The 72,089-nt window shown below is 45.9% G+C and overlaps 1 long non-coding RNA gene across 1 annotated transcript; it reads right to left on the bottom strand.

Moving 5' to 3' along the window:
* Window positions 1–59,273: 59,273 nt before the first annotated feature.
* LOC309559147 lies at window positions 59,274–62,003 on the bottom strand. The gene is made up of 3 exons (XR_014225449.1): window positions 61,419–62,003; window positions 60,573–61,094; window positions 59,274–59,944 (listed from the first exon to the last, which is right to left on the bottom strand). It is a non-coding gene; the product is annotated as an uncharacterized lncRNA (long non-coding RNA).
* Window positions 62,004–72,089: the final 10,086 nt, after the last annotated feature.

Below are 72,089 nucleotides of genomic sequence, written 5' to 3'. Positions count from 1 at the left end.
TGACGATTGTACAGTATAGAGATTATGTGACGATTGTACAGTATAGGGTTTATGTGATGATTGTACAGTATAGAGATTATGTGACGATTGTACAGTATAGAGATTATGTGATGATTGTACAGTATAGGGTTTATGTGATGATTGTACAGTATAGAGATTATGTGACGATTGTACAGTATAGAGATTATGTGACGATTGTACAGTATAGAGATTATGTGATGATTGTACAGTATAGGGTTTATGTGACGATTGTACAGTATAGAGATTATGTGACGATTGTACAGTATAGAGATTATGTGACGATTGTACAGTATAGAGATTATGTGACGATTGTACAGTATAGGGTTTATGTGATGATTGTACAGTATAGGGTTTATGTGACGATTGTACAGTATAGAGATTATGTGATGATTGTACAGTATAGGGTTTATGTGACGATTGTACAGTATAGAGATTATGTGACGATTGTACAGTATAGAGATTATGTGACGATTGTACAGTATAGGGTTTATGTGATGATTGTACAGTATAGAGATTATGTGACGATTGTACAGTATAGGGTTTATGTGACGATTGTACAGTATAGGGTTTATGTGACGATTGTACAGTATAGAGTTTATGTGACGATTGTACAGTATAGAGATTATGTGACGATTGTACAGTATAGAGATTATGTGATGATTGTACAGTATAGAGATTATGTGACGATTGTACAGTATAGGGTTTATGTGATGATTGTACAGTATAGAGATTATGTGACGATTGTACAGTATAGAGATTATGTGACGATTGTACAGTATAGAGTTTATGTGACGATTGTACAGTATAGGGTTTATGTGATGATTGTACAGTATAGAGATTATGTGACGATTGTACAGTATAGGGTTTATGTGACGATTGTACAGTATAGAGTTTATGTGACGATTGTACAGTATAGAGATTATGTGACGATTGTACAGTATAGAGTTTATGTGACGATTGTACAGTATAGGGTTTATGTGATGATTGTACAGTATAGAGATTATGTGACGATTGTACAGTATAGAGATTATGTGACGATTGTACAGTATAGGGTTTATGTGACGATTGTACAGTATAGAGATTATGTGACGATTGTACAGTATAGAGATTATGTGATGATTGTACAGTATAGAGATTATGTGATGATTGTACAGTATAGAGATTATGTGACGATTGTACAGTATAGAGTTTATGTGACGATTGTACAGTATAGAGATTATGTGACGATTGTACAGTATAGGGTTTATGTGACGATTGTACAGTATAGAGATTATGTGACGATTGTACAGTATAGGGTTTATGTGACGATTGTACAGTATAGAGTTTATGTGATGATTGTACAGTATAGAGATTATGTGATGATTGTACAGTATAGGGTTTATGTGACGATTGTACAGTATAGAGATTATGTGACGATTGTACAGTATAGAGTTTATGTGATGATTGTACAGTATAGAGTTTATGTGACGATTGTACAGTATAGAGATTATGTGACGATTGTACAGTATAGAGTTTATGTGACGATTGTACAGTATAGGGTTTATGTGATGATTGTACAGTATAGGGTTTATGTGACGATTGTACAGTATAGAGATTATGTGACGATTGTACAGTATAGAGATTATGTGACGATTGTACAGTATAGGGTTTATGTGATGATTGTACAGTATAGAGTTTATGTGACGATTGTACAGTATAGAGATTATGTGACGATTGTACAGTATAGAGATTATGTGACGATTGTACAGTATAGAGATTATGTGACGATTGTACAGTATAGGGTTTATGTGATGATTGTACAGTATAGAGTTTATGTGACGATTGTACAGTATAGGGTTTATGTGACGATTGTACAGTATAAGGTTTATGTGACGATTGTACAGTATAGAGTTTATGTGATGATTGTACAGTATAGAGATTATGTGACGATTGTACAGTATAGGGTTTATGTGATGATTGTACAGTATAGGGTTTATGTGATGATTGTACAGTATAGAGATTATGTGACGATTGTACAGTATAGAGATTATGTGACGATTGTACAGTATAGGGTTTATGTGATGATTGTACAGTATAGAGATTATGTGACGATTGTACAGTATAGAGATTATGTGACGATTGTACAGTATAGGGTTTATGTGACGATTGTACAGTATAGAGATTATGTGACGATTGTACAGTATAGAGATTATGTGACGATTGTACAGTATAGGGTTTATGTGATGATTGTACAGTATAGGGTTTATGTGATGATTGTACAGTATAGAGATTATGTGACGATTGTACAGTATAGAGATTATGTGACGATTGTACAGTATAGAGTTTATGTGATGATTGTACAGTATAGAGTTTATGTGACGATTGTACAGTATAGAGATTATGTGACGATTGTACAGTATAGGGTTTATGTGACGATTGTACAGTATAGAGATTATGTGACGATTGTACAGTATAGAGATTATGTGACGATTGTACAGTATAGGGTTTATGTGATGATTGTACAGTATAGGGTTTATGTGATGATTGTACAGTATAGAGATTATGTGACGATTGTACAGTATAGAGTTTATGTGACGATTGTACAGTATAGAGTTTATGTGACGATTGTACAGTATAGGGTTTATGTGATGATTGTACAGTATAGAGTTTATGTGATGATTGTACAGTATAGGGTTTATGTGATGATTGTACAGTATAGAGATTATGTGACGATTGTACAGTATAGAGTTTATGTGACGATTGTACAGTATAGAGTTTATGTGATGATTGTACAGTATAGAGATTATGTGACGATTGTACAGTATAGAGATTATGTGACGATTGTACAGTATAGAGATTATGTGATGATTGTACAGTATAGAGATTATGTGACGATTGTACAGTATAGAGATTATGTGACGATTGTACAGTATAGGGTTTATGTGACGATTGTACAGTATAGGGTTTATGTGACGATTGTACAGTATAGAGATTATGTGACGATTGTACAGTATAGGGTTTATGTGACGATTGTACAGTATAGAGATTATGTGATGATTGTACAGTATAGAGATTATGTGACGATTGTACAGTATAGAGATTATGTGACGATTGTACAGTATAGAGATTATGTGACGATTGTACAGTATAGAGATTATGTGATGATTGTACAGTATAGGGTTTATGTGATGATTGTACAGTATAGAGATTATGTGACGATTGTACAGTATAGGGTTTATGTGACGATTGTACAGTATAGAGATTATGTGACGATTGTACAGTATAGGGTTTATGTGACGATTGTACAGTATAGAGATTATGTGACGATTGTACAGTATAGAGATTATGTGACGATTGTACAGTATAGAGTTTATGTGATGATTGTACAGTATAGAGTTTATGTGACGATTGTACAGTATAGAGTTTATGTGACGATTGTACAGTATAGAGATTATGTGACGATTGTACAGTATAGAGTTTATGTGACGATTGTACAGTATAGAGTTTATGTGATGATTGTACAGTATAGAGATTATGTGACGATTGTACAGTATAGGGTTTATGTGATGATTGTACAGTATAGAGTTTATGTGATGATTGTACAGTATAGGGTTTATGTGATGATTGTACAGTATAGAGATTATGTGACGATTGTACAGTATAGAGTTTATGTGACGATTGTACAGTATAGAGTTTATGTGATGATTGTACAGTATAGAGATTATGTGACGATTGTACAGTATAGAGATTATGTGACGATTGTACAGTATAGGGTTTATGTGACGATTGTACAGTATAGAGTTTATGTGACGATTGTACAGTATAGGGTTTATGTGACGATTGTACAGTATAGAGTTTATGTGATGATTGTACAGTATAGAGATTATGTGACGATTGTACAGTATAGAGATTATGTGACGATTGTACAGTATAGAGTTTATGTGATGATTGTACAGTATAGAGATTATGTGACGATTGTACAGTATAGGATTTATGTGATGATTGTACAGTATAGAGATTATGTGACGATTGTACAGTATAGAGATTATGTGACGATTGTACAGTATAGGGTTTATGTGATGATTGTACAGTATAGAGATTATGTGATGATTGTACAGTATAGAGATTATGTGACGATTGTACAGTATAGGGTTTATGTGACGATTGTACAGTATAGGGTTTATGTGATGATTGTACAGTATAGAGATTATGTGACGATTGTACAGTATAGGGTTTATGTGACGATTGTACAGTATAGAGATTATGTGACGATTGTACAGTATAGAGTTTATGTGACGATTGTACAGTATAGAGTTTATGTGACGATTGTACAGTATAGGGTTTATGTGACGATTGTACAGTATAGAGATTATGTGATGATTGTACAGTATAGAGATTATGTGACGATTGTACAGTATAGAGATTATGTGATGATTGTACAGTATAGAGTTTATGTGACGATTGTACAGTATAGAGTTTATGTGATGATTGTACAGTATAGAGATTATGTGACGATTGTACAGTATAGAGATTATGTGATGATTGTACAGTATAGAGATTATGTGACGATTGTACAGTATAGAGATTATGTGACGATTGTACAGTATAGAGTTTATGTGATGATTGTACAGTATAGGGTTTATGTGATGATTGTACAGTATAGAGATTATGTGACGATTGTACAGTATAGAGTTTATGTGACGATTGTACAGTATAGAGTTTATGTGACGATTGTACAGTTTAGGGTTTATGTGACGATTGTACAGTATAGAGATTATGTGATGATTGTACAGTATAGAGATTATGTGACGATTGTACAGTATAGAGATTATGTGACGATTGTACAGTATAGGGTTTATGTGACGATTGTACAGTATAGGGTTTATGTGATGATTGTACAGTATAGAGATTATGTGATGATTGTACAGTATAGAGTTTATGTGATGATTGTACAGTATAGGGTTTATGTGATGATTGTACAGTATAGAGATTATGTGACGATTGTACAGTATAGGGTTTATGTGACGATTGTACAGTATAGGGTTTATGTGATGATTGTACAGTATAGAGATTATGTGACGATTGTACAGTATAGAGTTTATGTGACGATTGTACAGTATAGAGTTTATGTGACGATTGTACAGTATAGGGTTTATGTGATGATTGTACAGTATAGAGATTATGTGACGATTGTACAGTATAGAGATTATGTGATGATTGTACAGTATAGAGATTATGTGATGATTGTACAGTATAGAGATTATGTGACGATTGTACAGTATAGAGATTATGTGATGATTGTACAGTATAGAGATTATGTGACGATTGTACAGTATAGAGATTATGTGATGATTGTACAGTATAGAGATTATGTGACGATTGTACAGTATAGGGTTTATGTGACGATTGTACAGTATAGAGATTATGTGACGATTGTACAGTATAGAGATTATGTGACGATTGTACAGTATAGAGTTTATGTGACGATTGTACAGTATAGAGATTATGTGATGATTGTACAGTATAGAGATTATGTGACGATTGTACAGTATAGGGTTTATGTGACGATTGTACAGTATAGAGTTTATGTGACGATTGTACAGTATAGGGTTTATGTGACGATTGTACAGTATAGAGATTATGTGACGATTGTACAGTATAGAGTTTATGTGACGATTGTACAGTATAGGGTTTATGTGATGATTGTACAGTATAGAGATTATGTGACGATTGTACAGTATAGGGTTTATGTGATGATTGTACAGTATAGAGATTATGTGATGATTGTACAGTATAGGGTTTATGTGATGATTGTACAGTATAGAGATTATGTGATGATTGTACAGTATAGAGATTATGTGACGATTGTACAGTATAGAGATTATGTGACGATTGTACAGTATAGGGTTTATGTGATGATTGTACAGTATAGAGATTATGTGATGATTGTACAGTATAGAGATTATGTGATGATTGTACAGTTTAGGGTTTATGTGATGATTGTACAGTATAGAGATTATGTGATGATTGTACAGTATAGAGATTATGTGACGATTGTACAGTATAGAGATTATGTGACGATTGTACAGTATAGGGTTTATGTGATGATTGTACAGTATAGAGATTATGTGACGATTGTACAGTATAGAGATTATGTGATGATTGTACAGTATAGAGTTTATGTGATGATTGTACAGTATAGAGATTATGTGACGATTGTACAGTATAGAGATTATGTGACGATTGTACAGTATAGAGATTATGTGATGATTGTACAGTATAGAGTTTATGTGATGATTGTACAGTATAGAGATTATGTGATGATTGTACAGTATAGAGATTATGTGACGATTGTACAGTATAGAGATTATGTGACGATTGTACAGTATAGAGATTATGTGACGATTGTACAGTATAGGGTTTATGTGATGATTGTACAGTATAGAGATTATGTGACGATTGTACAGTATAGAGATTATGTGATGATTGTACAGTATAGGGTTTATGTGATGATTGTACAGTATAGAGATTATGTGACGATTGTACAGTATAGAGATTATGTGACGATTGTACAGTATAGAGATTATGTGATGATTGTACAGTATAGGGTTTATGTGACGATTGTACAGTATAGAGATTATGTGACGATTGTACAGTATAGAGATTATGTGACGATTGTACAGTATAGAGATTATGTGACGATTGTACAGTATAGGGTTTATGTGATGATTGTACAGTATAGGGTTTATGTGACGATTGTACAGTATAGAGATTATGTGATGATTGTACAGTATAGGGTTTATGTGACGATTGTACAGTATAGAGATTATGTGACGATTGTACAGTATAGAGATTATGTGACGATTGTACAGTATAGGGTTTATGTGATGATTGTACAGTATAGAGATTATGTGACGATTGTACAGTATAGGGTTTATGTGACGATTGTACAGTATAGGGTTTATGTGACGATTGTACAGTATAGAGTTTATGTGACGATTGTACAGTATAGAGATTATGTGACGATTGTACAGTATAGAGATTATGTGATGATTGTACAGTATAGAGATTATGTGACGATTGTACAGTATAGGGTTTATGTGATGATTGTACAGTATAGAGATTATGTGACGATTGTACAGTATAGAGATTATGTGACGATTGTACAGTATAGAGTTTATGTGACGATTGTACAGTATAGGGTTTATGTGATGATTGTACAGTATAGAGATTATGTGACGATTGTACAGTATAGGGTTTATGTGACGATTGTACAGTATAGAGTTTATGTGACGATTGTACAGTATAGAGATTATGTGACGATTGTACAGTATAGAGTTTATGTGACGATTGTACAGTATAGGGTTTATGTGATGATTGTACAGTATAGAGATTATGTGACGATTGTACAGTATAGAGATTATGTGACGATTGTACAGTATAGGGTTTATGTGATGATTGTACAGTATAGAGATTATGTGACGATTGTACAGTATAGGGTTTATGTGATGATTGTACAGTATAGGGTTTATGTGACGATTGTACAGTATAGAGATTATGTGATGATTGTACAGTATAGAGATTATGTGACGATTGTACAGTATAGGGTTTATGTGATGATTGTACAGTATAGAGATTATGTGACGATTGTACAGTATAGAGATTATGTGACGATTGTACAGTATAGAGTTTATGTGACGATTGTACAGTATAGGGTTTATGTGATGATTGTACAGTATAGAGATTATGTGACGATTGTACAGTATAGGGTTTATGTGACGATTGTACAGTATAGAGTTTATGTGACGATTGTACAGTATAGAGATTATGTGACGATTGTACAGTATAGAGTTTATGTGACGATTGTACAGTATAGGGTTTATGTGATGATTGTACAGTATAGAGATTATGTGACGATTGTACAGTATAGAGATTATGTGACGATTGTACAGTATAGGGTTTATGTGATGATTGTACAGTATAGAGATTATGTGACGATTGTACAGTATAGAGATTATGTGACGATTGTACAGTATAGGGTTTATGTGACGATTGTACAGTATAGAGTTTATGTGACGATTGTACAGTATAGAGTTTATGTGACGATTGTACAGTATAGGGTTTATGTGATGATTGTACAGTATAGAGATTATGTGACGATTGTACAGTATAGAGTTTATGTGACGATTGTACAGTATAGAGATTATGTGACGATTGTACAGTATAGGGTTTATGTGATGATTGTACAGTATAGAGATTATGTGACGATTGTACAGTATAGGGTTTATGTGATGTCCCCTGAGCATAGTGAGATATGTCACTCACACCAGGTTTCCTATTTCTCTCTCTCTGTCTCACCTAAATATATGTTCTGCAGCCTATATACCATAACTGACCCATTTTTTAAATCTGCAGAACATTGCTCAGACCAATCTATATCTCTGTTCTGCAGATTACTCCTCTAGAGATCTGCAGAATATAATCCTTCCATTTATATTTTTGGCAGAATATCCCCTCTACAGATCTGCAGAACATTGCTCTGTCCCATCTAGATTTATGGTCTGCAGATTATCTAATCACACAGACCCTTCTACAGATAAGCCCCGTACACACGTAACGATTGTCGGCCGTAAATATTTGGCCAACGGCCGATTGTCGGCTTGTTAGTATGATGCATCCGACAGCCGACAGCGCATTTTCGGCCGAACAGAATCTGGTGGGCAGGCTTTAAAATTTTTGTTGGCCAACACCAGAACAGCCGATTGTTTGCCAGTCAGTACAGAATTCGGCCGACAAACAGCAGATTAGCAAGACTGGGCATGCTCAGAGAAGAAAAACACACGGAAAGTCAACCATCACATGACATCACTTCTGCAGTCGGCTGTTGTTGGCCGACAAAATTCGTGTGCAGTCTTTTGCACTTTTCAGCCGACAGGACAGCCCTGGACAAAAGACGGCCGATCGTTCGGCCGACATTCGGTACGTGTGTACGGGGCTATAGGCACAATACAGTTATCTTCTATTTGTAGAAGGGTGTGTGTGATTAGATAATCTGCAGACCATAAATCTAGATGGGACAGAGGAATGTTCTGCAGATCTGTAGAGGGGTAAGTGATTAGAGGGGTAAGTGATTAGAGGGGGTCAGTGATTAGAGGGGTCAGTGATTAGAGGGGGTCAGTGATTAGAGGGGTCAGTGATTAGAGGGGGTCAGTGATTAGAGGGGTAAGTGATGGGGATAATCTGCCGAACATATAAATAGATAGGCACAATATAGTTCTCTTCTATCTATTTATATGTTCGGCAAATTATCCCCATCACTTACCCCTCTAATCACTGACCCCCTCTAATCACTGACCCCTCTAATCACTGACCCCCTCTAATCACTTACCCCCTCTAATCACTGACCCCTCTAATCACTTACCCCTCTAATCACTGACCCCCTCTAATCACTGACCCCCTCTAATCACTGACCCCCTCTAATCACTGACCCCCTCTAATCACTGACCCCCTCTAATCACTGACCCCCTCTAATCACTTACCCCTCTAATCACTGACCCCCTCTAATCACTGACCCCTCTAATCACTTACCCCTCTAATCACTGACCCCCTCTAATCACTGACCCCTCTAATCACTGACCCCTCTAATCACTGACCCCCTCTAATCACTTACCCCTCTAATCACTTACCCCTCTAATCACTTACCCCTCTAATCACTTACCCCTCTAATCACTGACCCCTCTAATCACTGACCCCTCTAATCACTTACCCCTCTAATCACTTACCCCTCTAATCACTGACCCCTCTAATCACTGACCCCTCTAATCACTTACCCCTCTAATCACTGACCCCTCTAATCACTGACCCCTCTAATCACTGACCCCCTCTAATCACTGACCCCCTCTAATCACTGACCCCTCTAATCACTGACCCCTCTAATCACTGACCCCCTCTAATCACTGACCCCTCTAATCACTTACCCCTCTAATCACTGACCCCCTCTAATCACTGACCCCTCTAATCACTGACCCCTCTAATCACTGACCCCCTCTAATCACTTACCCCTCTAATCACTGACCCCCTCTAATCACTGACCCCTCTAATCACTGACCCCTCTAATCACTGACCCCCTCTAATCACTGACCCCTCTAATCACTTACCCCTCTAATCACTGACCCCTCTAATCACTGACCCCCTCTAATCACTTACCCCTCTAATCACTGACCCCTCTAATCACTGATCCCCTCTAATCACTTACCCCTCTAATCACTGATCCCCTCTAATCACTGATCCCCTCTAATCACTTACCCCTCTAATCACTGACCCCTCTAATCACTGACCCCCTCTAATCACTGACCCCTCTAATCACTGACCCCCTCTAATCACTGACCCCCTCTAATCACTGACCCCTCTAATCACTGACCCCCTCTAATCACTGACCCCCTCTAATCACTGACCCCCTCTAATCACTGACCCCTCTAATCACTGACCCCCTCTAATCACTGACCCCTCTAATCACTGACCCCCTCTAATCACTGACCCCCTCTAATCACTGACCCCCTCTAATCACTGACCCCCTCTAATCACTGACCCCTCTAATCACTGACCCCCTCTAATCACTGACCCCTCTAATCACTGACCCCCTCTAATCACTGACCCCTCTAATCACTGACCCCCTCTAATCACTGACCCCCTCTAATCACTGACCCCTCTAATCACTGACCCCTCTAATCACTGACCCCCTCTAATCACTGACCCCCTCTAATCACTGACCCCTCTAATCACTGACCCCCTCTAATCACTGACCCCCTCTAATCACTGACCCCTCTAATCACTGACCCCCTCTAATCACTTACCCCTCTAATCACTGACCCCCTCTAATCACTGACCCCTCTAATCACTGACCCCCTCTAATCACTGACCCCCTCTAATCACTGACCCCTCTAATCACTGACCCCTCTTATCACTGACCCCCTCTAATCACTGACCCCTCTAATCACTGACCCCTCTAATCACTGACCCCTCTAATCACTGACCCCCTCTAATCACTGACCCCCTCTAATCACTGACCCCTCTTATCACTGACCCCTCTAATCACTGACCCCTCTAATCACTGACCCCTCTAATCACTGACCCCCTCTAATCACTGACCCCTCTTATCACTGACCCCTCTAATCACTGACCCCCTCTAATCACTGACCCCCTCTAATCACTGACCCCCTCTAATCACTGACCCCTCTAATCACTGACCCCCTCTAATCCCTGACCCCTCTAATCACTGACCCCCTCTAATCACTGACCCCTCTAATCACTGACCCCTCTAATCACTGACCCCTCTAATCACTGACCCCCTCTAATCACTGACCCCTCTTATCACTGACCCCTCTAATCACTGACCCCTCTAATCACTGACCCCTCTAATCACTGACCCCCTCTAATCACTGACCCCTCTTATCACTGACCCCTCTAATCACTGACCCCCTCTAATCACTGACCCCCTCTAATCACTGACCCCCTCTAATCACTGACCCCTCTAATCACTGACCCCCTCTAATCCCTGACCCCTCTAATCACTGACCCCCTCTAATCACTGACCCCTCTAATCACTGACCCCCTCTAATCACTGACCCCCTCTAATCACTGACCCCCTCTAATCACTGACCCCCTCTAATCACTGACCCCTCTAATCACTGACCCCCTCTAATCACTTACCCCTCTAATCACTGACCCCCTCTAATCACTGACCCCTCTAATCACTGACCCCCTCTAATCACTGACCCCCTCTAATCACTGACCCCTCTAATCACTGACCCCTCTTATCACTGACCCCCTCTAATCACTGACCCCTCTTATCACTGACCCCTCTAATCACTGACCCCTCTAATCACTGACCCCTCTAATCACTGACCCCCTCTAATCACTGACCCCTCTTATCACTGACCCCTCTAATCACTGACCCCTCTAATCACTGACCCCTCTAATCACTGACCCCCTCTAATCACTGACCCCTCTTATCACTGACCCCTCTAATCACTGACCCCCTCTAATCACTGACCCCCTATAATCACTGACCCCTCTAATCACTGACCCCTCTAATCACTGACCCCTCTAATCACTGACCCCCTCTAATCACTGACCCCTCTAATCACTGACCCCGCTTATCACTGACCCCCTCTAATCACTGACCCCCTCTAATCACTGACCCCTCTAATCACTGACCCCTCTTATCACTGACCCCTCTAATCACTGACCCCTCTAATCACTGACCCCTCTAATCACTGACCCCTCTAATCACTGACCCCCTCTAATCACTGACCCCCTCTAATCACTGACCCCTCTAATCACTGACCCCTCTTATCACTGACCCCTCTAATCACTGACCCCTCTAATCACTGACCCCTCTAATCACTGACCCCTCTAATCACTGACCCCCTCTAATCACTGACCCCCTCTAATCACTGACCCCCTCTAATCACTGACGCCTCTAATCACTGACCCCTCTAATCACTGACCCCCTCTAATCACTGACCCCCTCTAATCACTGACCCCCTCTAATCACTGACCCCTCTAATCACTGACCCCCTCTAATCACTGACCCCTCTAATCACTGACCCCTCTAATCACTGACGCCTCTAATCACTGACCCCCTCTAATCACTGACCCCCTCTAATCACTGACCCCCTCTAATCACTGACCCCTCTAATCACTGACCCCCTCTAATCACTGACCCCTCTAATCACTGACCCCTCTAATCACTGACCCCGCTTATCACTGACCCCCTCTAATCACTGACCCCCTCTAATCACTGACCCCCTCTAATCACTGACCCCCTCTAATCACTGACCCCTCTAATCACTGACCCCCTCTAATCACTGACCCCCTCTAATCACTGACCCCCTCTAATCACTGACGCCTCTAATCACTGACGCCTCTAATCACTGACCCCTCTAATCACTGACCCCCTCTAATCACTGACCCCCTCTAATCACTGACCCCCTCTAATCACTGACCCCTCTAATCACTGACCCCCTCTAATCACTGACCCCCTCTAATCACTGACCCCTCTAATCACTGACCCCCTCTAATCACTGACCCCTCTAATCACTGACCCCCTCTAATCACTGACCCCCTCTAATCACTGACCCCCTCTAATCACTGACCCCCTCTAATCACTGACCCCTCTAATCACTGACCCCCTCTAATCACTGACCCCCTCTAATCACTGACCCCCTCTAATCACTGACCCCCTCTAATCACTGACGCCTCTAATCACTGACGCCTCTAATCACTGACCCCTCTAATCACTGACCCCCTCTAATCACTGACCCCCTCTAATCACTGACCCCGCTTATCACTGACCCCTCTAATCACTGACCCCTCTAATCACTGACCCCGCTTATCACTGACCCCCTCTAATCACTGACCCCCTCTAATCACTGACCCCCTCTAATCACTGACCCCTCTAATCACTGACCCCCTCTAATCACTGACCCCCTCTAATCACTGACCCCCTCTAATCACTGACCCCCTCTAATCACTGACGCCTCTAATCACTGACGCCTCTAATCACTGACCCCTCTAATCACTGACCCCCTCTAATCACTGACCCCCTCTAATCACTGACCCCCTCTAATCACTGACCCCTCTAATCACTGACCCCTCTAATCACTGACCCCTCTTATCACTGACCCCTCTTATCACTGACCCCTCTAATCACTGACCCCTCTTATCACTGACCCCTCTAATCACTGACCCCTCTAATCACTGACCCCTCTAATCACTGACCCCCTCTAATCACTGACCCCTCTTATCACTGACCCCTCTAATCACTGACCCCTCTAATCACTGACCCCTCTAATCACTGACCCCCTCTAATCACTGACCCCTCTTATCACTGACCCCTCTAATCACTGACCCCCTCTAATCACTGACCCCCTATAATCACTGACCCCTCTAATCACTGACCCCTCTAATCACTGACCCCTCTAATCACTGACCCCCTCTAATCACTGACCCCTCTAATCACTGACCCCGCTTATCACTGACCCCCTCTAATCACTGACCCCCTCTAATCACTGACCCCTCTAATCACTGACCCCTCTTATCACTGACCCCTCTAATCACTGACCCCTCTAATCACTGACCCCTCTAATCACTGACCCCTCTAATCACTGACCCCCTCTAATCACTGACCCCCTCTAATCACTGACCCCTCTAATCACTGACCCCTCTTATCACTGACCCCTCTAATCACTGACCCCTCTAATCACTGACCCCTCTAATCACTGACCCCCTCTAATCACTGACCCCCTCTAATCACTGACCCCCTCTAATCACTGACGCCTCTAATCACTGACCCCTCTAATCACTGACCCCCTCTAATCACTGACCCCCTCTAATCACTGACCCCCTCTAATCACTGACCCCTCTAATCACTGACCCCCTCTAATCACTGACCCCTCTAATCACTGACCCCTCTAATCACTGACGCCTCTAATCACTGACCCCCTCTAATCACTGACCCCCTCTAATCACTGACCCCCTCTAATCACTGACCCCTCTAATCACTGACCCCCTCTAATCACTGACCCCTCTAATCACTGACCCCTCTAATCACTGACCCCGCTTATCACTGACCCCCTCTAATCACTGACCCCCTCTAATCACTGACCCCCTCTAATCACTGACCCCCTCTAATCACTGACCCCTCTAATCACTGACCCCCTCTAATCACTGACCCCCTCTAATCACTGACGCCTCTAATCACTGACGCCTCTAATCACTGACCCCTCTAATCACTGACCCCCTCTAATCACTGACCCCCTCTAATCACTGACCCCCTCTAATCACTGACCCCTCTAATCACTGACCCCCTCTAATCACTGACCCCCTCTAATCACTGACCCCTCTAATCACTGACCCCCTCTAATCACTGACCCCTCTAATCACTGACCCCCTCTAATCACTGACCCCCTCTAATCACTGACCCCCTCTAATCACTGACCCCCTCTAATCACTGACCCCCTCTAATCACTGACCCCCTCTAATCACTGACCCCCTCTAATCACTGACCCCCTCTAATCACTGACCCCCTCTAATCACTGACGCCTCTAATCACTGACGCCTCTAATCACTGACCCCTCTAATCACTGACCCCCTCTAATCACTGACCCCCTCTAATCACTGACCCCGCTTATCACTGACCCCTCTAATCACTGACCCCTCTAATCACTGACCCCGCTTATCACTGACCCCCTCTAATCACTGACCCCCTCTAATCACTGACCCCCTCTAATCACTGACCCCCTCTAATCACTGACCCCTCTAATCACTGACCCCCTCTAATCACTGACCCCCTCTAATCACTGACCCCCTCTAATCACTGACCCCCTCTAATCACTGACCCCCTCTAATCACTGACGCCTCTAATCACTGACGCCTCTAATCACTGACCCCTCTAATCACTGACCCCCTCTAATCACTGACCCCCTCTAATCACTGACCCCCTCTAATCACTGACCCCTCTAATCACTGACCCCTCTAATCACTGACCCCTCTTATCACTGACCCCTCTTATCACTGACCCCTCTAATCACTGACCCCTCTTATCACTGACCCCTCTAATCACTGACCCCCTCTAGAGATCGGCATTGTCATTTTCCTTCCACTTCACAATTTTGTGCCGCTCTATTGTGAAGGAATGTGATGAACACTTGTGAATTAAGCAAAATGTCTATTTTTCTATGTGTATTCTTCTCTACATGTATATATATATTTTTCCTCTGTCGTCCTTACTCAAAATGGCCGTTACTAGATACCCCCCACCACCGACAATGGAATGTTAGAAGAAAGATGGAGCCTTGGCACAGTGCCTTCAAGAGAAGATAACATTCATGAACTCGAAGGGAACCACCTTATAATGGACATGACTAATCAGAAAGCTGCAAATAATCAGTATTATGCTAATATTATGCTTATGACGTACTAACATATGACACCGCCTACTAACTATATAATATACTGTCCATTAGAAATAAAAGTAGTATCATTTACCTGAACAATGTGCGTCAGTCTATGATATCCACGTGCATGCACTCTAATTACCTATCTAATCAGATCCAGCAGCAAGAAATCTATTTTGAACCTGATTGAGGTTCCGTAACCTTTACAAATGGCGCCCAATGTGGGGCAGGAAGTGAAGACTTGACTGCACCAAGATGGCTGTTTGCAGGAACTGTACTGGGCGGGGCAGGAAGTGAAGACTTGGCTGCACCAAGATGGCTGTTTGCAGGAACTGTCCCTGTGGGTTGCGTTTGAGTAGGAGTGGTGTGAAGATAATGGGCGGCAGGCGGAGAGTAAGGACCCTCCCCTTTATGTCTCCAGACGCCATTATAGGGCGGGGCTTATTGTCTTTACGATCAACTTTATGATATACATACATCATAGAGTTTCCAACCTTGATCGTCTCTTCAAGCCATCCTTCAGAATGCAAAGCTTTTGCGGTTTTATACCAGGCTGTTGCCACGGTCAACAAGCCCTTATCACACAAAATTCCTTTGTAATCCCTGATTAGTACACGCCAGAATTCTGGTTGAAGCCTTTCCACGGGATCTTCTAATTTGCAGACTTTTGCAATCTTGGATAAATGTTTAACAGCCTCACTCCCTTCCCTACGCTTCACAATATCATATGCAAATATTCCCTTCTCCGGCTTGCTAATATGCTGACCCATATTCCTCTCCCCCTCTGGGCCACCCAGCTCAAATGCAAGGTCCCTCACTCTTTTCTGTTCTTCTGCCGCTGTCTCAGCTGATGGCCAGAGGGGGCAGTACTGGCAACTAATCGCTTAACTTGACTTAAAACTTTTGGCTGTGTGCCAATTTTCAAAACTCAGACCAGGGGTTACCAGAGCTGACCAGAGGTTCCCCTCCTGCAATAGAGGATGCCCCCTAAATATCTCTTTAAATACTATAAATAAAGAGTTAATCTGATGTGAAACTTTTGGCTCAGTGCCAATAGGGTTCAATGGTCACACTAACTGCGGTAACCCTTTCTGTCCAAAAATAAATTCTATAACTATTTCAGGAACAAAAAATATTCCCAGTTGAACCCCCCCTTGGCAAGTAGCCAATTTTCAAAATTTTGTCCCAGAGCTTCCCTTTACATAGGGACCCATTTGCAAAATGTAAGTTCTCACTATCTCTAATTCTATAAAAAATAGCCTCAAAACATCCAGCCAACTACGGCAAACTGTGTCTCCTGATAAAAACTGTCTTGCCAGAGGTGCCCACACTTTATACACAAATGTTTAAATGGCAAAACTCCAAAAATTCCATAAAAAAAAAAAAACAATAATTGCATATATCTGGTTATGCTGAGGCTTATTGTCCTCCAAACTCCGCACAAGGAGTGACCCCTCCCGCTTTCTCACGAGAGCAAAGAAAAAGTATGCCAGCTGCGTGGGGGGGACAACACAGTGCAAGTCTCAGAGAGAAGAAAAAAACAAAAAAAAACTTTCAGGGACGCACAGAAGAGAAGGAGGGGGGTTGAACTGAAAAAAAAAAAAAACAAACTCAAAACGTAACCCCTTCCTCTCTCTGTTGCCCGTAGCAACCTCAAACCTGACTGGATTTATCTGTGTAACAATGTACGTTTCATTTCACAACACACACAGAACAAAACATAACTCCTGTCGTCTCTCTCTTGTCATGTGACCTCAACAACTGACACAAATGCAACCTTTCAGTCTGTAGAGACACACTTCAAACAAAACGACAGACACTGAGACTGCCTCCCCTGTTGTCGGGTATCCACCTGCAGCTGAGCTTACCCCTCAAGAGGTCGCCTTAACCAGCAACCCCCTGAGTAACCCGTCCCGAGGACGTACATCACATAAAATACATTTACGTTTTTGGTTGTAAATAAGATGACAAAATGTGGATTATTTCACGGGGTGACTATGAATACTTTTTCAAGGCACTGTTCCTGGATTACTGAAGGCCCCTTTCACACTTTTGTGACCTCAAAGTCACGCATTTTTTACCGCGTTTTTTGCCGCGAAGCAATGCCTATTACATTTTTCTTTTTGCGCCCCCCAAAAAATGTTGAGCACCAGCCGCCACTGCTTGGAGAGTTTCTTGAAGATAACTGTAGTTCATCAAGTCATCTGGAAAGAGACTTAACCCTAAATCCACCTAAGTGGCAAGGTGGATCAACAGCCTGGCTATATCAAGAGATAGATTTCCTCCAACGTCTTGTGTATAGTTGATTTGGAGTATCCCACTATTCCCTTCTCCCATCCCTAACTTATAAATAAAACACAAAACAACTACACCCCCCCCCCCTGGAATAATTATTGACTGAGCCAAGAATTAAAGTGATAGACTGTGAATGTCAAAGTTGCTAACGGTAACCCAGGGGGACCCGAAGGTGTGAAAATCCAGCAGCCCTTAAGGGGACAGTGCTAGAGCAATGTTATGTCTTATGTCAGTGTTCTAAATATAGACAACCTGGCTGGTTCAGGAGGCCGGGATCCCAGTGAAGAAAAGTTGGGACAGATGCTAAATGGGACTGGTACTGTCACATTATTGTTGATAAATATTACTGTACCAAGTGAAGGAGTCTCTCCAACTTTTACCACAAACCACACATATAAGACCCAGGATAAAAGGGATAAAATGAAATGCTGAGTGCGGTGTGGTTGTACAGCGAGTCTGATAAGAGCAGACCAGACTGGGCATCTCGGTCACCCTGTGCCCCTAATAGACACAGGATGACTTAAACATAAGAGGGGCCAGGGGGTGCTGAGAGAGGAGTTTCCTGACCTCCCTAATGGCACTTTTCCACTGCTAGTACCGGCTCGGCTCTACTCGGCCCTGCTTGGCCTGGTTTGCTTTTCCACTGCGGTACCGCATGGTATAGTGTCGGAACGGTTCGGTACGGTACGGTATAGGTTTGCTTTCCCACTAAAGTAGTACTAAAGTTAAGTGGGTGGGATAACAACGGGGTGGGTGTGATTCTCTGACCAATCAGTGGCTAGTAGTGACTGCATGCAAAGGATTGTGGGATATGGTACCAGTTTGGTACCTGTTGGAACCACAATCGAGTAGGTACTGTTTTTTCAGAGCCGTACCGTACCGTACCGTTCGGTTCCATGCAGTGGAAAAGCAAACCTATACCGTACCGTACCGAACCGTTCCGACCCTATACCATGCGGTACCGCAGTGGAAAAGCACAAAAGCGTGCCGAGCCGGTACGGTTCTATGCAGTGGAAAAGCGCCATAAGGTAAGCTGGGTTCAACAGGCCCCCCAACCAAAGTGACTCCCGTCACAATGTATAATAGTGAATGGATGTGTGTAATCACTATAATGGGTTTGTTTTCCAGAGAGGCAGATCTGAAGAGTCTCATTGTGGTGAAGTATTAGATTGTGTATGTAGCGCTCTCCTAGTCTGGTCCTAGGTAAAAGCATTGGGTTGCTTTCCTGCTTATCAGAGAGCAGGATTTCTAGTTAGGCCTGTTACATGTGTCCATGAGTGATTCCCTTGGTCTGAGGGAGTGTCCCCACTGTATGCAATAGGTAAGCCTGTTGGACAGTGGAGGAAACCCACCAGTGACACACAGGCTTTTGTGGCAATCTCAGTCGGAGGGCACAACCACAGTGCATCCTGGGATTGACCATAAAAGCAAAGGCACATGTGACAGGATGTCTTTGGGCGGGAAGCCAGGTCCCAGGAGGAGGGTAATGGCTGTCTCTCCTCCTGTCAGGTTGGAAAGTTGTCACAGGTAGTCGGCCTAGTGGACCAGAGTGTGGAGCTGAGCTGTGAGGTCCAGGAGAAACTGACGGTGGAGCAGTGGCAGAGGTCCCTGTAAAAAACAGTGTCCATGAGTACCAGGGAGCTTGCCAGGGGTCTGCCCAAGAAGGGGACCACTCCAGGGAGAGTCAGTGGACAAGGATCAGCACACACAGTGGGTCAGAAAGGGGGTGCCAAGTTAGACCTTGAAGAGAAACTAAAGTACAGTTCATCAGTAAAATCTTCACCTCAGTGGCAAAGTGAAGCAGCGGCCTTGACGCATCCTCTGCAGATAGTTGTCCTCAAGCTGAGCATAGTTACTAGAAGGAGTATCCCACTCATCCCTTCCCCCATCCCATTATAAAATAAAAACACAAAAAAACAAATCCCCTGGACTGTTCATTGACTGAGCCAAGTGTAAAGTGAGGAATATTTTACAGACTGTTGCTATGGGTAACCCAGGGGAATCCACTCTCAGCAGCTCCCACGGGGGCAGTGCTACATGTAAATAAGGCTCCATGTACACGTACAGGGTTGTGGGGATGAGGCCCTTGTCCTCATCAACATGGGGGCAAGGTGCTTTGGGGTGGGGGGTGCAGAGCTCCCCCTGGCCCAAAGCACCAACACCCCCCCATGTTGAGGGCATGTGGCCTGGTATGGTCCAGGGGGGGGTGGAGCCGCTCGCTCGTCCCCTCCCCATTCTTGCCCTACCGGGCTGCATGCTCGGATAAGGGTCTGGTATGGATTTTGGGGGGACCCCACGCTGTTTTTTTCGGCGTGGGGCCACCCTCAAATTCCATACCGGACTCGAACGGCCTGGTTTGGAACCTGGGGGGGACCCCCACGCAGTTTTTTTTCCCATTTTTTCCCCCTCAAGATTCTCACAGCACAAGTCACACCGCAAGTCGGATCATCCGACTTGCGGTGCGACTTCCATTCAAATCAATAGGCTCCCATAGGGAACCATTGATTTTGAATGGAAGAAAAAAAATGTATAACGTGGCTGAACGTATGTTGGTCACGTTTGGTCATGTTCGGCAGCGTTTCTGCGTTTCAAACGCCCGGAAACACACCTTCGAACGCAAATAATTGCGTTCCAAAAAAAGTCCCTGAACTGAACTGCCTGCAAAAGACTGTAAACGACCCTGTGTACACGGACAGATAAGATAACATAGAGGAGGGTTCAGAGGCTTCTAAAAAAAACACCCAACTGCTCCTAAACGGCCATTTACAACGTCCCGTGTACATGCATGGGATAGGCATAAGGCTATCCTTCATATAAGATAGGGCCAGGGACTATTCATAAGGATTCAGATATATTGGGCAGACTAGATGGGCCAAATGGTTCTTATCTGCCGACACATTCTATGTTTCTATGGAGCCTAAATAGGAACGCTTAAATGAGCCGCTCATTCTTATCCATGGAGAAGAATCATTTTTTTTCTTTCGGAACAAAAGGAGATCACGGCCTCCATAGACAACTTTATACAAATGAGTTTTCCTTTCTCCTGATTGGTCCGATTCCAAATGTTTGAGGTTTTCATCCCCTTTATCTAGATGGGGCTTCTGTCTGAGTTTGTCTATGGCTGTGTTCGGGTTATTGTCTATTTATTTTATTTTATTTTTTACACTTTCCCTTTGATTTTCGATTTTTTTTGTTTTTTGAATGTAAACATCTCTTGTGATATGAATAGGGAGTGACAGGTCCTCTTTATAAAGAGATTAGGGGTCTATAGGACCCCACATCTCTCCTCTAAGCTGGAAAGTCTGAAATCCCCCCAAAAAATAAATCGATCTCAGGCTTTCCAGCAAAAAAAAAGCCAGTGCTTACATCTGCCGGCGCCAGAAGTGACGTCATGACATCACTTTTGGCCTCCCTGTGTCATAGAGCTCTATGGTAAACCACCGCCATCGGTGGATTCATTCTTCAGCCCCTAGATCACACGGGAGAGACCCTCCAGTGCCTTCCTGTTATTCCCTCCAGTGCCTTCCTCTTATTCCCTCCAGTGCCTTCTTCTTATTCCCTCCAGTAACTTCCTCTTATTCCCTCCAGTGCCTTCTTCTTATTCCCTCCAGTGCCTTCCTCTTATTCCCTCCAGTACCTTCCTCTTATTCCCTCCAGTACCTTCCTTCCATTCCCTCCAGTGCCTTCTTTCCATTCCCTCCAGTGCCTTCTTCTTATTCCCTCCAGTACCTTCCTCTTATTCCCTCCAGTACCTTCCTCTTATTCCCTCCAGTACCTTCCTTCCATTCCCTCCAGTGCCTTCCTTCCATTCCCTCCAGTGCCTTCTTTCCATTCCCTCCAGTGCCTTCTTCTTATTCCCTCCAGTACCTTCCTCTTATTCCCTCCAGTGCCTTCTTCTTATTCCCTCCAGTGCCTTCTTCTTATTCCCTCCAGTGCCTTCTTCTTATTCCCTCCAGTGCCTTCTTCTTATTCCCTCCAGTGCCTTCCTCTTATTCCCTCCAGTACCTTTCTCTTATTTCCTCCAGTACCTTCCTCTTATTTTCTCCAGTGCCTTCCTCTTATTCCCTCCAGTGCCTTCCTCTTATTCCCTCCAGTACCTTTCTCTTATTTCCTCCAGTACCTTCCTCTTATTCCCTCCAGTGCCTTCTTCTTATTCCCTCCAGTGCCTTCCTCTTATTCCCTCCAGTACCTTTCTCTTATTCCCTCCAGTACCTTCCTCTTATTCCCTCCATTGCCTTCCTCTTATTCCCTCCAGTACCTTCCTCTTATTCCCTCCAGTGCCTTCCTATTATTCCCTCCAATGCCTTCTTTCCATTCCCTCCAGTGCCTTCCTCTTATTCCCTCCAGTGCCTTCTTCTTATTCCCTCCAGTGCCTTCCTCTTATTCCCTCCAGTGCCTTCCTCTTATTCCCTCCAGTGCCTTCCTCTTATTCCCTCCAGTACCTTCCTCTTATTCCCTCCAGTGCCTTCTTTCCATTCCCTCCAGTGCCTTCTTTCCATTCCCTCCAATGCCTTCTTTCCATTCCCTCCAATGCCTTCCTCTTATTCCCTCCAGTGCCTTCTTTCCATTCCCTCCAGTGCCTTCTTTCCATTCCCTCCAGTGCCTTCTTTCCATTCCCTCCAGTGCCTTCCTATTATTCCCTCCAATGTCTTCTTTCCATTCCCTCCAGTACCTTCCTCTTATTCCCTCCAGTGCCTTCCTCTTATTCCCTCCAGTACCTTCCTCTTATTCCCTCCAGTGCCTTCCTCTTATTCCCTCCAGTACCTTCCTCTTATTCCCTCCAGTGCCTTCCTCTTATTCCCTCCAGTGCCTTCTTCTCATCCCTCCAGTGCCACCTTCTTATTCTTCCCAGTGTCTTCTGCTCACTTTCTCCCACGTCTTCTTTAAATTCCCTCAGTGTCTTCTAATTTCCTCCAGTGCCTTCTCATTCCCTCCATTGACTGCTTCTTATCCCCTCCAGTGTCTTTTGCTAATGTCCTACAATAATTCTTCTCATTCCCTCCAGTGTCCTCTTCTCATTCCCTCCGGTGTCCTCTTCTCATTCCCTCCGGTGTCCTCTTCTCATTCCCTCCGGTGTCCTCTTCTCATTCCCTCCAGTGTCCTCCTCTCATTCCCTCCAGTGTCCTCCTTTCATTTCCCTCCAGTGTCCTTTACTCATTCCCTCCACTCTTCTTGATAACAAGGGGCTTTTTTTTGCCTCACGTTAAAAATGGCCTACTCTCAGGACAGAGCCCTCTAAATTTGGCACCTGGGGTGGTAGCCCCACCTCCACCCCATGCTACGCCACTGCCATCACCCACAGAACTCATCCCATGACCCCATCACCCACAGAACTCATCCCATGACTCCATCGCCCACAGAACTCATCACATGACCCAATCGCCCGCAGAACTCATCACATGACCCCATCACCCCCAGAACTTATCACATGACCCCATCACCCACAGAACTCATCACATGACCCCATCACCCACAGAACTCATCACATGACCCCATCACCCACAGAACTCATCACATGACCCAATCGCCCACAGAACTCATCACATGACCCCATCACCCACAGAACTCATCACATGACCCCCATCGCCCACAGAACTCATCACATGACCCCCATCGCCCACAGAACTCATCACATGACCCCCATCGCCCACAGAACTCATCACATGACCCCCATCACCCACAGAACTCATCACATGACCCCATCACCCACAGAACTCATCACATTACCCCATCACCCACAGAACTCTTCACATGACCCCCATCACCCACAGAACTCATCCCATGACCCCATCACCCACAGAACTCATCACATGACCCCATCACCCACAGAACTCATCACATGACCCCATCATCCACAGAACTTATCACATGACCCCATCACCCACAGAACTCATCCCATGACCCCATCACCCACAGAACTCATCCCATGACCCCATCACCCCCAGAACTTATCACGTGACCCCATCACCCACAGAACGCATCACATGACCCCCTCACCCACAGAACTTATCACATGACCCCTCACCCACAGAACTCATCACATGTTCCCATCACCCACAGAACTCAACACATGACCCCATCACCCACAGAACTCATCACATGACCCCATCACCCACAGAACTCATCACATGACCTCATCACCCCCAGAACTTATCACATGAGCCCCTCACCCACAGAACTTATTACATGACCCCCTCACCCACAGAACTTATCACATGACCCCATCACCCACAGAACTCATCACATGACCCCATCACCCACAGAACTCATCACATGACCCCATCACCCACAGAACTCATCACATGACCCCATCACCCACAGAACTCATCACATGACCTCATCACCTACAGAACTCATCACATGACCCCATCACCCACAGAACTTATCACATGACCCCATCACCCACAGAACTCATCACATGACCCCATCACCCACAGAACTCATCACATGACCCCATCCCCATCACCCACAGAACTCATCACATGACCCCATCGCCCACAGAACTTATCACATGACCCCATCACCCACAGAACTCATCACATGACCCCCATCACCCACAGAACTTATCACATGACCCCCTCACCTACAGAACTCATCACATGTTCCCATCACCCACAGAACTCATCACATGACCCCATCACCCACAGAACTCATCACATGACCCCATCACCCACAGAACTCATCACATGACCCCATCACCCACAGAACTCATCACATGACCCCATCACCCACAGAACTCATCACATGACCCCATCCCCATCACCCACAGAACTTATCACATGACCCCATCACCCACAGAACTGATCACATGACCCCATCACCCACAGAACTCATCACATGACCCCATCCCCATCACCCACAGAACTCATCACATGACCCCATCGCCCACAGAACTTATCACATGACCCCATCACCCACAGAACTCATCACATGACCCCCATCACCCACAGAACTTATCACATGACCCCCTCACCTACAGAACTCATCACATGTTCCCATCACCCACAGAACTCATCACATGACCCCATCACCCACAGAACTCATCACATGACCCCCTCACCCACAGTACTTATCACATGACCCCCTCACCCACAGAACTTATCACATGACCCCATCACCCACAGAACTCATCACATGACCCCATCGCCCACAGAACTTATCACATGACCCCATCTTCCACAGAACTCATCACATGACCCCATCACCCACAGAACTCATCACATGACCCCATCACCCACAGAACTCATCACATTACCCCATCACCCACAGAACTTATCACATGACCCCATCACCCACAGAACTCATCACATGACCCCATCCCCATCACCCACAGAACTCATCACATGACCCCATCACCCACAGAACTCATCACATGACCCCCATCACCCACAGAACTCATCCCATGACTCCATCGCCCACAGAACTCATCACATGACCCAATCGCCCGCAGAACTCATCACATGACCCCATCACCCCCAGAACTTATCACATGACCCCATCACCCACAGAACTCATCACATGACCCCATCACCCACAGAACTCATCACATGACCCCATCACCCACAGAACTCATCACATGACCCAATCGCCCACAGAACTCATCACATGACCCCATCACCCACAGAACTCATCACATGACCCCCATCGCCCACAGAACTCATCACATGACCCCCATCGCCCACAGAACTCATCACATGACCCCCATCGCCCACAGAACTCATCACATGACCCCCATCACCCACAGAACTCATCACATGACCCCATCACCCACAGAACTCATCACATTACCCCATCACCCACAGAACTCTTCACATGACCCCCATCACCCACAGAACTCATCCCATGACCCCATCACCCACAGAACTCATCACATGACCCCATCACCCACAGAACTCATCACATGACCCCATCATCCACAGAACTTATCACATGACCCCATCACCCACAGAACTCATCCCATGACCCCATCACCCACAGAACTCATCCCATGACCCCATCACCCCCAGAACTTATCACGTGACCCCATCACCCACAGAACGCATCACATGACCCCCTCACCCACAGAACTTATCACATGACCCCTCACCCACAGAACTCATCACATGTTCCCATCACCCACAGAACTCAACACATGACCCCATCACCCACAGAACTCATCACATGACCCCATCACCCACAGAACTCATCACATGACCTCATCACCCCCAGAACTTATCACATGAGCCCCTCACCCACAGAACTTATTACATGACCCCCTCACCCACAGAACTTATCACATGACCCCATCACCCACAGAACTCATCACATGACCCCATCACCCACAGAACTCATCACATGACCCCATCACCCACAGAACTCATCACATGACCCCATCACCCACAGAACTCATCACATGACCTCATCACCTACAGAACTCATCACATGACCCCATCACCCACAGAACTTATCACATGACCCCATCACCCACAGAACTCATCACATGACCCCATCACCCACAGAACTCATCACATGACCCCATCCCCATCACCCACAGAACTCATCACATGACCCCATCGCCCACAGAACTTATCACATGACCCCATCACCCACAGAACTCATCACATGACCCCCATCACCCACAGAACTTATCACATGACCCCCTCACCTACAGAACTCATCACATGTTCCCATCACCCACAGAACTCATCACATGACCCCATCACCCACAGAACTCATCACATGACCCCATCACCCACAGAACTCATCACATGACCCCATCACCCACAGAACTCATCACATGACCCCATCACCCACAGAACTCATCACATGACCCCATCACCCACAGAACTCATCACATGACCCCATCCCCATCACCCACAGAACTTATCACATGACCCCATCACCCACAGAACTGATCACATGACCCCATCACCCACAGAACTCATCACATGACCCCATCCCCATCACCCACAGAACTCATCACATGACCCCATCGCCCACAGAACTTATCACATGACCCCATCACCCACAGAACTCATCACATGACCCCCATCACCCACAGAACTTATCACATGACCCCCTCACCTACAGAACTCATCACATGTTCCCATCACCCACAGAACTCATCACATGACCCCATCACCCACAGAACTCATCACATGACCCCCTCACCCACAGAACTTATCACATGACCCCCTCACCCACAGAACTTATCACATGACCCCATCACCCACAGAACTCATCACATGACCCCATCGCCCACAGAACTTATCACATGACCCCATCTTCCACAGAACTCATCACATGACCCCATCACCCACAGAACTCATCACATGACCCCATCACCCACAGAACTCATCACATTACCCCATCACCCACAGAACTTATCACATGACCCCATCACCCACAGAACTCATCACATGACCCCATCCCCATCACCCACAGAACTCATCACATGACCCCATCACCCACAGAACTCATCACATGACCCCCATCACCCACAGAACTTATCAAATGACCCCCTCACCCACAGAACTTATCCCATGACCCCATCATCCACAGAACTCATCACATGACCCCATCACCCACAGAACTTATCACATGCCCCCTCACCCACAGAACTTATCACATGACCCCATCACCCACAGAACTCATCACATGACCACCTCACCCACAGAACTCATCACATGACCCCTTCACCCACAGAACTCATCACATGACCACCTCACCCACAGAACTCATCACATGACCCCATCACCCACAGAACTCATCACATGACTCCATCACCCACAGAACTCATCACATGACCCCATCATGCACCCGACAAATATTCCCTTTATCAATGATCTTCACTGTATCAATGATAAAAAGCCTTTAAAGCATTGGTTAGTAGGAGGTGGAGGGTACCTTGTATAGGGGGTGCCAGCTGGAGGCACAGCAGGGTGAGGAGGCAGGCAGAGGTCAGCATGGTGCTACCAGACAGTCAGAGGTGACAATGAGAGGAGATAAGGAGGGATGGGATATCTGTACATACACAGACATTACATCATTATCACACCAGTGCCCCTCCTCCTGCGCAACCATGACAATAAGATGTATGTATAGTTTCAAGAAGGGTGACAATAAAATAAAGTTTGCATGCATTTTGTATTTTACAGACTATGTACAGCTTTCATTTCCATATTTTATAGCCATCCATAAATGAGTGTTCCTTCTCCAGTCTCTCCAGGTGTCTATAATCATGTAATGTTATAGGAAGTATGGTTACAATAATCCTCTCCCTGGGTACGTTTACATTGAATTTGTCTGGAGCAGACAGTGTGAGGACCAGGAATACCTGTTTATACATTGGAGGGGTAATGGGGGACATCCAGGAGATCGGCCTCCATATGTATTCTGCTACATACAACCCCAGATCACCCGAACACTAAGAAGAGACTCCTCATTGTATGGGGAAAAGACAACTTTCTAGGAAAACTATAATGGTTGGGGGTCCATTTCATATAAATAAATGAAAGACAATCAGACATAAATATCCAATGAAAACAGAGCTGCAATCTACTAAATAACATTATAATATTATGAAGTGTAACAAAGCAAAATACCAAGTGCAACATAAATCACATCACAGGAAAATGGCGCCCATCTCCGCACACAGTCTTAAAACACTGTAAACCTTGTGTAGCGCTACCCCCGTGAGGGACGCTTATAGATACCTGACCACAATGGTTGCCCTGACCTTGCAAGTCCCCTGACACCTCTGACACCCAGGGGTCGGACATTTCAGCAATAGCAAATGTAATACACAGACACTAAATTAGGACACAGTCATCAAATATGTCTTTTCTTACAGTTTGGCAGTTGGCAAACTTTAAAAGGATGTGACTTAGGCAAGTATAATACTACTGGCAGACTCTTGGTACAAATAAACAGGAAGATTATGGATATAAAGCTTTAGTAGAATAAAGAGCAGTAACCAGTAACCTAATTATTATTTACCAGTGCCCCAGAGCTGCTCATTTGTCTCCAGACTCCCTCGAAGGCTGGCAAGGCACATTACTATATTTCTGGACTAGAAAATGACACGAGCCAAGGAGAAGAACCCCTGTATTCAGTAGAAGTCAGCTTGGAGGAAACATGTCAGAGAGGAGGCGTACCGTCACTCACGACATCCGCGAGACATATTCCTGTCTCTATCACGGGGTGAATTAGAGTGTGGGATCGCTTCCACCATACAGAGGATCAACTCTGGGGAAGTTCATTGCACCTTACTTTATACGTCTGGTAAGGGAAGAACCTTACAGGTGGTTGGACTCACTTGTACTTTATACTGAACATCACCTGGTTCACGTTTGGATCCACATTCCAATCTTCACTTAAGCATTTGTGTTGTTTATGCACTATGGACTTTTGTGGACTTTATTTGGATATTTATTATTGAGCTTCATTATTTATATGCATTTGGATCACGTTATATATATATATATATATCACGTTTTTTATGCACGTAGATATTGTGTTTTCACACATCCATATTTTGGTCATACGTATAGCGCACTAGACTATTTGTTTAATTTTATTTCTTATCCACACTGGGTATTTGGATCTATAGTTGCAGCTTCAAGTTTCATATCAGCGCACCCTTCACATCATTTTTCACAGTAACCTAATTAAGGCCTCTGGCCACAGGTCAGAAAAGTAAAGGAGAATGACTAGTTCTATGTCAGACTACTCTCTTTTGTCTTCTGCCACCATAACCCCAAAGAACACAGATATTCAAATATATTCACAGGTTGAAGAACAGATGTCCTGGGTCTTCAGCTAGCTCAAGCAAAGGGGGCCCAATGTAATTTCTGGATGATAGCACCCAAATATTACAATAGTGGATGTGTCTCCTTATATGGCTTCAAAGAGAAAAGGCAAAGTAAAGGTGTCTGCATGAAGTGTCTCTTGGGGTGTAAAGAGGGAGGGCTTCAGGCCCCTCACCAATCCTGGCAACACTAGGCTCAAAAGAATGGCGGAAAGATCCCGATGCAGGCTCCTATGAATGCTGTGCTCAGGGAACGGTGCTTGGCTGCACACCCTGCAGCGCTGTAGCTCAGCTGCGTGTCTGCGTTGCAGACGATGAGAATAACCTCTCAAGTGGCATCAGACCAACTGGAAATGCCAATGGCAGATGCGTCCACACTAGCCCACTGGAGGCTTTCCCTCTGCACCGGTTCACTCTCTAGGTGTCCGGGTCACTGCTTCCAGATGAAGGCCATTGTCCCAAGAGACTGACTCCTTACCCCCACAAGCTATTTATCCTCTCCCAGCATTCTCTTCTCTCTCGTCAGCTAGTGTGAACTTGTAGTCCACAATAATCAGTCCCCTGTTTGGGTCTGGGCTCCTTGGACTACATGTCCCAAGATCATCCGCTATTCTTTGAGCTCCCACTCACTCTACATTCAGAATGTGACAAAACAGTCTAGGCTGAGCACTAGGGAAAACAGCTTCACTGTGGCAGATGCTGTAAGTGTCCCTCGACAATGCAGGCAATTTAGACAGCTCCTGGCTACATCCTCTCCCCACTTGAAACCCTTGGACCTCCAAAGAAAAAGGAACTTCACAAAGTACTATTAACCAGTAGTTAGTAAAAAGCCAACACAAAATATAGCATCAACCATAACTCAGACTTAACAGACATTTACATACTTCTAGATTTTGTTGGAACCATTTATATACATTTTCAGTTAGCTCACCGGCCAGGGCTATGGCTGTTGCCCACCCAGTAGTGTCAGAGGGTAGGTCAGGAAAACCCCCTACCCAATAGTTGGTAGTGGGGTCTGGCATGGAGTTCTGTCTCTGAATAGTGGGAATTAGTTCATCGGAGGTTTCTCTTAGAATGTCCTAAGGTTTCTCTTCTGATAGTGGGACCCCAATTTCAGATTGGCAGTCTGGTTCAGGTAGTAGTAGGTTTTCATCGTTGAAGCTGATTAAATCTCCAAAACACGGGGGCGTGGCCACCGCATGACGGTAAGCGGACGTGTTTGAGCTGAGCTCTGTCTGACCCGCTCCTTCTCCTTGCTTTTACAGCAGCAACATCAGTGTGAGATCTGCCTGCACAGATGCCCCCGAAGAAGAAACTGTCCCCACAGCCTCAGTGCACACCACGGCTTCGCTCCAGCTCCCTGGATGTGTATTTTGCCGGTGATGGCTGACAACCATGGGCAGGATCCAAGATTGCGCCAGGTGAGATCTCCGCAGCCACACATGCTGCCTCCCCGATCTTCTCACCACAGCTGCCGCCCTCCTCCCCACCTCCACCTGTCTCTCCCAGCTCCCCTGGCAGTTCATCCTGCGGCCTGGATTTTGGGGATGCCCAAGGGCAGGAATCTTCAAACTACGGCCCTCCAGCTGTTGAGGAACTACACATCCCATGAGGCATTGTGAAACTCTGACATTCACAGACAGGACTAGGCATGATGGGAATTGTTGTTCTTGAAAAACTGAAGGGCCAGAGTTTGAAGACCCCTGCCCTAGGGGATAGAGACTTGCGGTCACATATCCTGTCTCTCCCTACTAAAGCTGACCTTGAAAACTTTGTCACCAGGATGGAGAAAGCATTAAGGCAGGACGTAGAGACTTTACAGGCTGACACCATGCATCTGGGGGGCAGAGTTGAGGCCTTGGAGACCTCCGTAGAAGATTTAACCCCTACACTGCTGGCATTGCAACAACATAGTAAAACTCAGGATCAACGTATTGACTGTTTGCTGGACCAGCTTGATGATATGGAAAACCGCAGCCGCAGGGTTATAATCCGCATTAGAGGTTTGCCTGAGGCCAGGGCACATAGGGACCTCGTCCCAACCTTACTGGGTGTTTTTAAGCAAATCCTAGGAAGAGAAGCCCCTGATTATATTGAGATTGATCGAGCACACAGAGCCTTGCGTCCCCCCTCTACTGACCCCGACAAACCGGGGATGTCATATGTAAGCTGCATAAATATTCCTTGAAGGAACGCATTACGTATGTATCACGTAAGGGGGGTCTGCCATGTGGACTTTGATGGGGCAAAGCTGTCACTATTTCCAGATCTTCCCCCCCCCCGCACACTCATGCAACACAGGGCACTTAAACCTCTCCTGAAAAAACTACAGGACGCCCGCCTGATCTACAGATGGGGCTTTCCCTTCAGCCTATCAGTTACCAAGGATAGTACCCAGGTTACCCTACAGAACAAATCGGACCTGCCACAGTTCCTATCTTGCCTTTATCTCCCACCGGTGGATATTCCTGACTGGCGCTCCCCACCAGAGATCCCAGCACTGGCTCATTCTCAACCTTGGCAGCAGGTTCGCCGCAGGGGTCGGAACAGGCCTCACAATGAGCTGATTTCCCAGGGAGCTCAGCTAAAGAGGGCACGTACGGGTGAAATGTTATCTCTTTTAGCTAAAATTCGGGTGACGAAGCTTAAACATAAACGCAACACGGATGTGGCACTTGCGGCTTAGCTCCGGTCCCTTAGGGAGGAACTTTCAGCTCTTTTGGAGACTCGTATCCGGGCAAGGTTGCGACACGTATCACATAAGTTCTACCAGTTTGGGAACAAGTGCGAGAGGCTTCTAGCTAGAGCCTTTCGGGTGTCGGGCTACGTGCATAAACTCCATATTGCGCCTGGCTCCTCAACGGAACTGCCCTCTAAAATAACCGAACTGTTCCAAGATTATTATACTCAACTCTACCAGCTCCCTGCTCCTCTTCCTGGATCTTCAGTTGCACAGAAGGCATAGCTCCTCACTAAATATTTGGAGGAGGCGCAGGCCCCACAGCTTACGGCCCAAGTCAGTAAAAAGCTGGGTGAGCCCATTTCCCAGACAGAGATTGAGGTGGTCATTAAGAAACTCGCAAACATTAAAAGCCCGGGCCCCGACGGTTTCACCAATATATACTTCTGATAGGTTCTTGCCCCTCCTCTCTAGCCATATGTGTACCTACTTTAGTGCCCTGGCCTTGGGTACCCCCCTCCCCCCAGAGGCCCTTACTGCTCACATTACTGTCCTCCTGAAGCCAAGGAAAGACCCCACTGTGCCCGGTAGCTATAGACCTATCTCTTTGTTGAACACTGATATTAAGATCTTAGCAAAAGTCCTTCCGAATCGTTTGACACCCATTCTACTGACTGTGATACACACTGACCAGACCGGTTTTAAAGCTGGGAGGGAGGCTAGAGACCATTCCAACCAGGCTATCCAGCTGATCCATTGGACGAGATCCCAACCCGACTGTCCCCCTTGTCTTCTATTGTCGACCGATGCTGTAATGGAAATTACCGTTAGACCTCAAGCTGATTCAAAGAAAAATTCATTTATTTCTCGTATACGAGGAGTCAGGTTGTATCGACATACTTTCTGTGAGCTTCTACAACCCGTCTAGTTTGCATAGTGTCTGCAGTCTTTATATATGCTTCAGACAAAGTTAAAATTGAACCCCCTCCTTTCTTTGGACAATGATTGACAGCCTTTAATATATCCTAAGGAAGGGGGTTGTACAGCAGTCTATTATTTCTAAACATCTGGACAGGATATACAGAGTAACTTCATATAGTAAGTCTTTGTAAGTGTGAAAATTCATATAGTAAGTCTTAACGAGAACCATATGGCAGGAAAAGCTGTAGCCACGGTTTAAATTATTAGCAGAAACTGCTGAATATGCAGTTCTAAAATAGCAAACATGATTATAACACATATAATACATATAATAATTATGAAACGTTCATAATTTCTTTATCATCTCCCCCCTAATTATAATCATTTATGACTGGCTCATCAGCATCCTGGCTTCCCAGATTTTACCAAGATCCATCCTATAGTTCATACATGAGAGCTGGGGGCAGTGTCCTTGAATTCGTCATCATCTGACTCTGAACCAAATCCAGAGTATAGTTCCTTTGAGTTCCCTTGTAAGTACATAGTCTTTGTCAAAGAGGTGTCAATGAAACGTTGGAGGAGTCCTCGAACACAGGGAATGCAACAGCAACCACACACAGTTAGCACTGTGGTGGCCATTATTATTGAAATCAATGCATTTTTCTCCAGTTCACCCCACCTACTGAACCAAGTCTCAAAGAGTCCAGTTAAGGGGTTTTCCACCCCAGAATTTTCTGCTAGTTCCTCAGATAGCATCTGCAATCCTTGCAGAGCCCTCATTATGCTACCATCAGGAGCTGTATTGTTAGGAATGAAGGTGCAACAAAAAGTTCCAAACATCTTACACACACCTCCTTTTTCCGCCAGCAGCATATCGAGAGCAATGCGATTCTGCCAGGCTACCAACGAAGTTGCATCCAGTTGGCTGGCTAGTCCTTTAAGAGTGTCTCGGGTATAGTTCACAATCCTTTGCTGGTTATAGTAGATGTAATTTATCCAGTCAACATTCTTGTTGGGCTGTACCCATAGGAAGATGGAGGTGAGTCCGGCTAATACTTGGTTCTGTGCTTTGAACTCATCAGGGACTCCTCGTGGCACTCCGATGGAATCAGCATAGACTCGGTTGTCAAACAATCCTCGAGGTGTTTCTCTTTTCATGCGAAGGTGGTGCTTCTCCAACCGAGGTATTTTTACTTCAGCACCTACATGTCACGTACCTGATCCGAAGCCGGAGTGTAGAGAGGGCTCCCCCTTGCGGCTAGGTGCAGAGCACCCCTGGAAGTGGGACAGGGAGTGCTGTGCCCGAAGTTGCACGGGTTGCCGGTTGGGATGACCAGATGGAAGCAGGAACAAAGCTTGTTGTGAAGTTCCAAGCAGGTCCGGAACACTTTGGCAAGCCAGGCAGTAGCAGGATGCAAACAGGAACAGACTGGGAGTATGCTGTAGAGAAGTCAAGAGCCAAGCCGAGGTCAAGTATAGGAGCAGACAGCAGGAAACCAGGAGTAAGCCAAGGGGTCAGGAGCCAGGAGAAACAACGTCAGACAGTCCGGGTCGGCAACAGGGAATCACGATCAGCAGGTTACAAGGCACAGGGAACACGGGAGGCTGTTGATCATCCAGCAACTTGTTGTTGAGATTGCTGGCTTTAAATAGGCCGTTTAGCGCCAAGCGCCATTACGCACTTGCGTATGCGCGTGCGCATTGGCGCACGCACATTTCGGACTGCGTTCGCCCGTGATTGGGCGCGCATGCGCGTTCGCGCCAATGCGCGAATTCGCTGATTAGCAATGACGTTGGTAGTGCCCTGACAGTGCCCCCCCCCCGAGGGGCAGCCTCCGGATGCCCAAGTAAGATCGCTTTTCAGGGAATCTGTTGAAGAACACTCGCAGGAGTCTGGGAGCGTGTATGTTCTTCGCCGGTTCCCACGAACTCTCCTCAGGTGCATAGCCTTTCCATTTTATCAGGTACTGAACCTGCCTTCCTCTTTTCCGGCAATCCAAGATGGATTCAATCTCGTACTCAGTTTCTCCATCTACCGTAACAGGAGGTGGAGGCAAGTCATCTCTTCCAGGAAAGGGGCCAGGATTTGCAGGCTTTAGCAGGGAGACGTGGAAGACTGGGTGAATCCTGTATGTGCTTGGAAGACAAAGTTCAAAAGCCACGGGATTGATCATCCTTTTGATCGAAAAGGGGCCAATGAACTTCGGACCCAGCTTTCTGGATGGGCAGGACAACTTAAGGTTCACTGTGGAGAGCCACACTTTGTCTCCTACCTTCAGAGCTGGACTGTCCTTCTTCCTCTTGTCATAGAATTCCTTGTAATCCATTTGTGCTTTTTGCAAAGTTTCCTGTAAGAGTAGGAAGTTTTCTTGTATAAGGGCTACCCTGTCTTGGACGGCAGGTACAGTAGCTTCGGGCATAGGTGTAGGCAGAGATGATGGGTGGAATCCGTAGTTCGCCCAGAATGGAGACTGACGAGTGGAGGCATGGATGGAGTTGTTATAAGCGAATTCCGCACATGGCAGTAAGACTGCCCAGTTGTCCTGGGAAAAGGTAGAAAAGCAGCGGAGGTATTGCTCCAATGTCTGGTTAGTTCTTTCAGTTTGGCCATTAGTTTGAGGGTGGTAAGCTGAAGACAAGCAGACCTGGATGTTTAAGACCTTACAGAGCGCCCTCCAGAATTTGGAGGTGAATTGTACCCCACGATCGGACACAATACTGCCGGGTAGACCATGTAGCCTTAGGATCTCTTTCACAAAAGTGTGTGCCGTGTCCATGGCCGAAGGAGTACCTATCATGGGCAAGAAGTGGGCCATTTTTGATAGGCGATCCACCACCACCATGATTGTGGAGAATCCGTCTGAAGAGGGTAGATCTACTATGAAGTCCATAGACAACATTTCCCATGGCCGACCTGGGACAGGAAGTGGTCTTAGTAGACCCCAGGCTTGGACGTGGCTGCCCTTGTTACGAAGGCAGATTGTACAGGAGCTCACGTAATTTTGACAGTCCTGCCTTAAGTTTGGCCACCAATAGGCTCGTTGGATTAGTTCCAGAGTTTTGCGGATCCCCGAAGTGGCCAGCTAGTTGGTGATCGTGGCATGCTTTAAAGACTGCGAGTCTGGTTTCCTGAGGTACAAAGATCTTGTCCTTGTGCCAAAAAAGTTTTCCTCGTTTCTCGAGTGAAGGGATCTCAGGAACAAAACATTGGGCAGAGGCTGATTCCAGGGTAGACCTAAGGTCTGGTTGCATTAGGAGAAAATTTTGGGAGGACAGGATAGTGCTGGGGGTGGTATCCACAGGGGTTTCAGGGAACATCCGTGAGAGAGCGTCCGCCTTCGCGTTCTTGGAGCCCGGACGGTACGTGAGATGAAAATTGAATCTTGAGAAAAATAATGCCCATCTGGCTTGTCGAGGTCTCAAACGTTTGGCCGATCTGAGATATTCAAGATTTTTGTGGTCAGTGAATATCATTATCGGATGTGCTGCACCTTCTAACAGATACCGCCATTCTTCAAAAGCAGCCTTAATGGCCAACAGTTCCCGATCACCCACGTCGTAATTCCTTTCAGGTTGGCTGAGCTTCCGGGAGAAAAAGGCAACTGGGTGAAGCATCGCCTTGGGTCCTTGGCGCTGGGAGAGAACTGCTCCTGTGGCCACTTCTGAAGCATCGACCTCTAGGACGTAAGGCAAGGCTGGATCTGGATGTTGTAACACAGGGGCACAGGTAAACAGGGCTTTGAGCTTGTCAAATGCCATCTGAGCTGCTGAGGACCATTGAAAACGGGTGTGTTGCCGGGTCATTTGGGTAATAGGAGCAATAATGCGAGAAAAGTCTTTGATGAACCTCCGGTAGAAGTTTGCAAAACCCACAAACCTTTGGATGCCTTTCTTGTCTGTGGGAGCAGGCCACTCCAGGATGGCAGATACTTTTTGAGGATCCATTGCCACTCCATCTGTTGAGATGATCAAGCCCAGAAATTGTATAGACGATTTTTCGAATTCGCACTTTTCTGATTTTGCATAAAGTCCGTGTTTCCTTAGAGTAGCCAGTACCTTCCTTACATGCATTCTGTGCAGTTCCAGGGTGGCAGAAAAAATAAGGATATCATCCAAGTAAACAATGAGAAAGTTGTCCAAAAATTCTCTGAAGATATCATTCACTAGGTGTTGAAAAGTGGCCGGGGCGTTGCACAGCCCGAAGGGCATGACAAGGTATTCGTAGTGCCCGAAGCGGGTTCGAAAGGCAGTTTTCCACTCGTCGCCCTCGCGGATCCGTACCAGGTTGTAGGCCCCTCGCAAGTCTAGTTTAGTGAAAACTCGGGCGGTACGGAACCTTTGAAAGAGTTCGGGAACGAGGGGAAGAGGGTACCGATTTTTAATGGTAAGTTTATTTAGGTCCCTGTAATCCACACATGGCCTGAGAGTGTGATCCTTCTTCTCCACGAAGAAGATCCCAGCTCCTGCCGGGGAAGAAGAAGGACGAATAAATCCCTTCTTGAGGTTCTCATCAATATATTGACGTAAGGCTTCAAGCTCTGTTTCAGAAAGTGGAAAGATACGCCCAAAGGGAATTTCTGCACCGGGCAACAGTTCAATTGGGCAATCATAGGGACGGTGAGGTGGTAGTGCGTCCGCTTTTTTCTTGTCAAAGACATCCAGAAAGTCGTGATAAACTGAAGGGACCTCTTGGCTGGCATTAGAGACAGGTTGGATGGAGAGACAGCTTGTAGACTGCGGGATTCCAGGTGGCATACAGTGTTGGAGGCAGTACATTGATTTGAAGGAAACCTCCCCTTTGAGCCAGTCTATCTGTGGGTTATGTGCCCGTAACCAAGGAATTCCCAAAATTATGGGAAACATGGGTGAAGGAAGGACATCAAAGTGAAGGAATTCCTGATGGTTGGGGCCAGTTGTGGAAAGGATTGGTAGGGTTTCCTGAGTAATGGGCCCTGATCTGGGCGTGGTGCCATCTGCAAGGTGGATCTCTAGTTTATGGCCTTTAGTCTGAAGCGGGATATGAAGGGCCTTTGCTAGAGAGATATCCAGGAAGCAACTGCAAGCTCCGGAGTCAATGATGGCGGGCAGCTTGACTTCCCCTTCCGAAACCTGTAACGACACAGAGAGGACTAGGTGAGTTGGGGAAGGTCCTGGAATCTGGAGATGCATGTAGCTGGGAGAAGGAGCCTTACTTGGTCTCACCGGGCAGTTGCGAAGGAAGTGTCCATCTCCTCCACACTAAAGGCACAGGTTTGCTTGCCGGCGACGAAGTCGTTCAGCAGGAGTTAAAGCTGCGCGGACCGCCCCAATCTGCATCGGTTCGTCAGGGGGAATCGGACTGGCAGCCGTGGGCAGCGGTGCCGGAGTTGGCGGAACTTTGGGCAGCATCCAAGATGGCTGAAATAATTGTGCACGTTCCGACCGACGCTCCCGTAAACGTCTGTCCAGTTGAATAGACAGCTGAATGAGACCTTCCAATGTGGTGGGGGTCTCTATTCTTGCGAGTTCATCCTTAAGGGTCTCGGAAAGGCCTAGCCGATACTGATATTTGAGGGCGGCCTCATTCCAACCCGTGTCTGCAGCCCACCTACGAAAGTCCACGGTATAGTCCTCCACAGGGCGTCGGCCTTGCTGTAACTTGTGGAGGGTAGCTTCGGCAGTGGCCGTGCGTTGCGGGTCATCATACAATTGACCCATAGAAGCAAAGAAAACGTCTATAGAGTTCAATACAGGGTCTTTCTGTTCCAACAGATGGTGGGCCCATGATTGGGGTTCATCGGATAATAAGGAAATAACAAACCCCACTTTAACTGTCTCTGAGGCAAAAGTTCTAGGCTGTAGAGCCAGATATAGCAGGCAAGCGTTTTTAAATTACTTGAATTTCTTGCGGTCACCAGAGAAACGTTCCGGAGTGGGTACCCTCGGCTCAGGGGGAGGAGCCATCACAGCGGGTGCTGAGGGTCCTGAAGCTGAAGGAGCGGAGGCGGAGACTGCAGCGGATGGACCAGGGGTTGCCGGCAAAGATGGTGCTGACAGGTTCTGGAGGCGACCTTCTATCTGGAAGTAGCCATCTTGGAGGTTCTTAACCGCTTGGGTCAATGCTATTACTTGTTGACATAAAGCTTCCAACGGGGGAGACCTCTCTCGGCTTCTGTCATGGCTGGATGATACTGTCACGTACCTGATCCGAAGCCGGAGTGTAGAGAGGGCTCCCCCTTGCGGCTAGGTGCAGAGCACCCCTGGAAGTGGGACAGGGAGTGCTGTGCCCGAAGTTGCACGGGTTGCCGGTTGGGATGACCAGATGGAAGCAGGAACAAAGCTTGTTGTGAAGTTCCAAGCAGGTCCGGAACACTTTGGCAAGCCAGGCAGTAGCAGGATGCAAACAGGAACAGACTGGGAGTATGCTGTAGAGAAGTCAAGAGCCAAGCCGAGGTCAAGTATAGGAGCAGACAGCAGGAAACCAGGAGTAAGCCAAGGGGTCAGGAGCCAGGAGAAACAACGTCAGACAGTCCGGGTCGGCAACAGGGAATCACGATCAGCAGGTTACAAGGCACAGGGAACACGGGAGGCTGTTGATCATCCAGCAACTTGTTGTTGAGATTGCTGGCTTTAAATAGGCCGTTTAGCGCCAAGCGCCATTACGCACTTGCGTATGCGCGTGCGCATTGACGCACGCACATTTCGGACTGCGTTCGCCCGTGATTGGGCGCGCATGCGCGTTCGCGCCAATGCGCGAATTCGCTGATTAGCAATGACGTTGGTAGTGCCCTGACACTACAGGTATCATATAGAAAGGAAGAAGCAAGTGTGTTAAAGCACAGCTCCCTTTCCCCCTGGGAGGGAGTTTAGGCCTAAGCTTCATATCCCCGCATAACCACCATACATCAGCTAATTGCTTCTCCTGATCCTCAAACCATGTCTGTTGGTAAGGTGAATTTGTGATTGGTACGTTTTGGGGGCAGTAAGATGAGGGTAGCTCCCCTACTTGTTGTCCCGTCTTATCAGTACTGATGAAACAAGTAACATTTCTGTTAACTACTCTTAATTAATGGGGGCACACTCCACATTTTAGTTACCGGGTTTAACTCCCGCTCATTTTTGCACTGGTCATCTGTTACATTCTCTGTAAACATCATTATTATGCACGTCAAATCTGTTTCGTCAGTCAGGAAGGGGACTGTTGCTAAGTAGGGTCGTGAGTTGGCACATGAAATACAATTTCCCTGCTCCTTACTTTTAGTAGTCCATCTAGCCCATTCTATCCATTCATTCTTATCTCCATATCCTGTTTCAATACTTAGTTGTTCTTTGTAGGTAAAATCTGTTTTAAATAGGTATTCAGATTTAGTATCAGGAAGATTTAAGGCGGGGTTTACTGGGAGTGGTGTCGGAGGAGTATTAGGTGTGACTTGGATTCTTATTCTCATCAAAAGGTCTGATCCGTAGTTCCATGGGACAGCTATTCCTAAACCATAATCTCCAGAGTCAGTGATTTTAGGATTTTTTAAGGTTACAGTCAAAAAGTTATGGTTATAACCCGGGTAAATAAAGTGACTTATTGATAGTCTGGATACCAAATCCTTTTTACTCTCAGGGATAGGGTTGAGCGAACACCTAGATGTCCGTGTTCGACGGGTTCGGCCGAACTTTAAAAAAAAGTCCGGGTCCGTGTCCCGGACTTTTACCGAACTTTTCCCGGACACCGAACCCCATTGAAGTCAATGGGGACCCGAACTTTAAGGCACTAAAATGGCTCTAAAACACCAAAGGAAAGGGCTAGAGTGCTGCAAATGGCAGCAAAACGTAATTAAGAGCATGGCAAGTGCTCTGCAAACAAATGTGGATAGGGAAATAACTTAAAACAACAAAAAAAAAACAGAAAAATAAAACAATGTTCTTCTTCATCTCTGAAGGACGAGGCCCATATGGAGTAGGAGGGAGGTTGAGGTGGTGGTGGATGTGGCGGTGACATAGGCGTGCGCACAGGGTGTGCTGGGTGTGCCTGGGCACACCCTAATCACCTAGGGCACATAGCATTGCCAGTGAGGAGATGGGAAAGATCTCCCTGGGACCTGCTCTGCTCTATTTCTCCTTGCCTACAGGTACATGGCCCCGATACATTACTCTCCCTGCTGGCAAACACATGCATGTGTATTTCAACTTTGGGGTGCACACCTTAATGCAATAGGCTGCGCACACCTATGGGCGGTGTAGGTGGAAGCGGCGGTGGAGGAGGACCAGGGCCGGATTAACAGCATCATGGGCTTGGTGCTGAGGATTTTGAAGGGCCTTAAGGGCCGTGCCTTGCCATGCACCCAGAGGAGGAAGGGTGCAGCCATGCATGCCTAATTCAACATGGGATGCTGTCTCTGAAGCCCATAAACACATCCATGCATCGCCAACTGTCCCTCCTTGTCCGGCCTTCACGCTGTGTGGGGAGGTTCTGAGGGTGCTGCCTGGGGAAGCGAGCATAGAAGCCAGACTTCTGTGTTTACAAGTGACAGAAGAGCGGTAACAGTGAATATGGCCAACCCGGGGCCTATATAAAAGGTAGGGGCCTGGAGCTGCAGCTCCAATAGCCCCTACATTAATCTGGCCCTGAGGAGGAGGACGAGGTAGCCAACACTGCTTCTTTTCAAAAATTTTAAATGAGGGTACACCCCAAAAGAGTGAGAAAGAGCAAAAATGGAACAATGGGTGGGTAAGGTCGGTATCCATTGCTATTCTGCATAAGGTACGGAAAAGTCCCGTGGGATCCATGCCTGGTTCATTTTAATGAACGTGAGCTTGTCCACATTGTCTCTGGACAGGCGGCTGCGCTTGTCTGTTATAACGCCCCCAGCCGTGCTAAATACCCGTTCAGATAATACCCTGGCTGCAGGGCACGCCAGCACCTCCAAGGCGTAAAGGGCAAGCTCAAGCCATGTGCCCAATTTGGAGACCCAGAAGTTGAAGGGGGCAGACCCGTCATTCACTACATGTAGGCGTGTGCACACATACTGCTCCACCATGTTGGTAAAATGCTGCCTCCTGCTAAGACGTTCCATCTGAGCTGCTGGTGCTGCTGTTTGTTGTGGCGTGCTGACAAAGCTTTTCCACATTTCGGCCATGCTAACCCTGCCTTCTGAGGTGCTGGCGGTGCCCTGGTTGCGTTGGCGACCTCCTCCTCCTCCTCCTCTGCCTTGTGCTTCCACTGTGGCCCCGCTGTCAGATGGGAATGCCAGCAGCATGGCGTCTACCAGCGTGCGCTTGTACTCGCGCATCTTGCGATCGCGCTCCAGTGAGTGAATTAAGGACGGTACGTTGTCCTTGTAACGGGGATCCAGCAGCGTGGCCACCCAGTAATCAGCACAAGTTAGAATGTGGGCAACTCGGCGGTCGTTGTGGAGACACTGCAGCATGTAATCGCTCATGTGTGCCAGGCTGCCCAGAGGCAACGAAAGGCTGTCCTCTGTGGGAGGTGTATCGTCCGTGTCCTCTGTATCCCCCCAGCCACGCACCAGTGATGGCCATGAGCTGGCCTGGGTGCCACCCTGCTGTGAACATGGTTCCATCTCCTCCTCCAGCTCCTCCTCCTCCTCATCCTCCTCATCCTCCAGAACTGTGCCCCTGCTGGACAATTGCGTCCCTGGCGTTTGCGTGTGCAGGAACCCACCCTCGGAGCCCCTTGCGAATGACTGCCCTGAAAGCCTTGGAAATGTTACCTCTTCATCCTCCTCCTCCTCCTCATCCTGTGCCACATCCTCTTCCATCATCGCCCGAATTGTTTTTTCAAGGAGGCATAGAAGTGGGATAGTTAAGCTGAGAACGGCGTCATTGCCACTGGCCATGTTGGTGGAGTACTCAAAACAGCGCAACAAGGCACACAGGTCTCGCATGGAGGCCCAGTTAAATTAAATAGCGGAATAGAAAATATGATCCAAAAAAAGTGTATGTATATCACACGTACACAACCACACTAGGCCCCAATTACTATTGTTTGTACCCCTAAAAGGCTAGATGAGGAGTAGGGGGAGTATGGAACAGGCAGCACCCTCAAACCTTCAGAAGTATGAGATGAACCCCAACAACTTGGAAAGGTGGATCTCTCTCACACGTACCGACACAGACTATCCCGCAATTCAATTGATCCTCAAAGGTTTTTATTGAATAGCGGAATAGGAAATATGATCAAAAAAAGTGTATGTATCTCGCACGTACACAACCACACTAGGCCCCAATTACTATTGTTTGTACCCCTAAAAGGCTAGGAGTAGGGGGGGTATGGAACAGGCAGCACCCTCAAACCTTCAGAAGTATGAGATGAACCCCAACAACTTGGAAAGGTGGATCTCTCTCACACGTACCGACACAGACTATCCCGCAATTCAATTGATCCTCAAAGGTTTTTATTGAATAGCGGAATAGGAAATATGATCAAAAAAAGTGTATGTATATCACACGTACACAACCACACTAGGCCCCAATTACTATTGTTTGTACCCCTAAAAGGCTAGATGAGGAGTAGGGGGAGTATGGAACAGGCAGCACCCTCAAACCTTCAGAAGTATGAGATGAACCCCAACAACTTGGAAAGGTGGATCTCTCTCACACGTACCAACACAGACTATCCCCCAATTTAACTGATCCCCAAAGGTTTTTGATTAAATAGCGGAATAGAAAATATGATCCCAAAAAAGTGTATGTATATCACACGTACACAACCACACTAGGCCCCAATTACTATTGTTTGTACCCCTAAAAGGCTAGGAGTAGGGGGGAGTATGGAACAGGCAGCACCCTCAAACCTTCAGAAGTATGAGATGAACCCCAACAACTTGGAAAGGTGGATCTCTCTCACACGTACCAACACAGACTATCCCCCAATTTAACTGATCCCCAAAGGTTTTTGATTAAATAGCGGAATAGAAAATATGATCCCAAAAAAGTGTATGTATATCACACGTACACAACCACACTAGGCCCCAATTACTATTGTTTGTACCCCTAAAAGGCTAGGAGTAGGGGGAGTATGGAACAGGCAGCACCCTCAAACCTTCAGAAGTATGAGATGAACCCCAACAACTTGGAAAGGTGGATCTCTCTCACACGTACCAACACAGACTATCCCCCAATTTAACTGATCCCCAAAGGTTTTTGATTAAATAGCGGAATAGAAAATATGATCCCAAAAAAGTGTATGTATATCACACGTACACAACCACACTAGGCCCCAATTACTATTGTTTGTACCCCTAAAAGGCTAGATGAGGAGTAGGGGGAGTATGGAACAGGCAGCACCCTCAAACCTTCAGAAGTATGAGATTGTGTTCACTGTACCCCACAAAGATTGAGTTCACTGCACCCCACAATGATTGTGTTCACTGCACCCCACAAAGATTGTGTTCACTGCACCTCACAAAGATTGTGTTCACTGTACCCCCCAAAGATTGTGTTCACTGCACCCCACAAAGATTCTGTTCACTGTACCCCACAAAGATTGTGTTCACTGCACCCCAAAAAGATTGTGTTCACTGCACCCCAAAAAGGATGTTGTTCACTGCACCCCAAAAAGGATGTTGTTCACTCCACCCCAAAAAGATTGTGTTCACTGCACCCCAAAAAGATTGTGTTCACTGCACCCCACAAAGGATTTTGTTCACTGCACCCCAAAAAGATTGTGTTCACTGCACCCCAAAAAGGATGTTGTTCACTGCACCCCAAAAAGGATTTTGTTCACTGCACCCCAAAAAGATTGTGTTCACTGCACCCCACAAAGGATTTTGTTCACTGCACCCCACAAAGATTGTGTTCACTGCACACCAAAAAGGATTGTGTTCACTGCACCCCAAAAAGATTTTGTTCACTGCACCCCAAAAAGATTGTGTTCACTGCAGCCCAAAAAGATTGTGTTCACTGCAGCCCAAAAAGATTGTGTTCACTGCAGCCCAAAAAGATTGTGTTCACTGCACCCCAAAAAGATTGTGTTCACTGCAGCTCACACACAGAAAAATGGATGTGGATCACTGACACCTGCCTATCTCCAATCCCACACCACACAGCAATATCGATTGTAGTTTGTAGAACACAGTTTCCCTAAAATTCAGCAGACTCTGTCCCTAACAGGATTGAGAAGAGATCGTAGATCAGGATTGAGTGCAGATTCACCCCACCCCCCACACAGCAATATCGATTGTAGTTTGTAGAAGACACTGACCCTATAATTCAGCAGACTCTATCCCTAAAATGCCTACAACTCGCCCTGCCTAAACACTCCGACCTGTCCCTCAATTCTATCCGGACACAAATGGTTTTTTCCTGCCTATCTTTCCCTAATCAGCAGCCAGCACGTTGATGTGTGCTCTGTCCCTGAATCTAAGCAGCATAATGACGCCGCTGCGGCTGCCTCGAACTTATAAAGACTTGGTCACATGCTTCAGACGGCCAATCACAGCTACTGAGACATTTGCAGGCATGGCTGGGATGGCTTAAGGCACACCAGTTAAACGATTGTTGATTGGCTGTTGAAAGCCCGCCATGAAAAGAGCGCCAAAGCATGCAAAACCCGGAAATAAAACGACCGAACACGGATTTTTACCCGAACATACAGTAAAGTGTCCGTGTCCGTGTTCGGGTACAAAAAATCCAATTATTCGGTACGAACACGAATAATACAGTCCGTGTTCGCTCAACACTACTCAGGGACTACAATACCTTTGTTATAATATCCTAACTTATCTGTTGTTCACCATACATTACTCCAGGATGAACAGGTGGGGTCTCCACACAGATATCTCTCATATTTTTTACCATTATACCTTAAATTCCAATTACTGGGGCAGTAGTTAATGCTACAGATATCAATTCGCATCATTGTGGTAACCCCCCTCATTGACCGTCATAGTATATACTCCATCTTTGTCCCCTCTTCTTATCTCTCTTTTTGTCATTCCTGAATTTACCCTGTTGACCCACTGAGGGGAGTTGATGTCCAAGAGTATCAATATCAGTGTTATAATCCCTCCGACTACCATTCCACCTAACAAGATCCTACCTGTCCATGTCTTAGTAAAATACCCAGGTTCTAATAGCTGTCTTTCCCTAAGCTGTTTTATCGCCCCTATGAGCCTATCTTGTTCCATTTTCTTCACCGGGTTTGAGATGAGTGGTCTCTATTGGAGTCACCCCCCTTTGTAGCCGGACTTACAATCAAGGCTCTGTGGGCGTTCTCTCTTCTGGCCCTAGATACTTTGCTTTCTTGCAATGTGATAGGTGTATCCAAGGTACTCTTTCTGCTACTTTTACAGCTGTGGGTGTAGACAATAGTACCTGATAAGGCCCTTCCCACCTTGGATCTGACCACTGTTTTCTCTTGATTATTTTGATCCACACCCAATCCCCTGGTTGCACAAGGATGCCCTGCTCTGCCGGAGTTTTTGACCTGTAAAAGAATTCAGAGACAACACTTCCTTAGATGTTAACAGTTTTCCCATATAGTTTGCTAGACCACTGTCCGATTCCTCATCTTCTCTAACAAATGGCCTAAGTTATGGGATGTCGTGCGGTCTCCCATACAATATCTCATAAGGTGTCAACCCCATTTCTGTGGGAGTTACTCTCATGCTTAGCAAGGCTATTGGCAGACACTGTATCCAGGTTTTATTTCAGTCTTTTCCATTCATATTCTCAATTTACCCTTTAAAATACCATTATGTCTCTCTATGGTACCTGCAGACTGTGGGTGATAGACACAACGGTTTTGTAAGTCACTACTGTACCATTTGCCGATCTGCTATATTGTCGGATTCACAAAATAAGAACCATTATTATTATAAATGATGGAAGGGATCCTAAACCTGGGAACTATTTCCTTTATGCTTATCTTGGCCCCCTGACTGCTCATCAGGGTGTCCATACATATTGTGTGAAAGGGGTAAGGAGACTTAGGGAACTGGCCTCGTAGAGGTCTAAGTACCCCTTGCATACGATATCTATTGCAGGTTGGACATGTCAACCAAAAAAAATGTTTTAGTAATTAGTGAAACCATACGTTGCAAACACTTTGTTAACTATCTGTACCATCCCCTCTTTAGAGACATGGCTTTGCCCATGTCTCAATAAGGCTGCATATCTACACAAGGAGGAAGGCAAGATAGGTTTGCCTTCTGTATTTGTGTAGATACGTTTCGCCTGTGTCGCTCCTTTTGATAACCATTTTTTGTTTTTTCGCTTTCAGGTGCTGTTCTCTGCATTTCTGTCAGCCAGGTCTCATCTATTGTTTTCTGTATTTCTACTGGTTTAGCGAGATAGGATTGTGATTCCTCTTTACCTCCAGCTGCCTCTTTCGCTGTCTTGTCTGCTAAGGCATTCCCTTGTGTGATAGGATCTGTCCCTTTCTTATGGGCTGTGCAGTTGCATATTGCTACTTGGATTGGCATTTGTACATGGTCTAACAGGGCAAGAATAAGATCTCTGTGTAAAATGGATTTACCTATTTATGTGACCATACCTCTATTCTTCCATTGTTGTGCAAACACATGTATGGTGGAAAAGAATACATATACATACATATATATATACATACATACATATGTTGAAAGCACATATAGTGGGAAAGGCATATTGGCTCTCTGTGCATATAGTCACCTTTTCCCTTTACCCAAGTTACATGCCCTTGTTAGAGCTATGATCTCTGAATGTTGGTCATATATTAAAAACAGCATACCCTGTTTGATTTGTACCTGCATCATTTTTCTTTACACGACCCATCAACAAAATAAATAATAACAACATTATAATAACCCATCCATGCGGTCTTTCATAAAACATATTCTTTCATCAATTTAAGTTATTTGGTCATGTGAACCCCCTTCAAGGGGTGTAAGCATAAGCGATGTGAGGTTGCCCTAAGAGAGTGGTCATACATGACAAATGTTTTGCTGGGGGTAAATAAAAATGTTATCCTGGAGTAAGATTACTGAAATTGCATATAAAACCCTCAGAACAAGAGGGTGAAATAAAGCTATTGTTTTATAAATTTTTTTTTTTCATAATTAGAAAACTCCAGGACCTATGCACATTATACACAAAGATTATATATCACCATTCATACTGAGTAACGATCACAACCTCTTACTCAAAACCAATTATACAGACCTTGGAATACTTCAATATAATCACTATTAAGAACATAAAACAGACATTTCCAGTAATCATCTTCCGTTGTCCTATCTCACACTGTCACTCTTAGTACATGCTACACAGTCTCGTATCTCACATAGGATATGTTCATGAAGGAGGGGGGGGGGGCAATCTGCAGATACAAGCAGGCTTTTCTCATCAACTTTCTCATACAGCGGAGAAGCAAAAACTCATGTCACAAGTCAGTCACACCTCAACCCCCCCCCCGCTCCCCACCCATGCAACATTGTCATTCCACACAGACAACACAACATGCATTAAACATCTTTCTCAAGGGGCATCTTTTTAAATAGGGTCACATAGTACTTTTTTAGGGGTGCTTTGTACTTCACTTACCGTTTTGAGTACCATCCTGAAAGGTGCACTCCTGGAGTACATTGTGTGACCCAATTAAGGTTGAAAGACTGGATTCCCTCTATTGTCTGTTGTTCAGATGTCATATGTACCCAGTCGATCAAAAGTTCCCCTAACTCATACCAATCTAACGACATTCCGAGTAATTGATACATGGGGTATAATTCTTCCCCTATGTGACTTGAATATCTCATCAGGAAGGAGACAGGTGGCCACGCTGTTTCCCTCCTGATTCCAGTATAAAGTTTTCAACGTAATTCTGACCCCTGAGAATTTACCCAATTTTCTTTCATAATCAACATCAGTTCCTATGGAATGTTTAAAAGACATAATACAGTGTAAATTATATTGAACCTCATAGCTTTTCCCTTTAACCTTTTCTTCTGCTTTTTTGAGAAGGGTTCATAGCTATCACCTAGCTATGAACAATTTGGACATACACACATATCTTACGTTACTGCAGTTTTATAATCTGAGCAGTCAGCTCATCGTTTTTAATATCCAACCAAGTCTCTTTGCTCTGAAACTTCTACCGTCCAGATACCAATAGTTGCAAGCTGGTGTCCAGTCAACTCTGAGTCTAAGTCAGATCTTATATTTTGTCAATTATTATATCATTTTGTTCAGGTGTATCTATGGGCTTAATTACTACACCATTTCCCATTATAATATATGAAAAATGCATCCCTGATCTTACTTTCCGCTCAAAATGTACTGTGGAATCATACAATGAAGTGCTTGTTACAGCCTTATCTTCCCTTAGAATTTCCCCCTGTTCCCCTTTCCCCACCATTCTGGCTATCTGGGAGTTGTTGTTCTTTGTGTGAGCAAAGACACAGTAGGATTCGGTCTTAAATCATCTCTCTTCTTTAGTGGGAGGGAGGAGTATACGGCAAGCAATTTAATTATCCCACCCTTAAATACTTTGTCAAATCTGTATTCCCTGAAAACCCATGGGAGTGCTACATTATTAGTTGACAGATCTACATTTAATCATACGAGAGAGAGAGAGATTCTCATAGCACCAGCGGACACCTTTTCTTCTTCTTTCTTTTTTTTTTTTTAGAAGTTTAACACTTAAAGACGCTGACACCACAATAAATCTATTCTGTCCAACTCAACTCAAATAACATATATGCTTACTTATTTCTTCTTGTTTCACACATCTCTGGTTCATTCTCACACAATTAACCTTGGCCTTTGGCGTGCGCACGGAGTTAGTTTAGGTCTTCTCACACAGACACTGATGCACAATAATTTTGTTAACTCGCAGACATACACAGACTCTCTGAGCGGTTTCTTCAACCCTCCTAGTTCTATGTTCTACTAAAAAGTATTGACATTCTTAGGCTGGCCATACATGATCAACTTTTGTTGTCCAATTTTCTGTTAGATTCACCACAAACCGCACAATACAGGCATGCAGTTTTTTTTTTTTTACACACAATACTTTTGTTATCTCGCAGACAGTCACAGATTCTCTGGAAAACTTACTATACTCCTTCAATCTTCCAGTTCTATGTTCTACTAAAAAGCATTGGTATTAAGGTAAATCCCAAGAAAACCAGACAGAAAATTGTAAGAGAATTGTATCATGTATGGTCCGACCTATATAGTCAGATACAGACTCCATAAGAGTTCTGTGTTCTACTAAAAAATATTGGCATTCTAGACACCTATACACAGTGATACAGTTTTTATATTTGATTCAGAGATATTAGTTGTCTGCACAGGACTTTTTACAGATTTACAAGGCTGCATTGGACTCAAAGGGTCCCGCAAATTTCCTCTGCTGTCTGGCGCTTATTAGAGGCCATACCTCTGTATCAAGCTAAGACAGAGACACATAAGACAGACCGATATGCAGTTGTTTGATCTCACAGATATTTATGTTGTCTGCGCGGGACTTCTTTACAGAGTTACAAGGCTGCTTTGGACTTAAAAGTCCTACAAATTTCCTTTATCTGCGGGCCCGGCTATATTATAGACCATATTCGTGCATCAAACCAGACACAAAAACAAAGTAAGACTGACAAGAACACACTCTAAAACATAGACAACAAGAGGAGATAGAGAAATGTATCTGCAGTGCTCGACTGTCTACTCAGGACGCCCTGAGTACGTCTTACCAAAATGCAGATCGGTCACCTATCTGCCCATCCAAGATGGCCACAGATGTTCGGAACGAGGAGTGCGTGACAACTCACTTCCTCTCAACAAGAATAGGACAAGTCAAACAAATAATATACATAGACAAACAAATAAACCTTTTAACCATTTACACAACTAAGATTCTTAGTGTTGTCGATATATATATATATATATATATATATATTGTGACAGGAAGTCAGGTAAATCTGGGGATGTAGTCACAGAGAGGAGACACATTCCCACCTGGTTTGGAAAGTTCACCAATTACTATAGGGTGTCGGCTGCCAAAGGCAGCAGGAAGGTGTAAAGAAGTTGAAAGGCCTTCAGCTGTTCGTAATGAGGAAATGAAGGCCTCTATAATTTGTCCAGAGGAAGTCTATGGATTGCTGCCTCCTGTCACCGTGTGGGCTGGGAGAGGAGGACAGACAGATGTGTGCCTCCCGACGCTGAGGAAGCCTGGGAGAAGGACTGCTGCCTCCTGTCGCCGTGTGGGCTGGGAGAGGAGGACAGACAGACGTGTGCCCCCTGAAAGCTGTGTGAGCATGGGGAAGACCTCCTCAAGCGATGTGAAGCTGAGGAGGGTAAAAAGTGTGAAGACTACTTGAAGTGAGGTCTTGGATCGTTTCTAGGTGAAAAGAAACCCATGGACATTTCCTGTGTGAAGGGGAAATTAACCAGTTGTGAAGACTTCTCAAGGTGAGAAAACGAACTATTTCTATGTGGAAGAAATAAAGGAATGTTTGCCATGTGAAGAGACAAGCAAAGAGACATTCTCATTGTGAAGAGTAAAGGGACCTGTTAAATTAACATGTGCTGTGTGAAGAGATAAAACATGGACTGTTGAGTATCCGCTGTAGGATAAGAAAGTCTGCCCAACAGTAGATTGGGGACAGACTCTTATGTAGGTTCCAGTGTGAGAAGGTAGCCGCCCACAGAGGCAAGGATTTATTTTGTCTTTTATTTTATTTTGCTGGTTTTGACACTTGCAGTCTGGTGAAGAAAAATGCATTAATAAACCAAACTGTTGTTTGCAAGCACTTCTCGGCTTTCTTCTTGTGAAAACGCACCCCCCCAAGGGGTCATCCACGCCTACCACCAAGCTAATCCCTCACATATGGGCTTGTCTCTTCACAAAACATTCCTTTACTTCTTCCACATAGAAATAGTTTGTTTTCTCACCTTGAGAAGTCTTCACAACTGGTTAATTTCCCTTCACATAGGAAATGTCCATGGGTTTCTTTTCACCTAGAAACGATCCAAGACCTCACTTCAAGTAGTCTTCACACTTGTTACCCTCCTCAGCTTCACATCGCTTGAGGAGGTCCTCCCCATGCTCACACAGCTTTCAGGGGGCACACGTCTGTCTGTCCTCCTCTCCCAGCCCACTCGGCGACAGGAGGCAGCAGTCCTTCTCCCAGGCTTCCTCAGAGTCGGGAGGCACACATCTGTCTGTCCTCCTCTCCCAGCCCACACGGCGACAGGAGGCAGCAATCCATAGACTTCCTCTGGACAAATTATAGAGGCCTTCATTTCCTCATTCCGAACAGCTGAAGGCCTTTCAACTTCTTTACACCTTCCTGCTGCCTTTGGCAGCCGACACCCTATAGTAATTGGTGAACTTTCCAAACCAGGTGGGAATGTGTCTCCTCTCCCCAGATTTACCTGACTTCCTGTCACAATATGCATATATAAATAAAATGTTCTTACCTTGAACCAGATTGGGTCTCTTTCTTACTGATTCGTGGAAAACCCGTCACCTGTTACTGTGGACCAGCCCCAGATAACCGGCCTCTGATAACGCCAATTCAGACGGAGGACTTTAAGATAGGAATTCCGCCTGAACCGGAAATTCCCCTGTACAGTATCGGCCACTAGTAATGCTGGTCCTTCACAACAGGATTTGGTTTCGGCACCAAATGTAGTGGAAATTACCATTAGACCTCAAGCTGATTCAAAGAAGAATTAATTTATTTCTCGTATACGAGGAGTCAGGTTGTATCGACATACTTTCTGTGAGCTTCTACAACCCGTCTAGTTTGCATAGTGTCTGCAGTCTTTATATATGCTTCAGACAAAGTTAAAATTGAACCCCCCTCCTTTCTTTGGACAAGATTGACAGCCTTTAATATATCCTAAGGAAGGGGGTTGTACAGCAGTCTATTATTTCTAAACATCTGGACAGGATATACAGAGTAACTTCATATAGTAAGTCTTTGTAAGTGTGAAACTTCATATAGTAAGTCTTAACAAGAACCATATTGCAGCAAATGCTGTAGCCACGGTTTAAATTATTAGCAGAAACTGCTGAATATGCAGTTCTAAAATAGCATACATGATTATAACACATATAATAATTATGAAACGTTCATAATTTCTTTATCAGATACCGAAAAGGCATTCAACAGGGTGGATTGGCAATATCTCCATGCTGTTCTGACTTGATTGGGACTGGGGCAGACTATGCTTAAGTGGATAGAGTCTTTATACAGCTCCCCATCAGCCTGAGTTAGGGTGAATAGTGTTCTTTCCGACTCCTTCTCTATTCAAAATGGGACCAGGCAGGGGTGCCCCCTGTCTCCTCTCATCTTTGCCCTGACCCTTGAACCCCTGCTGAATAAGATTAGCTTAAATCCTGACATAAAAGGTTTCAGAGTGGGTACGACAGAGCACAAATTGTCTGCTTATGCAGACGACATGCTGTTTTATGTTGTGCAGATCCACGGATCTCCCTCCCTAACTTTATGGCTGAGTTGAGGGGGTTCCAATCCCTGTCCAATTTCATAATAAATTCCAGTAAGTCTGAAATTCTCCCCCTCAATGTCTCTGACGAGCTCCGTGCTCAGTTACAGGCATCCTTCCCTTTTGAGTGGTGTCGATCTTCCCTGAAATACCTGGGTATTAATCGGACACCCCATGTTTCCCAGTTGTAGTCTAGCAATTTCGCACCCTTGCTCCCCGAAATAAGAGCTGATCTACAAAAATGGGACCGTACCACATTCTCCTTGATGGGCCGAGTCAGCATACTAAAGATTAATGTGTTGCCAAGAGTGCTTTTCTACCTGCAGATGGTATCTATCTCTTTACCCAGATCTTTCTTTTTGGCCTTCAACAGCTTATTCTTAAAATATATTTGGCAGGGGAAAAACCCACGCATTGCACTACGGGTGCTACAGCGCTCTAAGGGGTCAGGAGGCTTAGGGGTCCCTTCCCTTAGAAGATATTATGAGGCAATTTCCATACATCAGATCTTGGATTGGCATCATCATGTCAAGACCAAGGTGTGTGTTCTTCTTGAGAGATTCTTAGCGGGCCGAAACCTATCTCATGCTCCCTGGCTGCCCCGTGACTCTCGGGGCCTCTCGGATTTGGTGTCTCTACCACCACCCATGCACTCAAATTGTGAGATATTTTGAACACGCAAGAAGAATTGTCCCCGGCAGTGTCCCCGCTCGTGCCCCTGGGAGGCTTCCCGTGGTTTCTCCCTGGGGAACAGATGTCCTTTTTCAGGTCATGGATGGGGGGTGGCGAGGTGCGATGCGGAAGGTTTGTACAGGGTAGGGGCCTGGTGTCCCTGGACTGGCTTTGTGACCGATCCGGTTACTTTCCTATGGATGAATGGCGTTACAGACAATTGCACCATTTTATTACTGGTCTGCCACGAGCTGTTAGGTCCCCATCCTCTTAGAAAAACTGCATATTGGCCGAGCCAGTCCCTCATTCCATTTTGGTTCTATATGAGCTCTTGCAGGCTCTCAATTCTAGGAGTAGACCGGTCTATGTACGGGAGTGGGAGAGGGACCTGCAGCACACATTCACAGAGATCCAACTACAGCACTTACTTATACAGTCTCACCCACAAAAGTTCTGTTGACACTAAGATGCAAGAAAAGAGTTATAAACTATTGACTAGGTGGTATAGAGTGCCGGTTGTCCTGGCCAGGATTTTCCCAGCGCTCTCGGACACTTGCTGGCGGGAATGCGGGTTTCAGGGCTCCTACCTCCATATCTGGTGGGAGTGCCCGTGGATTCGCCCCTTCTGGCAAGATGTTAGAGTACAGATTAAAGAGGAATTTTGCAACTTTAGTGATTCCTGGAGTGCTCGCTATGCTGATCAACAATTGGGCATTTTCAATTTTTTTCGGGGGTCCCTTACCTGATTTCCAGGGCATTTTTTATTGTTCTTCCTCCTCCTCCCCCCTCTGTGGCCGCGGCCACCGACATCACTTCTGCCTTTGCATTGCATCCTGGGAGCTGTTTGTTATCACTCCTGGAATCAGGAAGAACTCCAAGAACACTCCCTGGAATCAGGAAGAAGGACACAGCAGATTAAACTGTGGATTCATATGCCCACATCCAAGATGGCTGCGGCCAGACAGCATTTTAAAAGTAAAATTTTGACTAAAATCCAATATACCTTGTAAGTATGAGAATAGCGGTTCTGTAAAGGGCGATGGATTAGTATTATAGGGGTATTTTTAGTTATAAAAGGTATTTGAGGCGGAACTCCGCTTTAAGGTTATCCTGGATATCGAAATTCCTCTTCGCCATTACCGCAGGTCGGTCTTGCCACACTTGTTGAACGCGGCCGAGACGTCTGATTCCCATGTATTGGAAGTCAGCTCGGGTTCCTGTGAGGGCTGATTGGATCCGTTTGGTCAACAACCATGTCCCGGGAAATTATAGGCCTGTCAGCCTGACATCGATAGTATGTAAACTTCTGGAGGGGATGATAAGGGACTATATTGTAGAGTTTGCCAAAGACAACAACATCTTCAGCAGTAATCAGCATGGGTTTACAAATGGGCGTTCTTGTCAAACCAATCTCTTAACATTCTACGAGGAGGTGAGCTGTGAGCTAGATAGGGGGAGACCAGTGGATGTGGTGTACTTGGATTTCGCTAAGGCGTTTGATACAGTTCCCCACAAGCACTTCATTGATAAAATAAGGTCTGCAGGCATCGATCGCAGGGTTTGCTCTTGGATACGGAACTGGCTAAAAGGGCGTGTCCCAAGGGTGGTAATAAACAGCGCATACTCAGACTGGTCTTAGGTGGTAAGTGGGGTCCCCCAGGGCTTAGTCCAATCTAGTTCTATATCAGTTTTTGCAGATGACACAAAATTGGGCAGGGCAATACCTGCACAGCATGAAGCAGATATCCTACAGAATGACCTGGACAAAATAACGGAGTGGGCAACAACTTGGCAAATGAGGTTTAATGTGGAGAAGTGTAAGGTTTTGCACTTGGGGACTAAAAACATAAAAGCACAATACACTGTAGTGATGTGATAATTTATTTGCCCATCTTTCAAGTGTGTATTCCTGTTATGCAGTGTTTGTTTTGCCCTTTGTCAATATGGCTGCTGTGCTCTCTTCTCTCTCTGCAAAAAGGATGAGGTAATCAAAAAGGGCAGAGCAAGGATTTCTGGGTAAGACTGGGGAAAAGGGAGACATGAGGAGACACAGACATTTTCCTGCTGGAGAACAGAGACTGTAAGTGCTGTAACATCCCCGCACTGAGACACACAGAGACACTGCTAATGATTTCATGTTCCTGAGGAAAATATCTTATGTTGTATGGTTCACTGAATGTTATTTCTTCAATACATGGACATTTAAACACTCTGCTGTGTGGATTATTGTCTATATGGATATGTTTTCTCAATTGGGATTTCACTTGCTAATCACAAGCCCTGATTGAGTGGAGGCACTGGCGCTTACTATAAATCCTGTCCTGATCACACAGATTATATAGACTCTGCTCCTAAATACTACACAGGTGGCGTCATCATACCCCATTAGCCGCCAAGAGTGATCAAAATAGCGCTACATTTGGAGGCACTGCTGAGATACAAATCTTGGATTGTAATGGTTAGCGAACCTCAATCAGGTTCAAAATAGATTTCTTGCTGCTGGATCTGATTAGATAGGTAATTAGAGTGCATGCACAAGGATATCACAGACTGACACACATTGTTCAGGTAAATGATACGTCCTGTTTATTCGTAATGTACAGCCTATTATATAGTTTGTAGGCGGTGTCATATGTTAGTACGTCATAAGCATAATATTAGCATAATACTGATTATTTGCAGCTTTCTGATTAGTCATGTCCATTATAAGGTGGTTCCCTTCGAGTTCATGAATGTTATCTTCTCTTGAAGGCACTGTGCCAAGGCTCCATCTTTCTTAAGGAAGACAGAGAAAAGATATGTACATATACAGAAAAACAGACATAGAAAAATAGACCTTTTGCTTAATTCACAAGTGTTCATCACATTCCTTCACAAGCCCCCCTAAAATGGCTATATTTCTTCTGTCCCTCATACTATAGTGCCTACTCACCTGGCCCAAACTCCTCCGGAACCTTTTTTAGGGCTGTATACAGAGAAGAGCAGTAACTAGCTCACTACCCCCCTCGATACAGCCTGGAGAGGGCAGTCAGGTGCTATCTATCCCTACAACCCTATAGAACTGTGAAATTATGAACAGGGAGTGACTGTAGAGGGGTGAAGTGTTTGTCCTCTTCCATCATAAGGTGGTCTTCTTCTTCTTGGTGGAGAAATGTAGGTGTGCTATTGTCTACAGATTTGCTCATTAGCTTCTTTACAAATGTTAGAATACAGCATACAATCAGGGCTAAAAGAACTAGGATTATTAGTACTGTTACTCCTATCTGGGAGAGCGCCTTCTGCCACCCACTCATCCAGCTAAAATATTGATCCCAAGGGTCTGTAATACCTGAGTTCTTCTTCAACTCAAACGACAGATCTTCCAATTTCTTGATAGCTAGAGTAACCTTACCATTTGGACCAGTGTTGTCAGGAATGTATGTGCAACAGGTTCCCGTTTTTTCTATCATTTTACAGACACCTCCTTTCTCAGCTAACACCATATCTAAGGCCATCCGGTTCTGGAATGTGATATAGGAAGTGGGGGCTAACTGGTCAGCAATTCCCTGGAGGGCATCCCTGGTGTAATTCACGAATCTCTGTTGGTTATAATATATGTAACAGCCAAGTCTGGGGGCTGAACCAAACAAAATTTCATAGGGAGACAGGGCATGTTTCCCCCGGGGGGGTGTGTCTGACACTGAACAAGGCAATAGGCAAACTGTCTGGCCAACTCATGTTAGTCTCTTGGGCCATCTTTAACATTCTATTCTTTAGACTCCCATTCATCCTTTCTACCTTTCCACTACTTTGAGGGTGGTATGGGGTGTGTAAAGCCAACTGAACTCCCAGTGCTGCCCAAATCTCTTTTGTTAGGGTGTCTGTAAAAGCTGGGCCCTGATCGCTCTCTATCACCTCTGGGACCCCAAATCTACATACTATCTCACTAAGTAGTTTTTTTTTTTTAGCCGTGGTTTTAGTTGTCATGTTTGTGACTGCGTAAGGGTTTTTCCAAATGTTTCTGCGGTGTCTTTTCTGTCCTCCCCGTCTTTCATATTCTTCTCCTTTGTCGATCCATTCCAGCTTTTCACCTGTGTAGGCTGCCTTTGCATAGAGGCTAGGTATAGTCTGTCAGATGGCACATGCACTGCCAAAGGCATCTGCACTGGGGATTCACTCTGCTCTTCAGCCGCTTCGGCCGTTTTTCATTTGTTTGGCCGCTTTATCCGCCAAGTGGTTCTTGGGCTCTTGAGAATTCAGCTTGCCATGTGCTTTAACCTTCAAGACAGCCACTTGTTCCGGTAGAAGTAGTGCATCCATTAAATCCTTGATGGCCGGGCCATGTTTCACCGGTGTTCCGGCCGCTGTAAGGAACCCTCTAGCTCTCCGGATGATACCAAAATCATGAGCCTCTCCAAGGGTGTATCTTGAGTCTGTGTAAATGTTGGCTCTTCTTCCTTCTGCTATCTTGCACGCTGCAGTGAGGGCTTTACGCTCTGCTTCTTAGGCAGATACAGTTGGTGGTAATGCTCCTCCTTGTAGGATTTCAAATTCAGAGGTCACAGCATAACCTGTGTGGTACTTGCCTCCTTCATCTGCATATCTAGAGCCATCCACAAAAGGTATGTAGTCAGGGTTTTCCAGAGGAATTTCACTCACTGTAGGGAGATATGAGGTTTCCAAGCGCATCATTTCAAGACAGTCATGTGGAGTATCATAGGGGTCTCCTTCTTCCCCTTCTCCTTCTCCCCCCTCAAAAAATGGCAGAAGGGTGGCCGGGTTGAGAGTGAGACACCTTTGGAGGGTCACGTTGTCAGGAAGTAGGAGGGAGATTTGCAGCCGTAGATGTCTGGCCATGGACAGGTGTCGGAGTTGCACCTGATTTAAGATGGCAGCAATGTCATGCGGTGCCAGAAGAAGCAGGGGGTGTGCTAAGACAAGGTCTGAAGTTTTGTCTAGGAGTGCTTGGGCAGCAAAGACAGCCCTTAGACAGGAAGGACCACCTCTAGCCACGGGGTCTAGGCGGCAAGAGTAGTAACCAATGGGTCTAGTCCGTCCTCCATGTTCCTGAGCCAGGACCCCTGTGGCGTGGCCATTCTTCTCCGACACAAACAGTTTGAAGAGTTTCTCATAATCTGGAAGGCCCAAAGCAGGAGCTGTGGATATTGCTTGCTTCAGCAGAATAAAATTGTCCAGGGCCTCGTTTGACAGGGTAAATGGCACGGACTTGAGAGCATCATAGAGTGGTTGCATAAGGATGGATGCATCAGGGATCCATGCCCTGCAGTAAGATATGAGTCCTAAAAAGGTGACAGTCTTGGAACACCACTGTATTTTCTCTTTGGAGGCCTTACAGCCTTGTTCGGCAAGGTAGCATAGTAGACTTTCTGAATTCTCTTCAGCAGCAGGGTAGTCATCTGCACAAAGGAGATGGTCATCCACATGTATGAGAAGAGTTACTGTAGGGTGTTCCCGTTGCCATGTATCAAGGACAGAGGTTATGGCTTTGGCAAATTGGCTTGGAGAATTTTGCGCCCCTTGAGGCATAACTGCCCAGGTGTACTGTTTCATGAGAAAAAGCGAAGAGGTACCTGCAGGAAGGATGCAGGGGAACACTGTAGAAAGCATTTGCCAGGTCCACTACAGTGAAGTACTCAGCTGTTGGAGGTATACCTGATAACAAGGTATGTGCATTTGGCACAATTGGGGTTTCCAACACTGTCGCTTCATTAACTGCTCCGAGGTCTTGGACCATTTTGTATTTCTCAGGTTCTCCTTTTGGGGTCCGTTTTTTTTCACCGGGAACAAGGGTGTGTTGCATTCAGAAGTACAGGGTATCAAAGCTCCATTACACACAAGGGTCTCAGCCTGTTTTGAGATAGCTTCGGATTGAGCTGGCTTCAAGGGGTACTGTGGTTTTCTAGGCAGAAGTGCCCCAGGTTTTAGTTGTACCAGGACTGGTGGTACTTTTAAGTGACCAATGTCTTCCGGTCCTGTGGACCATAGGCCTGCAGGGATCCTGTCAAGTACTTCCTGTGGCATTGAACTTGGTGTTGTCGCTTCATGGAGTGTCAACATGAGCGGTAGAGAACATAAGGCAGATGAGTCTTCTAAGGATAGGGGAGTATGTAGCTTCACTCCTCCTTCTGGTGTGAAAATGATTGAGGCCTGTAGTCTGGACAGTACATCAGCTCCTAGCAGATTTAAGGGGCATGTAGAAGACACTACAAATCTGGCAAGCAAGTCAGGAAATGTCCCCACTTGGAGTGGCTCAGTAAGGGGACTGGAGCGGGGCACCCCATCCACACCCACGCAGGAAACATCAATATTGGAAAGGAAAGTATGAGCAGGTAGGTCCTCAGCCCTCAACACACTTCTGGCAGCACCCATGTCAATAAGGAAGGTGGTAGGTTGTCCCTGTATAGGTAACGTGACCTTTGCAAGGGGTCCCCCAGTCCCATTTAAGTACATTGTCATAAGGGGTGACACGGGTTTGCCCATTTCCTAGCGGGAGTTGGGGCGGGGTGGTTGTCGTTGTTGTTGTTGTTGTCCATCACGGGGATTCTTGTCTTGTCTGTGATGTCTTGGTGCTTTACATTCTCTTTTGTCCTTGCTTCCCACAGTTAAAACAGTTGATTTTGTCCCTGTAACTAGGCAGTGCTGGTGGTCGAGTGTAGGCGTGATCATCATCACGGGCTACCATGAGGGGAGTTGGCTTCTTCCCTTTTTGGTTTTCTATACCTCTGGCAACCAACAGTAGATCGGACATCTTCATAGAGCGGTATTCAGGGCGGGCTACCATCAGACCTTTTCTGACATCTTCTCTGAGCCCTGAGACAAAAGCAGTTGATAGCATATGTGTATGTGCCTTTTCATAATGAGAAAAGCCCAGATCATCAAAGGCCTGTGTGAGTCTGGCATGGTACTTCTCCACAGATTCCCCTTTATCTTGGACTATATCTTGAAATGTGGTAGTCTGATCCGCCAATTTCTCCTTCGCCCAGTCGTGGAGTTGGGTGCAGAACTCCACACCTGAGGAATAGGAAGTGTCACTTGCCAGGCAGTCCTCTTTGAAGGCCGCCTGCATGACCGGCCAAAAGACATGTCCTGCTTTAATTTGGCAGAGGCTGATCAAGTCTTTCCAGGCAGCTGAATAAGTTTGTTGTATTTGCACTATCCTGCGATAGAAGGGCATTGGTTGTTTTTCTGGGTCAGGCAGACTTGTCACTAAGGTCGCTGCTTGTGATGGGGTAAAAGCGACATACTTCATTGGTGCCCCTTCTGGTAACCGGGACTAGTGTTAGGGTGAGAGCAGACGAAACCCTCGGAATTGTGAGTCCGGGGCTGGATTGGGGGTTAAATCAGCGGGTGCCCTTGTTGCTTGTGGTTGGTTGTCCCAGTCGGATGTATCTTCATCACTAGTATATTGGACCTGTGATCCAGGGAGGATGGGAGTGTGGTAGGAACCATCCTGGTTTAAAACAGGGAGAACTGGATATAGGCCTTTGTTAGGCCTTCCTGGTATACCAAGATGGCCATCTGCAGGAACTGTCCTGGGCGGGGCAGGAAGTGAAGACATGACTGCACCAAGATGGCCGTCCGTAGGAACTGTCCCTGTGGGTTGCGTTTGAGTAGGAGTGATGTGAAGATAATGGGCGGCAGGCGGAGAGTAAGGTCCCTCCCCTTTATTTCTCCAGATGCCATTATAGGGCGGGGGCTTATTGTCTTTACGATCTACTTTATGATATACATACATCATACAGTTTCCAACCTTGATCGTCTCTTCAAGCCATCCTTCAGAATGCAAAGCTTTTGCGGTTTTATACCAGGCTGTTGCCACGTTCAACAAGCCCTTATCACACAAAATTCCTTTGTAATCCCTGATTAGTACACGCCAGAATTCTGGTTGAAGCCTTTCCACGGGATCTTTTAATTTGCAGACTTTTGCCATCTTGGATAAATGTTTAACAGCCTCACTCCCTTCACAATATCATATGCAAACATTCCCTTCTCCGGCTTGCTAATATGCTGACCCATATTCCCCCCCCCCCCTCTGGGCCACCCAGCTCAAATGCAAGGTCCCTCACTCTTTTCTGTTCTTCTGCCGCTGTCTCAGCCTGAGGGGGGGGCAGTACTGGCAACTAATCGCTTAACTTGATTTGAAAATTTTGGCTGTGTGCCAATTTTCAAAACTCAGACCAGGGGTGACCAGAGCTGACCAGAGGTTCCCCTCCTGCAATAGAGGATGCCCCCCAAATATCTCTTTAAATACTATAAATAAAGAGTTAATCTGATGTGAAACTTTTGGCTCATTGCCAATAGGGTTCAATGGTCACACTAATTGCTGTAACCCTTTCTGTCTAAAAATAAATTCTATAACTATTTCAGGAACAAAAATAATCACAGTTGAACCCCCCCCCCCCAGTAGACAATTTTCAAACATTTGCCCCAGAGCTCCCTTTTACATAGGGACCCATTTGCAAAATGTAAGTTCTCATTATCTCTAATTCTATAAAAAATAGCCTCAAAACATCCAGCCAACTACGGCAAACTGTGTCTCCTGATAAAAACTGTTTTTATCACTATTAACACTCTTCCCAGCGGTTCCCACACTTTAGACACAAATGTTTAAATGGCAAAACTCAAAAAATTCCATAAAAAAAGTAATAATTGCATATATGTGGTAATATATGTAATAATATATTGTCCTACAAGATCCGCGTAAGGAGTGACCCCCTCCAGCTTTCTCACGAGAAAAAAAAGTATGCCAGCTGCATGCGGGGGGGGGGGGGTTTACCAGATAACAGCTCAACAATGCGAGTCTCAGAGAGAAAAAAAAAACTGTCAGGGACGCACAGAAGGAGGGGGTTGAATTGAAAAAATGAAAAACTCAAAACGTAACCCCTTCCTCTCTCTGTCTCTCTCTCTGTTGCCTGTAGCAACCTCAAACCTGACTGGATTTATCTGTGTAACAATGTACGTTTCATTTCACAACACACACAGAAGAAAACATAACTCCTGTCGTCTCTCTCTTGTCATGTGACCTCAACAGGTGAGCTAAACCCTCAGGGGGTCCTTCAAATCAGTGAACCCCCCCGAGTAATCCATCCCGAAGGACATATGTTGTAAGGTCCATCTTTTCAAGGGAAGACAGCTCACTTGAAAACCCAGGCACTCTTCCAACTATTGTATCAGCCTATTGAGACACACTTCAAGCAAAACGACAGACACTGAAGACATTACTCCTGCCTCCCCTAGTGTCGGGTATCCACCTGCAGCCAGGCTTTCCCCTCAGGGGATCCTTCAAATCAGTCAACCCCCCGAGTAACCCGTCCCGAAGGACGTACGTTGCAAATATCCATCTTATTCAAGGGCAAAACAGCTCACTAAGAATCCAAGGGCAAAACAGCTCACTTGGGCACACACAAATGCAACCTTCCAGCCTGCAGAGACACACTCACTCAGGATGGCAGACACTGAACAAACAATATACAGCCAGCAGAAATCTTACGGCAGGTTAATAAAAACAGCTCCAGGTGAGGAATAAAAGATTACCCGCCTCTGAAATGTCCTTGGAAAGCCGGCAAGATCGGTGATAAGATAAGACAGAAACAATTCGTACAGTGGTAAGGTAAAAGTACTTACCGTACTCTCAGGGGTGCGCAAGTCCCTCTTGGTCTGTCTCATCCAGTTGCCAAACCTCCTATGCGGCTTTTCGTCGGACAAACCTGGAGCTCCACGTTTGGGCGCCATTTGTAATGGTTAGCGAACCTCAATCAGGTTCAAAATAGATTTCTTGCTGCTGGATCTGATTAGATAGGTAATTAGAGTGCATGCACAAGGATATCTCAGACTGACACACATTGTTCAGGTAAATGAAACTTCCTGTTTATTCGTAATGTACAGTCTATTATATAGTCAGTAGGCGGTGTCATATGTTAGTACATCATAAGCATAATATTAGCATAATACTGATTATTTGCAGCTTTCTAATTAGTCATGTCCATTATAAGGTGGTTCCCTTCGAGTTCATGAATGTTATCTTCTCTTGAAGGCACTGTGCCAAGGCTCCATCTTTCTTCTAACATTCCATTGTCGGTGGTGGCAGTGGCGGTTTCGGGCACGGGCGAACAGGGCAGCCGCCCGGGGCGGCATCACGTGGGGGGGGCGGCACTCGGCACGAACCTGTGGTGGAGAAAAAGAAAATCATCTTTGCTGCGGGCGGCGCCGCTTCCGCCCCTGCTGCTGAAGGAGCCTGTGTGGAGCGGGCATTGTGCACCAGCATAATGCAGCCGCGCTCGCCGCTCAGAACTAGGGGGGGGGAGGAGGAGGAGCCGGGAGTACACTGTCTAGTCTACACAGACACACAGCAGCGGCGGCGGCGCGCTCAGAACCAGCGGGGGGAAGGCGAGGAGGAGGAGCCGAGCCGAGCCTGACTCACAACACACACAGCAGCGGCGGCGGCGCCGGCGCGGAAGGCGAGGAGAGGAGGGTAGTGTACACACTGACTGGACTGTAGAGATTCGTCTTCTCTTATAACGTGTCTGCGTGTTCCTTGGTGCAGATTAGGCAACTGACTGGTTCAGCCCTCTATCTGATCTGTGATCACTACAAATACCAGGCAGTAACACCATCCTCCCTGACACCATCCTCCCTGACACCATCCTCCCTGACACCATCCTCCATGACACCATCCTCCATGACGCCATCCTCCCTGACGCCATCCTCCCTGACGCCATCCTCCCTGATGCCACCCTTCCTGACACCATCCTCCCCGGCACAATTCTCCCTGACACCACCCTCCCCGACACCATCCTCCCCGACGCCATCCCCCCTGACACCATTCTTCCTGACACCATCCTCCCTGACACCACCCTCCCTGACACCACCCTCCCTCACGCATCCTCCCTGACGCCATCCTCCCTGACGCCACCCTTCCTGGCACCATCCTCCCCGGCACCATCCTTCCTGGCACCATCCTCCCCGACACCATCCTCCCCGACAACATCCTCCCCGACACCACCCTCCCTGACGCCACCCTTCCTGACACCATCCTCCCCGGCACCATCCTCCCCGGCACCATCCTCCCTGACACCACCCTTCCTGACACCATCCTCCCCGGCACCATCCTCCCTGACACCACCCTCCCTGACACCATCCTCCCTGACCTAAGTTGCCCTGTTCAGCCAGGTAAGAGTAAACTGGCTTGGGGGGGGAGTCAGCATTGTATTAGGGCCCATAATACAATGCTGATCCGCCCGCCCTCCTCCTAATACAATGCTGTTCCCCCCTCCACCTAATACAATGCTGACCCCCCTAAATTTAGGGGGAGGGGGGGATCAGCATTGTATTAGGGGGAGGGAGCAGGGTTCAGCATTTTATTAGGGGGGGTCAGCATTGTATTAGGGGAATGGGGGGGATTAGCCTTGTATCAGGGCCCCTAATACAATGCTGATCCACCCCCCTCCCCCTAATACAACGCTGTTCCTGCTGGCCCCCTCCCCTAATACAATCCTGATCCCCCCGCCCCAAATTTAGGGAGAGGGGGGATAAGCATTGTATTAGGGGGAACAGCATTTTACTATGGGGAGGGGGGTCAGCATTGTATTAATTAGGAGGAGGGGGCTGGGGGGGTCAACATTGTATTAGGGTGGGGGGGGTCGGCATTGTATAAGCGGGGGAACAGCATTGTGTTAGGGGGAGGGGGCAGCATTGTATCAGGGGGAAATGTAACTTTAAACTGGTAACCTTTAGAAATTTTTAAAGTGTTGCCAATGGGGATTTTTAGGTACCAATGTTTGTTGCCATTCCACGAGCATGTACAATTTTGAAGCATGAAATGTTGGGAATCTATTTACTTGGCGTAACATTATCTTTCACATTATGGAAAATAATTAGGCTAACTTTACTGTTCTCTTATTTTTTAATTTAAAAAAAGTGAATTTTCTTCCAAAAAAATTGCGTTTGTGAGACCTCTGCACAAATTCGGTGTGATAAATATTGCAAAAATCTCCATTTTATTCTTTAGGGTCTCTGCTAAAAGAAAATCTATAATGTTTGGGGGTAATTTTGCAGTAAAAAAAAAAAAAAAGATTTGAAATTGTAAACAACGTGTCGGAAAAAGGGCCAGTCCAGAAGTGGTTAAATTATGTTTCATATATGAATACTTGATGACGTTGTGCTGGTATGACAACGCAATGCTATGGGGCTGGTATGTCATTTTTTCCAGGGCTGGTTTTCATACCCAGTCCGGCCCTGCTGTAGACTGTAGTAGTCACTCACTACACATACTTGCATTTGGTTGCAGCCAGGTAAGTTGCTAAATAGAAAAAGAAATTAGGTAGTTGGCGCTGCCTGAGAAATGTGTGGAAGGTTGAACTTGACTAAAACCAGTGACTGGGGTACAGGAGATTTTTGGCACTGCCTGAGAAATGTGTGGAACTTGAGTCAAGTTCCACACATTTCTCAGGCAGCGCCAAAAATATGCGCCAAGATGTGAAGTTTTGTCATGTTATTTTTTTTTTTTTTGGGGGGGGGGGGGCGCCGGGAGGGAGTCTCGCCCGGGGAGCAATTTAATGTAGAACCGCCACTGGGTGGGGGGGGGGGGGTGGTATCTAGTAACGGCCATTTTGAGTAAGGAAGACAGAGAAAAGATATGTACATGTACAGAAAAACAGACATAGAAAAATAGACATTTTGCTTAATTCACAAGTGTTCATCACATTCCTTCACAGGATCAGGACATTGAGGAATGACCATGTCATTGTTATCCACAGAAGCTGTGAGGCAGTGGGCCCTGGAAGAGGGACTGCCACCTAAAAGGACATTTGCTATTTCATATGTACCTATCCGTGTGAGCGTCCACAAACTGCAGGAGGCGCTAAAAGCAAATGAAACCTTGCGGTATGCCGCTCCTGCAGATAAAAGAGAGGAAGATGAGAGTTATGAACTGTATACCCATCATCTCTGTCTCAGTGAGGTGGATTTAAATCCAGTTAAAGGGCCCTTTTGTATATATCCGAAAGGGGCTGAAGAAATTGGTTGTGCCGTAGTATTTCCAGTAAGTTCACCTCCAGTAAGGCGGAAGTTACCAGTCCTGCCTGATAAGTGTGAACCATTGAATACAACTGCTTCATCAGGAGAAACTCTAACGCTGACTGCTGCCGCTGTTAAGCAGGAAACAGATATTAAGCATCTGCTGCTAAAAGTCACTGAAGTCATTGCCCAGAATTTACATGCTGATTCTTATCGCAAATTAAAGGCTTTTTCAGGAGTGCTACCTGTCCCCACTGGTGAAGAAAGCTTTGAGGTGTGGAGAGATTTTGCACAGCAAGTGATAAACAGCGCATCATGGAAAGTTTAAGACCACCAGCATCCATTATCTTATTAGCTTACAAGGAGACTCATGTGAGTACCAGTGCTAAGGAATATATTGATATTTTGACAGATGCTTATGGACTGCACCGTGACCCTGATCAGATGCTTGCTGATTTTAAACAGACAAAGCATAAAGAGGGAGAGGAAGTTTCTGTGTTTGTGAGGAGGCTAGAAGTACTACAGGGGAGATTGCTCACTGACAAGGTCATCTCTCCTACAGACGTTGACAGATTAAGGACTGCTCAAATAATAAAGGGGCTACTGCCACATCACCCAATATCACCAGTTCTAAGAGTTGTTTTGAGGGAGAGGAACTTTACTTTCACTGAAACTATGACTGAAGTAAAGAGACAGGAGTCTGATATTCTTTTTAGTACCCCTTCCAAGAGCAAAGTTAAACAGAATTCTGGGGTGGAGCCCACAAATGAGACTGTTGCTAAGAACAAAGAAGTGGGTAGACTCCCACAGCCTAGAGCTCCATCTGCTGATAAAACCTCCAGTGATAAGACCCGTTCACACAGGGGCGACGCTACTTGGTGGGGCTAGTGTGAATGGGGACTTAGCCTCTCTTCCACATTAAATGTTTCCGCTGTGGACAAGCAGGCCACACAGTTTGTCAGTGTCCACTGCTTGCTGACAGTTCTGAAATTCACAGTAAAGCTGGACATATGTACCAAAGAAAACAGGGAAGATCAAGAAAACAAACGTTTACCAAGCTACCTGGGGTAGGCCGCAGATGTACTTTCAATTTGTTTGTTAATGATATACCCACTACTGCTCTGTTTGATACCGGTTCTCAGTGGTGGGACAAAGTATTTCAGGGTGTAGAGCAGGGGGCGGAGCTAGTAGACGCATTTGCAGCACACAAAAACATATGGTGATGGTTGCTCAGTGCATCAGTATTACTATTTACATTTGTGATTGGTCATCACAATGATCACAAAGCACACAGCCAATTCGATGTCTTTGATGACGGCTTGGTTCGCAGCTAATAATAAATAACTTGGCTGTCCAACGGTGATTTCTGAAGATTGTAAATGGTTCTCTAGAACTAACTGAAGCTGATCTTGGTCCAGCTTGACCCCTATCTGCTGGCTGCAGCGCTGATCATTGTATTCTGACAGTGGAGGAGTCCCGCTGTCAGAGTACAATAAAACAGACGGGGGATTCCTCCTTCCACCTTGTTTGAGTGGATGCAGGGATCTGTTCAACCTGCTGGAAAAAATAATAACTAAATAATAACCATCGCAGCACGTCTCCAATGATGACGAAACGCAGATGCCAACTGCTGCGGCACTCAGAATTGTGGAGACCAACAAGGAGGGCAGGGGCGAAGACTGGGTGGAAGATGATGTGGAGGACGATGAGGTCCTCGACCCCACGTGGAATGAAGGTCATGCAGGTGACCTGAGTAGTTTGGAGGAAGAGGCGGTGGTCGCACAGAGCCACCAGCACAGCAGAAGAGGGAGCAGGGTGCAGAAGCGGAGCGGCCGTGCCCTAGACACTACGCCCACTACTGCCCAACGCAGCAAGGGAACGAGCGCACCAAAGTCAGCTCAAAGGAGTTCTCTAGCGTGGAAGTTCTTCAGAAAATGTGCTGATGACAGGACACGAGTGGTTTGCACCCTGTGCAATCAGAGCCTGAAGTGAGGCATAAACCTTCTCAACCTGAGCACAACCTGCATGATCAGGCATCTAAGTGCAAAGCACAAGCTGCAGTGAAGTAGACACCTTCAAAACCAAGAAACGTCTCTGGCTCCTCCTGCTTCCTCTTCTGCTGCAGTCTCGGCCTCTTCATCCACATCTGTAGTGATACCGGCACCTGCCACCCCGCAAACAGAGGATCTGTCAGCAACACCACCACCTGGGTGACCAACCATATCCACAATGTCCCGTGGAAGCGTTCAACTTTCCATCTCCCAAACACTTCAGAGGAAGTACCCCCCTACCCACCCGCGATCCCTGGCCCTGAATGCCAGCATTTCAAAATTCTTGGCCTTTGAAATGCTGTCATTCCGTCTGGTGGAGACGCACAGTTTTAAAAGCCTTATGTCGGGGGCTGTCCCACAGTACGTCGTGCCCAGCCGCCACTACTTTTCCAGGCAAGCCATCCCTTCCCTGCACAACCAAGTGGGTGACAAAATCAGGTGTGCACTGCGCAACGCAACGTGGACCAGTAAGCAGGGTCAGGGGCGTTATATCTCCCTAACGGCACACTGGGTAAATGCAGTGGCGGATGGGCCTGAGGCAGATAGCAATTTGGCGCATGTCCTTCCACCACCGAGGATTGCAAGGAGCTTCAGTTTGCCTCCTGTTCCTAACTCCTCCTACTCCGCTTCCTCATCCTCTACCGCCTCGGTCAGCGTAACACCTTCACCACCAACTTCAGCACAGCCAGGGGTAAACGACAGCAGGCAGTTTTAAAACTTGCCTGTTTGGGGGAAAAACCACACACCGCGCAGGAGTTGTGGAGGAGCATGGAACAGCAGACAAATGAGTGGTTGCTGCCAGCGAGCCTCAAGCCCGGCCTGGTGGTGTGCGATAACGGGCGAAATCTCACAGCTCTGGGCCTAGCCGGTTTGACGCACATCCCTTGGCTTGCGCATGTGCTGAATTTGGTGGTGCAGAGGTTCCTTAAAAATTACCCCGATATGTCAGAGCTGCTGCAGAAAGTGCGGGCTGTCTGTGTGCACTTTCGGCGTTCTCACCCTGCTGCTGCTCGCCTGCAGTGTAACTTCGGCCTTCCAGCTCACCGCCTCATATGTGACGTGCCCACAAGGTGGAACTCCACCTTGCACATGCTGGAAAGACTGTGCGAGCAGCAGCAGGACATAGTGGAGTTTTAGCTGCAGCACGCACGCGTGAGTCGCTCTGAGGAACAGCACCACTTCACCACCAATAACTGGGCCTCCATGCGAGACCTGTGTGCCTTGTTGCGCTGTTTTGAGTACTCCACCAACATGGCCAGTGCCGATGACGCCGTTGTCAGCTTAACTATCCCACTTCTATGCCTCCTTCAAAAAATGATTTGGGCAATGATGGAAGAGGATGTGGCACAGGATGAGGAGGAGGAGGAGAAGGAGGATGAAGAGGTAACATTTCCAAGGCTTTCAGGGCAGTCATTCGCAAGTGGCTCTGAGGGTGGGTTCCTGCACCCACAAACGCCAGGTACACAATTGTCCAGCAGGGGCACAGTTCTGGAGGATGAGGAGGAGGAGATGGAACCATGTTCACAGCAGGGTGGCACCCAGGCCAGCTCATGGCCATCACTGGTGCGTGGCTAGGGGGATACAGAGGACACAGATGATACACCTCCCACAGAGGACAGCCTTTCGTTGCCTCTGGGCAGCCTGGCACACATGAGCGATTACATGCTGCAGTGTCTCCACAACGACCGCCGAGTTGCCCACATTCTAACTTGTGCTGATTCCATGGTGGCCACGCGGCTGGATCCCCATTACAAGGACAACGTACCGTCCTTAATTCACTCACTGGAGCGTGATCGCAAGATGCGCGAGTACAAGCGCACGCTGGTAAACGCGATGCTGCTGGCATTCCCACCTGACAGCGGGGCCACAGTGGAAGCACAAGGCCAAGGCAGAGGAGGAGGAGGAAGAGGTCGCCAATGCAACCAGGGCACCGCCAGCACCTCAGAAGGCAGGGTTAGCATGGCCGAAATGTGGAAAAGCTTTGTCAGCACGCCACAACAAACAGCAGCACCAGCAGCTCATATGGAACGTCTTAGCAGGAGGCAGCATTTCACCAACATGGTGGAGCAGTATGTGTGCACACGCCTACATGTAGTGAATGACGGGTCTGCCCCCTTCAACTTCTGGGTCTCCAAATTGGGCACATGGCCTGAGCTTGCCCTTTACGCCTTGGAGGTGCTGGCGTGCCCTGCAGCCAGTGTATTATCTGAACGTGTATTTAGCACGGCTGGGGGCGTTATCAAAGACGCCTGTCCAGAGACAATGTGGACAAGCTCACATTCATT

This window comes from Pelophylax lessonae (assembly GCF_965119305.1).
Source record: "Pelophylax lessonae genome assembly, chromosome: 1".
Taxonomy (NCBI): Eukaryota; Metazoa; Chordata; class Amphibia; order Anura; family Ranidae; genus Pelophylax; species Pelophylax lessonae.
The sequence above is the reverse complement of the archived record's forward strand: the minus strand, read 5'-3'. Positions and strand labels throughout refer to the sequence as shown.